At 38.6% G+C, this 72,089-nt stretch overlaps 1 protein-coding gene across 2 annotated transcripts; it reads right to left on the bottom strand.

The window, feature by feature from the left end:
- Positions 1 to 20,614: 20,614 nt before the first annotated feature.
- ZC2HC1A (zinc finger C2HC-type containing 1A) lies at positions 20,615 to 57,249 on the bottom strand. Of its 2 annotated transcripts, XM_040076377.1 has the most exons (10): positions 57,124 to 57,249; positions 44,062 to 44,135; positions 43,247 to 43,363; positions 42,902 to 43,037; positions 39,650 to 39,798; positions 38,687 to 38,786; positions 37,887 to 37,995; positions 31,373 to 31,492; positions 26,658 to 26,765; positions 20,615 to 26,012 (listed from the first exon to the last, which is right to left on the bottom strand). In XM_040076377.1, the coding sequence occupies exons 1-10, from the start codon at positions 57,137 to 57,139 to the stop codon at positions 25,826 to 25,828; spliced, it is 1,116 nt and encodes a 371-aa protein (XP_039932311.1). In that variant the 5' UTR covers positions 57,140 to 57,249; the 3' UTR covers positions 20,615 to 25,825. The 2 variants fall into 2 exon arrangements, with proteins under 2 accessions (XP_039932311.1, XP_039932316.1); XM_040076382.1 differs by lacking the exon at positions 31,373 to 31,492.
- Positions 57,250 to 72,089: the final 14,840 nt, after the last annotated feature.

Consider the following 72,089-nt stretch of genomic DNA (forward strand, 5'->3'; position numbering starts at 1 on the left):
TATAAACAGAGCAGGGCACAGGAATGTTAAGTTGGAGCAGGATAAGTGCAAGAAGAATGTCCCACGGATTTGAGACTGGTATTTTTCGCAGGAGTGCCCCAAGTAAGGCTGCATTTGCTGTACCAGAACTCATTTAAGGGATCATAACACAAATGTGCGAACACTGTGGCACAGGGATCGCCTGCCAGGGTGTTCTTCAGGGGCAACTCTAGGCAGTGTGGAGGATGTCATAATACCTGCAAGGCTCTGCCTCTGTGGCAGATGTGGCAATTCTACCCCTTACAAAGCCCTCCTGGTTTAGGGGCCCAAGTTGCCAGCAGTGGACTAGCATTCCCAAAGAGATCCATAACCCCCTGCTGAAACCTCCACTCACCTCCTTAAATGTCCCAGTGACACAGTCTTACCTAAATACATCTTCAGCTGCCTTGCTCACAACCTTGCTCACAGCCTGCCCTAATCTTTGCCACGCACAGACAAAAGGCACTAAATTGTATCATCTGGGTCAGGAAAGATAAGTGATAACGCTGGGTGTGACACACACAGAAAATGCCACAGCTTCTCAGTGCCCGTATAAAAACATATCAAATAAAACACATGGCAAAATGGAAATCTGTCTGTGAAATAACTTGTGAATTACTGGCCAGTTATTTTTCCTTCCAAAATTGTATGGCCCAGAATTCCAACAAATAAACCAGGGATAAGAACTAAGAGATGTGTAGTACATTTCTTTAATACTTCTAGAGAGGATGGGGTTAAAAATGACAGAGTCAGAAAGTTTTTACTATTAAAAGACCAACTTTTACTAGCTGCATCTTCTATTGGTGTCATTTCTTCATAATTACATGCCTTTTTAATACCTTAAAAGAGATCCAAATCTTTGATGCAGGGTGGGACATTCAAGAATATGTTTCTGAAATCACAACAGCCTATTAAAGACTGATGAATTAGACAATAGTAATTGTGGATGCAAGGCATGGAGAGTCTGAACAGTCATGTTTATCTTGAGTCTTCATCATCATTCTGAAAAATGTCACTGTTGAATATTCGGGGAACAACTTGTGAATGTAATTTAAAATAATTTTAAAAATATCTACTACTGGGACTCACTCATTTCTTCCCTTTAGTTTTATAGCTCATATTGTAATTTGATCCATTTTCTGTAGGTTAGGATAATTTCAGGTCATTTTTTTAGAGCTGGTGGTGTTACCTCGGCTGAGGGACAGAACACCAACTAAAGGCCATAAAAGGCTCAAACATCACAGAACAAGTATGCATATATTCACATTTTCAAATTCAGCCCTGTAAAATGGATACATAAAACAAAAAACACAGTACCTGCACACTGTTTTTACGAAATACTGTGGGTAGATCTTCCTGTAATATATAAGAGTACATTGTTAAAAAAAGAAATTCAAGTCTCGGCAAGCACTGACTGTTTTAATTTGCCAAGTTATGATTATTGGGCAAACTGCACTAATACATCATATTTTAATTGTAGTTTTTCTTCTTTCTTAACCCCCCTTTCCACTTTAACCACACAGATCGCACACTCAAGGAAGAAAGGCACATTTGAAATGGTTTCCACTACTATTACAGCATAATTTGTAATCCTGAAAGATAGAGATGTGTTTGGAAATATTTTAGGGCAACTCCAGACAGTAGCAAAGTAAATGTCAGAAATAATTCAAATCTTCAAAGGGGAAATAGCAAAGTTCAAGCTTCAAATCTGCAAATTAATCTTTAGCTTACAAATAAGCGGGTAAATTAGGTATGACAAATTGGGGCTAAACAGGCACAGACTTGCATGATTAGGCACACAAAATCCACACTTACTGTAAGAGTTCTCTATTTTGAACCATTGTATTGTATTCAAACCATTTGTATTGATTTTTTAAAAATTAAATTAGTTTTAAGAACAGGCTTCCTCTTCAGGATAGTTTAACGTCATGCAATAAGTGCAGTTTCTTGATAGTAGAGAGTACATCTTGTAAGGCTTTTTAAAGTGGTTGGATTTAAATCAAGTAAAACCATACCAAGGCTGGAAAGGTATGATTAGCAAAATCAAAAAGCCTTGAAGTTCATGGAATTCATCATATGTAAGTTTTCACACTGTGAGAAAGGAGTCAGCTTTATGTTATGCATGAAGGACACAGAATATCTCTTCCTAAAATAAACATTTAATCAGAGAAGGGATTTTACAAGAAAAACCGAAGAAAAACTAAAAAAATCCTCCACACCTCTTTCAGATGGAGAAAAAAACGTTTTTTAATTAATTTAGGAACATACCTAAACCCTTCAATGGAACTGTAATTGAACACAGACATATAGTAATCCGAAGCAAGGATAAAATAACCTTTAGCGCCCTGTATTATATTTCCAAGATTTAAGACCTCACACTCAGGTAGCCCTGAGGTTCTAAAAAATTGCAGATATTTCAATTTTACCCCTGGGCACAGTGACTCCAATTAAGCTGCTATCACTTTTCAGGTTGATTTTCTGGCTGCCTTTAAAACCAGGAGGAAGACTTCCAGTTATCTCAAAAAAAAAAAAAAAAAAAAAAAAAAAAAAAAAAAAAAAAAAAAAAAAAAAAAAAAAAAGCAGCACATATCAAAAGGGAAAAAAAAAAAAAAAAGTAAAATAAATAAATAAACAAACAGAAGAAATTGTGTACTATTACAGGGACAGTTTGCTTGAAACCAACTCACTAACCACATTTTCTCAAAACAAATAATAGGTAATGGAAAGGAGAAAATTAAAAAGTTCAATAAATGCTTTTTTGTACTGGTATATATAACATTGTAAAAAAAAAAAAAATTATTTTGGAAAATAAACTCTTAAAACACAACACAAAACCCAAAGGAAATTTCATGACCCTGTTATAAAATGGATGGGTCGTAATTTCAATATGGGTTAATATCTGTGGTGATTATGGCTGTTACCAGATCTCCTCTCCTCCCTAAAAGACAGTTGTTAGAGTAGGAAAAGTAAAATTATATACATCGACAGAAACCAACACTCAACCCCTTCTTTCTTCTGTGCCTCACTAAAGCAGGAACAGGATTTTCATCATTTTTCCTGGCTGAAATATTCATTTCTCCACATTCAGCCTCATCTGAGGCATCGAAAGAAACAAGAATCAGCTCAAAACCTCCGTGTGGCAAGGGGGACTGTCCTGCTGGAGCTGATGCCACAGATGATGTGACCCAGTCCCCGCTGGGTTTCGGCACACCCCAGCAGACAGACCAGAACTGTTCTGGTGCCTGACGGAGGCTGGGGCAAAGCCTGATTCCTGCACCGGGTCTGGGGCAGCGCCCCGGCAGCCAGGAGTGAGGAGCCCGATTGCCACCATCTCCTCAACACTGGGAGTGCTGCTCTTGGGAGTCTTCCCCTTCCTCGTGGTGGTTTCTCAAAACACCCTTATTTGGCATATTGCTCTTGATAAAATCTTTATTGGCATCTTCCTGCACAGCAAGACAGGAAGAGAAAGCAATTACGACTTCTGTTCTGAAGCTTGGTAACAAAACATTCCTGTGAGTCTCCGACACTTCCACAAATTTTTTCCTAATAGTTTTCCAGAAATATTTTCTCTTCTTTGTTTGGTTTTGTATGGTTTTTTCAGTGCTCACCTCAGTGACAGGAGAAACGATTTGTACACAAAAAGTAGCAACAATAATTAAGAAAAAGCACGTGTTCTAGTGCAATTATAATGTTATGTCCCTTGGTCTTGCCTAAACACGGCACAAAATTGGGACTTCCCAGACCTGAGTATCAATGGGAGTTTTGGGTGCACAATAAACATAACTCTGAATCCCAGTTAAGCAGGGATTCTCTTGTGGGTTCAGATGTATTTAGTGCAAGGAGTAGGGGAGAATATGTCTCTTTTTCTCCCCCTCCCCCCAGCCTGGGTGGCTGAGAAAAAATGAACTATCAGACATATTTATTCATAAAAATAAGAGCATAACAGTGGTCACACCTTCCTGAGTTCCACCAGTTTGTGACAACTGGAGCACATACATTTTATTCCAAAATGACATAAAAATATTTATAACTTTTTAACTAATGTTATTCAATTATACATTAATTCACTAATGGTACTGTAATTTTGCAAGCAGCCTAAAGTCAAATCTAAAGTCATGATCAAAAGAGCTTTTCAAGCTGACAAGCAACAGCTGGAGAAAGCAACAATCCCAGAAGTACTCAGTCTTTGGAGAACTCAATCTTAACAAGAAATTACGTGCTTTGCAATCATGTAGTTCTCATGTAGCAATATTAGTATTCTGGTGGAGGTCAGTATGCAATGCCTGCTTTTCTAAGAGTAAATTTGACCATGTCAGGAGACAGTTGGATGTCTAAATTTAAAGTCATTTAGAGAAACTGTCCTCAGGAAATGCATCGAACGTGAAATATGTTCATACATGAACAGCTAAAAAAATTACAGGTGCCTTCCAGTTGTTGTATATGCGATTTGCACTACCCTCTTTTACGGTTTGAAAAGTTATTTTCAAAAATACTGTGAAAGAGAAAACTACACACATTTGCAGCAATTCCCTGCATTGGACTATATCTTTCTAGAGATTGTTTATTTGGAATCTTACTTAGTCAAATTATCTACATAATGAAGCTAATATATCTCCTATTAAAACAGTGAGCTCTATAAATTATCTAGATATGAAAGTGAAGTGGGACACCTAATGTCTCAGAACTTCTACAGAAATATTTCAGCTTTATTCTACCCCCAAAGGTTTTACCCACAGCCCTGGACGAGCTGCAGCTTAATTCCACTCCAGAGGGAGAGGTCTCTATTACAGCTCGGCATCAACTGTGTTTTGCAAAACAGGCAAAGTGATACCAGTCATTTAAACAAGGTAAGACTTAGGTGAGGTAGACTTTAATATGTTCAGGACTCCTTTCATGATTTCTTGATTAAAATGGGTTGTTAAAATGATATTCGCATAACATCTTAAATTCCTTCTTTTAATTTTTCAACTGGTTAGTGTTTGTTTTTCCTTTAAAAAAATACAGTATTCTTCTGAACATTTGAATTTGATCTTTTGGCAGGTAATCTTTTCAGGAAAAAAAAAAAAATTGCTAAATCACAAAAAGAAACATTTTGAAAACAAAATGCATATAGTGATTCAAGATATTTTTAAAAGCACATAAAAGTTGCAGATAAAGTTGGAATATTTAAGTACTATCTACATACTAACACATAAAATAACATCTTTATCACAAGTTTATGCCGTGGTTCAGGTTTAGGTCACATAAGAGAGGTTGATTGGGATCTGAACACATGATATGGAGCAAAGTACGGATCACCCACCAACTATGGGTCACTTCAACTGAAGAAAAATTTGCCATACCTTTACCAGATTTTTAATCTTAAAAAAAAAAAAAAAAAATCCTGCCACTACTGAAGATAAGAGCAAAACTCCTGTTAAAGACTCCCGTATCACCTTTCAGCCATGTTTCCATTAACGCATGAAGTTTTTATGCTGACTTCTTCCATCAAATACGTTAGTGAAGTAATTATGAGTCTTCCTGATGTTTCAGCTGGAAAACTAACACAAACAAAGCAGCTAAAGAAGTTTTTCCTTTGTATTTTGCACCCTGACCATCTGCACAAACTATCTCATTTTGTGAACCCACATGTAGTACTGTAAGACATTGGAAGAACTACTTGACCAGAAGGAAAGTTGATCTTGGTGATAAAATTTTGCACGACTGGAGCTTCATAATGCAGCTTTTTCAAAACATTTGACTACTGAAAGTGCAAGTCTCTAAGTACCAGATCGTAGAACAGATAATAACAAATTTGCTTGCATTACACCAGGTACTAATCTCCCCCCAAAAGAAGAGTCCCGTGGCATTCTCTGAGTTGCACATGCCAGCAAATTGAAATGCACAGAGATGTTTTCAGACAATATTTGACAGAAAAGAAAAAAGAAAACAGTAAATGAAAACAAGCAAAAAAGTGTCAGCTTAAGACACAATAAGAACTAGATAATTTAGCCATTAATGAGGCAAAATCCTTGTTCAAATTCAAGAACTGAACAATATGTCACATCCTACCTGGCACTCATTTGAGGAACAAGCAAGTACAGGTGCCCCTTGTGTGAAATTGATCCCTATTCTTTGCCCAAATCGTAGTCATGGGCAATCATTAGTAAAATCAAGCAAAGCTGAAGGGGTGGAAAACCACCTCCGTCTTGAATCATGACAGAATACTTCTGAAGAAGAACTGATTAAATTATTTTCCAGAGAAAAAGGAATGAGAAATGTATAGCCAATCTAAAGCAAAGTCTAATTCACAGACAATAAAGGGGACTAAGGACCTCCTCACACAGAAAGAAAGCAGCACAATTTCATTCCAAGTGAATGGGAGGAAACTGTCCTGAACATTCCACATATTTGTTCCTTTATATTCACACCTCAATATCTACCTCCCCTTAGGAAAGCACTCTTGTAAGAAGAAAGAGGGGTTATGGAATCAGCACCCTGTGCTCATGCAGAGGAGGAAAAATGACGCAGAACTTAAAACTCAGAAAGTTTCTGGGCAGGAGATGCGAAGGGGACACTACTAAGGTATTTCATACCCTGTTTTATTCTAAGCCTTCTGAACTGCTCATGAAAATGTTTGCATTCTGAATTTACCTAGAAAAACACATCTTGCTACAGGTTTGCCTTTTAGAATATGGGTGTCTTCTAGGCAGAAACACCTTCTTGAGCCATTCACCATCCTTTCTTAATCCTTTCAGAGTCCACAAAATGAATTTGCGGGGGAAGAGGGGGAGGGTAGGGGCGGGAAAGGGTGTGGACGACGAACTCTGCAGAAACCATCCACCTTTTGCTTCTGAGCCCATGCCAACAGCCTGGGGTAACCCTTGACCGGAGATAGAGCCCTCTTGGCAGTCCCGCCTTCCACAACCCATCCAAGGGCAGCTGAGGGAGCGAAAGGGCAGCGCATCAGCTTTCAGGCTAAGCCGTTCTCCTCTGAAAAGGCGACTCCACAACACTCGGTGTTTTTTTGTTGGTTTTTTTTTTTTTTTTTTGAGGATATCCTCCCCGCGGATGAACGGCTCTTTCCACGCGCGGTGCCAAGATCCATCCTTCCCTCCCCGGCCGCACACACGGCACTGGGCGTGTAGCCGGGGCTCTATGTAATCCCCGCCGGCCCGGCCCGGCCCCGCCACTGCCGCTCCGCCCGGCCCGAGGCGCTCCCGGCCCTCCCGCCGGGGATGCCGCCTGCCCCGGGGGCCGCGCAGCCACCCGCACTCCGCGCCGGCCCGCGGGCAGCCCCGCCGCGGGGCAGCAGAAAGTGAAAGTACCCGCGGCCGGCGGAGCCCCATGGGAAAGGCAAAGCCCGGCCGTCCCGCCGCCGCTTCGGACAGCGCCGCGGCCCCCGCGGGCGGGCGGGCGGCGGGGGGCTGCTGAGCCCGGCCCGGCCGCCGCCGCCGCTCTCGGCCCCTGCGCGGCGCTCCGCGGGCTGCGGGCGTCATGAGCGAGGCGGCGCCGCCACCATGAGCGCGGACCCGTCGGCGCGGCTCCCCGACAGCGTCCCCGCGGACCATGTTCCATGGTAAGGAGCGCGCCCCGCACCGCACCGCTCCGCGGGAGGCGCCCCGCTTCGCCTGCCCTCGGGCTGCGCCGGGCTGGGCTCCGCCGCGTTGCTCCGCTCCCGCGGCCGCGCCGGCTCCTCACCTGCTCCGCTGTCTCCGAGCCGTCGGCCCCGCCGTCTCGCCTGCTCTGCCGGCGCGGTGCTGCCCGGTGCCTTTTAAACCCTCGGTGACGACCTGGGAAATTCCCGGCTTTGCTTTTTTTTTTCTCTTTCCCCCGTAGAATGAAAGTAAAAGAGTCCGATTCCCATCACGCCTGCTGCCGGGAAGGGCGGTTCGGGAATGGCAGAGGCAGCGGGGCAGCGCGGGGCGGGGGAGCTGCGGCACGCATGCCTTCCCGTGGGCACCTGCCTTCCGTGGGCACCTGCCTTCCGTGGGCACCTGCTGCCCCGCGGGTGCGCCCGGAGCAGGTGCGGGGCAGCGCCGGGGGCGCCTCGCTCCGGGGAGGGAGCGCTCGCCCGCCCGCCGCTCCGCACGGGTCCAGCGGGACGGAGGGAGAAGAACTGGAATGACCTGCGGGGATTGCGGGCTGCGGAGCGGGGAGGAGGGCAGAGGGAACGGCCCGCCGAGGTTGGCGTGGGTTGGTGGGCACTGGGGATGCTGCAAGGATCCCGCTAGGTGCCGCGGAAGACGTGTCCCGGGCTGCATGCACAGGAGGTTTTTTTTTTAATGTTAGAAAGCCATGAGGTTCTGGGTTTGATTTTTTTCTCCCCCCCCCTATATGTGGAAATACTGGAATACTAGCTGTTCCTGACCCTTCAAGGAGAATTTTTGGGGCTTTCCAGATATGACTTAGGAGTGTCTGGGAGTTTACTGGAAAGATGGGTTATTACCAGTAATACATGCTCTCTTTCTTTTGAATTGCTGACCATATGGAGTGCTATAAACTCCCATTCTTTCGAAGTTACCTAACTTTAGGAAAATCCCTTTCAATTTTCAGTTTACACCACCTAGAATTTTTAATGACACTTATCTAATATTTTTTCCAGAGGACTCGTTTAGAAATGTCTGAAAAGATTTGATCACCACCCTGCCGTGGCTCAAGCGACTTAATGAGTGTGCAACATGTGACCTGCTTTTATTCTGTAATTTCCTCATGTAAAAAAGATTGGCAATCTGTACAGTACCGAGAAAGTAAAACTGACAAAAGTGACTTTGCATGTTTCACCTCTTCTCTCCACTTGTTGCCGGACAAACCAAGTTTAAAGTGATGGAGTCATATTGTTTTAATTTTGAGGCTATTTTTGTCCATTGAGGAAAGTTTGTGAAGCAGCATATCCAAGTTGTTTGTATTACCCTATTTGCAAACAAGCATTGCAGTTCATCTTTTGCACTGGAATCAAGAGGTGCAATGGGAAATTGGAAAAATATTGCCCTATAATTGAGTTGTTGAATGTTTTTTGTAAGTGTCTTTTAAAATACTAAATCTTAGTCCTTCAAACTAATAAATCTTTCAACAGAGATATAGTTAGCATAGAGATTTACAAAGATAAAGCTCTGTGGAAGTGAGGTGTGTCCACTTGGAGCTTGAAGATCATAGTGGAGTCACCTTACAGAGTTTTTAAGTTTATTACATGTAGGATCCACTTAAGATTCACTTAGCTCATCAGGCTAGATTTTTTTCAGACATTAATAGACCTTGGTTGATTAGTATATGAAAAGGTCAGAAAATCTGGTTTTCAACCCATGAAATTTCCCATTAAAATTTGTCAGGAAGCTTGCCACAAAAATTCTGTGATTTCACTTGTACAGGTGAATTTGTACATGTGAAATACAATTTTTCCAGTCCTGTTTCTAGGGCAGAGTAGTACATCACAGCATGTTCCCATGCAATCTATCAGAAGGAGAAGGATTTACTAGTCAGGAAAAGCATGGATCCTTCTTTGAGGATTCAGTCTGCTGTGTGTGGTGGGAGTTGGCTGGGATGGACTGTGTTTCTTTGGATGCTCGTGAGCATGTGGTGTGACTGTGGTTCTTGCATCGCAGAAGTTAGGTGGGTCAATACGAATTTTTGTCAGATTTCATTGCTGTTTCCTTAGTTGTTCAAAATTCCTCTCTGAGGCTGTGATTTACTAGTGATGCCCAAGTCCAGAGGTGTCCATCTTTTGAGTGCTGGACTGGCTGTACCCAACAGCCCACCCATGCCAGAGAGGAAGGAAAGTTGAAACTGGGGCCAGGGCATCCCATCTTCCTCTCTTGGCTGCTAGCCCACAGCTACTCCTTATGCAGTTGTTGTTCTTAGTCAGTGGTGGAGATGGGCAGAAACAGTGCATACTCTGCCAGGAACTTGTGATCTTTGCTAGTCCTTCAACATAAATTTCTACCCTTTTTTTTTTTTTTTTTTTTTTCCCCCCCCCAAACCCTTCCACTTAAGCATTATTCTAGCCAGAGTAGTGATAGGCCAGAGTCCAATTATTCCTAATCATGTATTGTCATGTACTGGGTCTCCTTCATTTCCAGTACCAGTTCAGTCACCTGTAGCCTCCTGTCAGTTCCTTCAGGCTCTTTTGATTTTTTGATCTTTTCTCTCTGCCCATCCTCATAGAACTCATATTTTCCTGGGTGCCATGCAAGGACAGAGCACCAGGGGTCTGAATAAAGCAAGATGATCCACTAAAGGGACAAACAAAGTGATGGGCAGTGAAGTTTGCTTGAAAAGATTGCAAAAATCTTGTGGAGAAGGAGGTGTTGCTGCTTTATCTCATGTTATGGCCAGTGGCATGGATTTACATTTGGTCAACCTGAAAATGTTATTAAATACACCTTTGTTGTAGAGATGTGTTCATGGGGATTTGTAGAAGTTATCCAAGGAAAAATGGACAATCAAGATGAGACACTTCTACATATGTCTGATGTGGTTATGGTCCAAGAAAATTCAGTGCTCGCAGTGTACCCTGAAGATGAATTCAGCCCAAGCAGTCACCAAGTAGCTGGTCAGCTCAATACTTGTAGGCTCTTATCCACACTGGCTGATTCATCTTTGGGTATGAGGGAGTTTCGACACCCAAAGTGTCTTAATCTGGAGCTGAATCCTTTCCTCTAGCAAGGCACAAGTCATTTGGTTGTACGAAGATCCCTTTTAAACTATTTTAACAGATTACACAATGTATTTGCTAAAACAGCACACAACCTGTGACATTAATATGTACCTATCTGTTCTTCTTGTAATCCAGACTTTTTTAGATCTACCCTACCAGTTCTGCCACTGCTCCTTGTTCTGTCTCCAGTGAATGCATCTAGTTGTGCAATGGGAAATAAAACAACTGAAATCCATGTGAAGTATGAGAATATACTAAGTCACGACATCAATGAGCTGGTAGGTAATAGCTCTTGGGCTTCCAAAAGATGTTGATTAGTTTTAGAAGATAACAATTAATAATAAAAGCTCTAATGTTAAAACATGATAAAAGGCTAATTTAAAGTCACACATTATGCTGGAGTGCTGGTTTTATGTGAGGGGGTGCAACAATTCAGTCTCTTTAAAATCTCTGAAATCTGTAGATAGTGCCTATTTGCATGTACAAGTACTGTGAACAGTTTTTTGTGCCTGTGCATTATGTAGTTAGATACATGTACCTTTTGGCCATGCATCATATATTTCATTAAAAAGCAATCTTTTCTAAAGTAATTTCATTACTACTTCTGTTTGTATGTTTTTATCAAGAGAAGAAAGGAATATACCTGTAATTTGTTCTACTAATTAGAGTTCTTGACTGAAGTTTTATGTTGTCCATTGAATACAACTGCACAGAGACACAAAATTCATAGGACAGTAAAAGTTTCTTTGTATCTTAGTAGATTTCTTTGTACCTATTAATATATCTTGTTTAGCCAACAAAAAATATCTTTTCTAGATGGCAGCAGAGAAGAACTTAACATTCTCATGTATAAACCTCCTGCATTATGGCTTTATCAGCCACATTTATTACAGCTTTGCAAACTAGTTTCTTAACGGTTTACAAATCCAAGCCCAAAATTTATCTTCCAGTTCTTCCTCGTGAATTATTAGCAATTAGATTTATCTGTCAAGAACACTTCCGTGGGGGAACACTTAACACAGTTGTATTAGTAGAGGGAATCCCACACAAAAAGAGTGATTTTTCTGACAGATTGTCTCTAAATGAGTATTCACCATTCTGTTGCAGTCTTAAATCAACATCTATTTGCATGATAAAATAAAGAATAACATAAAAATAAATAAAAATAATATATTCCCTTTTTCCGAGGGCAAAATCATGAGCCCTTGCATTTCTTCACACTTACGGACTACCACCATCCTTTAGAGAATTATGGCAATGGTTTCCAACCTTTGTCTACCAAGACACATCAACCCTCATCTGGAAACAAAATACCTTTAGGGTCAGGGAATGACCTTTTAATATTTTGATCATGTCATGTTTGTTGAGATTAGGAAGAGAGAAAGGTATTTCTCTGCAGATAAATTATCCTGAATGAGGCATCAAATTTGGGGAGAATATTAATGGCCATATTAGAATAGATAAGTATTCCCTTTAGTTTGCTGTCTTATTTGTGACAAATACACGTATTTCCTAGAGAACAAAAATAAACTCTTTTGGTGAGCAGTTAGAAGATAGCTGACCTAGAGGAGAAAATGATCCGAAGGAATAACACCCTCTGGGAGGCAAATCCTGCTGCCTTCTGGTGGTGAAGATCCATGAAGGATCTCCATGCTCAAGATGCAGGGTCAGGGAGGTTGGGGGACTGTTCTAGCCTGGATAGGGTAATGCCTTTGTCACTGTCCTGTTGTAGGATGGAGCTTGATGCAGGTGGTGCCCCATGATGCCATCAAGGATTGGAATGGAGCAATGCCATTATTACAGATACATTTTGAAAGTTTTCGTGGTGTTTTTTGTTAGTTGTTGTTTGGGGGTTTTTTTTGCAATAAATACTACTACGATTTTTTAAGACATAGGGGTTTTCATAGAAGACTGTATGAAAACTAAAAGAGTCATCAAAATAATTATATAAATAAAACCCATATGAAATAATGGTTGTGAAAACTAATGGGAATGTACTGAGCTCTGAAGCTTTTACTTCCTAGAAAACAAACACAAGCAACTACTGTGCAAGTTTCTTCATTTTTTCTGACTTTACTTTTCCCCATTTAAGAGAAATTTGTCTTCTATGTATAGTCAGTATATTGTCACTATAAGTTAACAGCAAATATTATGTGTGCTGTATGGGTGATAGCAACTGCCCAGTAGGCACTTTCCTGCAACTGCAGAGCCAAAGTCAACAGCTTTGAGTTCCTCAGCCAGATGTTTAGAGCAGCTATGCATTTGCTGCAGAGCAGGATAGTGGGTCACATACTAGGTCTCTGGAAGGTAATTAAATTTTCACTAATGTCTTTTCTGAGGTCAGGATTTCCCTTAGGTTGGTTTAGACACAGCCAATATACTGCCTTCAGATGTGGTTACTGTACATTAAACTAAAGGTGATCTGAGGAAACTACAGAGGATGGGAAAATCTCATAGCAGTTAGCAAATGAAATGATAAAGCTTTTAGGGTGATTATATGTAAATATATATATATAATTATAAATTTTGGTGCTGTGTGACTGCAGCAATATCTGTTGTGATGCAAGAAAAGATGTGCATTAACTTCCCGATGTTGGTGGTTTGTGTTTTTTAATTTGGTTTTGTTGTTTTGTGGTTTTTTCTTTGTCAGTGAATATTTGACTTCCTAAACTCTAGGTTTTGAAAACACTTTCTGGATAAAGTTCTGTTTATCTTGGGTGAACTTCTGAAATACAGGCAATTTCTGCCAAAAAACTTTAAGAATTACTGTCTAATGTGCTCATATGCATGGCTAAGTGAAGAGATCTAAGGCAACACTGTTGTGAGCCACCTATTTAAAAGCCCTTTGGCTTAACTGGAATGTCTGGATACAGGCTGAGGAAGACAAAGCTACTGTTGAGTTAGCTTCCATTGTCATCTTGATGATAAGTGTGATATTGATAGAAAAAACTGCAAGAGAGGATAAACTATTGATAAAATATTATCATGACCATGTGATGTTGCTTAGGCCATCTTCTGTTATTACATATGCAAAGTGAATGCTACCATCTGTTTAGAGCTGAGACGTATTTTTTGAGACATTGTTTTTGAGACATTGACAAACACTGCATTCAGCGTATTCAATGCAAATTAAGATTTAAACGTTGCTCTATGTTTCAAAATTTCCAAAGAACAAAGTAATTCAATAGAATATGAAGATTTAAGTTGAGCAGATTTGTGTCCATTTCTGGGCTCCCAAGTATGAGAGAAATACAGAGCTGCTGGAGAGAGTCCAGCAAAGTGCCATGAAGATGCTGAAGGGACTGGAGCATCTCTCTGATGAGGAGGGGCTGAGAGAGCTGGGACTGTTCAGCCTGGAGAAGAGAAGGCTCAGAGGGGTTTCATCAATGTGTAGAAATACCTCAAGTGAGTGGGCAAAGAGTACAGAGCCAGGCTCTTATCAGCAGTGCCCAGTGATGGGATCAGGGGCAGTGAGCACACACCAACACACAGAGATTCTTTCTGAGCATCAGGAGAGAGCTTTTAACTGTGAAGTTGACAGAGCATTGGCACGGTACTTCCATGTCTAAACATATATGATATTTTACAGGTAAATATGTCTGCAGAGTATCCTGACAGGTGCTGCAAGAATAAAATATACGAAAATATCAAAGTGTTTTTCTGCAATGATACTGAGGTAAAATTTAACTTTTCACAATTTAGAGAATACAAACCCAAATGAGTTCTTTGTACAGTCCAGTATAAAATAGAGTGTGACAGTACTGTTTAATTTTAAATCTCAAATCACAATATTCAGGATGGGTTGTTTTTTCTTTTTTTTGAATCTGGAATTATATGATGTGTCAGGTAAATTGATATTTTAAACATTTAAATATTAAGCAATTCCATATCCAAGAATTGTGACTTTTTTCCTTCTACTATTAAGATTGTTCTATATTTTTAATCCAAAATAGACACAAAACTTTTTGCCAATGGAAGTAAACATTAAAATTTCCCAATCCCTGTTTTTGTTTTTCTACAGAAAATTATATTAGCTAAGCTTTTCAATTCAGACCTGAAAGCATTAAAATAGTCATTTGGGCAGATATCAAATGCCAGAAAGCACAATTGTCAGCTGTTGCTACAGATTTTATCGTGACTTGATAGAAGGACTGGCTGCAAAAATAATTTGTTTTCCTAACTTCATCAATTGATTTGATTACAGCTATAATTTCTCCCTAACATCCTTATGCTACTATTATTACTACTAAAAATTGCTGCTTTAAATATCTTGAAAAGATAGCAGGTAAGTCAGATTAGTTATGTGTTTTATTGTAAAAGATTTGCACTATGAAACAAAAGAAACTGATACTTAATTGATGGAGGGTTTGGGGCTTTTTAAAGATAAACCAACATTGCAAAGAATTAATGGTGCAGAAACTTTTCAGGACATATTATCCTTGCTCTCCTGACAGGAAATAGAATCACTACAGAGCATGGCGTGCAACATGCTCAGATTTCTTAATAAGCAGAGAATCAGCAGAGCCTTTAGATGGAAAGCAGCATTCGTCTCATGTGGGACATTACGGGTTCTACAGTGCAAATGTGAAAGACCTAAAAAAGAAAAGGTGAGTTGTGCTCATATTTAATGAATAATAGTTTAACTATTTGCCTTATTTTCTAGAGTTCTTCAACAGAGACTATCACATCTACCTCTAAAAGATACAACTACATTGCACGTGTTCTATGCTAGAGGAAGTTTGCTCTGTATAGCATTTGTCCTGTAATAGACATTAACCTCAGTGCAAACACAAAGACAATCATCTGGAAGTCTACGGCAAAGATATCTGCTCTGGTTCAATAGTGAAATAACTGAGTTAATTCTCCAGTGAGAGACAAGGACCAGACTTGTGTAAAGCAGGCATTTAATCTTCTCTAGAGTCAGAGTTGTAACTTCACACTAACCCTAAGAGTCATGTTTAATTTGGTTTGTTTCAACAATTAAGGCCAGATTCTCTCTTTTCTGTAATCTCTTTGGTCTTTATTTTAACCACAGCATCTCAAATTCATCAAGAACAATTAGGTATGATAATACTTGGCTTTTTAGTCTTTGGCAGAATCTTCTTTTTAAGTGCCACTTAAATGTAGCACAGTGATCTACAGACTACTGTAGCAAAGGAAGAGTATTAAGTGTGGCTCAGTGTTACCTATTGAACACAAAAATATTAACCAACATCAAAAAGTCTCCACATAGGCACCAAAGGATATAATGCTTAAAGAGATGGATTGAAGGCTTCATTTAACTCTTAATTTTTCTCCTTTGAGAGACTTATAATCTGGGATGAGATCTTCGAAGTAATGTCGGTGTCTGTATTTTGCTTTGTCACCTCTGGTGAATCCAACATTTGCCTTATTTAAAGGTATTCCAGTTGAGTCATAGAAGTCATTGTCACCCTTACAACTCCTGCCTAACCTCAGAATTCCTTTTTTAATTTAAAGACCAATTAAAGTAATTTATCAAAAAATTATGAGCAGTCATTGAATATGACCAAGAACCACAATAACTTTGTCTGCTTGAGATCGTGAACACTAGGGCACAGCACCAGCCCCTGGAACTGGTCTGTTGTTACCCTGGTTTTTCTGAGTTTCTTTATTAGCCTTTTGATTTTCATAAATGGAGTCAGATCTTTTAGTTACTGTAGAATATTAGAGCAGTCTTTCTACCTTTCCCACAGAAGTAATATAAACAAATCCTTTGTTTTTCATTCTCTGTCTTTGGTTTGCATATTTCTAACCTGAAAACAATTGTAACTGACAATTTGTCTGGCCACTGAGGCTGAGAGGTGGAAACCCCAAAAAGCCAATCTTCTGCTAGACCCACAAATGTATAAAAAGTAAAAGAATAAACAAAGGGGCTCTCTTCTCTCCGCTCTTTCAGCTGGGAGCTGGATCAGAAGAACCTCTGCTGGATCAGAAGAAAATCTCTTGTCTGCGTGTGATTTCTTTGTGTGTCTCAGTGACAGTCTGTCTTGTCCCACTAGTCTCAACACATAAGGTCAAAGTTTGGCACACAATTTAATTGGCTTTATTTTCTCAGTCCTTCAGACAATGGAGGATAAATTTTAATCTGTGATAGAGGATGTACATGTTCTCAGTTGGACACACTGGTTTCGGGTGTCCTTATTTGCTCTGAGTTAAAGCCATCTTCTCACAGTCACACGGGCAGGGTCTCTCCAGTATTCACATGTAAGGCAACTGGTTTGCTTTGAAAGATGGCTACAGGAATAGAATAAGCAGTTCTCAGATAACAATACAATCTGTTCTGTTTCAGGTTTGCCCACAGGTATTTAATACAGAAGATACAGAGACAGGTGAACAGTCCAAAAAGAAATGTAACCAAGAACTTTGTGAACTGAAAGAAAATATATCTAGCCTTCGATCCTGCTGGAATAAATTTGAAAAAATACTTTCCAGGTGATTCCAAGTGAATCCTGCTCTTTTCTTTCGAAGTGGCATTACTTGGTATCTTTGCATTTTATATGCATTCTTCAAGTAACCTTGCTCGCTTATATGAACACTTTACGCCAGAATTCTGATGGAAGGCTACTGTACCTTGTTCCTGGAGATGACAGAAACAGAAATGGCTTAACCAAGCAGCTGAAGTCCAAGAAGTGGAAATAGAAGACCAGCATTTGAAACAAAGAACTCGCAATAGTCTCTGTGCAACCTTTGTGCTCTGGAAACTAGTTTGAAATTTCTGATTTTTTCAAGTAACTTCATAATACTGTCATATGAAAGCAGCCACATGTCTACTGAAACTTACAAAACCATCTGGGAATCTGCAGATGAAGGAAAGAGTATGAAAAAGTAGCTGGTTTCTTTATATCTATGCAAAATGCATCAAGGACCAAAAGTACAATTTACCAAAGCAGCAGCTTATCTTGGGTATGTTCTCTTGACACAGAAGTGTTTTCAGTGTGGATGTCATGGGTCTGCTAACTGATTTGGGTTTGGAAAAACAGGGGAAAAGTTCGCTTTTTGAAAACCTTAGGAAGGGTACTGATTTTTTGAGAGATGCAGCATGCTTCTGCTGGCTGAAGCAAAGGCAAGACTGAATCTTGTGGAAATAAAACCAGATGCCTGAATGTAAGTTGTTTAGTTGACTGAAAACAGCACTACACTCATGCATTTGATCAGCACTCAGTCAGCTGCAGCAGGAGCTAGAATTCCTTAGCTTCAGATTGTGATTTCTCATATGCTATTATTTTATATAACATGTTTTAAGATGTTAGGCAAACATGACTTAAAATGTGTGAATATTGTCAGAGAATAATATATTGGCATTTAACTAATAAAGTGCTCATATTTAATTTTGAATAAATATAAGTATTTTTATAGTTGTTTATTACTCTTTTGCAGTTTCTTACTTTGATATAACTCCTTTGGTAATAAAATATTTGTCTTCTATGAATTTGGACTCTTCATTTTTGACTGCCATTACTCCGTTTTCAGGTTTTTGTTTTGTTTTGTTTTTTAAGAGATATTCAGTCATTTGAAGCACAGCTGGGTACTTCCTGTTTTAAAATGTCCATTTCTTAGCTGCTTGTAACCTGCCCAGTTTAGGCAAACATTTCCATACCAAGCCATCTGCCTTGGACTAAATATTTCAGGAAAGCTTTAGTTAAGTGAGCCTGTTGTTTCCTGGTTTGAAGTAAATTAATATAATTTTTTTTATCTGTGCTTAAAGAATTTTTCTGTAAAACTACTCTGTAAAAATATTGGTATTCAGAACAAGCACCTGAAAAAGCAGTAGGATGTGCTTCAAAGAACTGTTTGCTCAGTTGACTGTAAACAGCACTACCTTTATGTATTTGACAGATCTGTATACAGATCGCTGTACTGTATCTGAGAGGGAAGAGTTTAAGAGCAAAGCAAGCATGCCATACTTCCCTGAAATACACCCACTCCAAAGCCCCATGTATTTATGGTGATGATGGGGGGGAGTGGTAACTTTGTAAACTGTGACTGAGACTTTCATATATTCTCTTTAGCTCTTCATGTAAGAGATCGCAACTTTAACTCCAAACACTTGAAAAAACTGAAACCAGCCCCAACCCATAAATCTTTTATGGAACAGGGAAAGAAAACATTTCCCAGTATCATAACTGCAGATAAAAAAAATAACCACAATTGTAAGGACTTCGCTGGAAATCTTTTCTTCTGAAAGATGACCCAGGAGACAGTAGATTCAGTTCATCTCTGAAACTGAAGAACAGATGTTTTGATATTTTTTGGAAAATCAGGAATAGTTAAAAGCCAGCACTTATTTCCTAAGAACCACTTGGCAAGGAAAGGGCAGTGTGAATTAAAGCAAAAATGCAAAGATGCAGTATTAGCTACTACAAAATTGAAAGGTCAGTCAGTTTAAGTTACTTAAGCAGCAGTTCACAACTTAAGTCTTGAGAGAAATAAAGCAATTCCAGGACTACCCTGGGGGAAAGACCAAGGGTAGATCCAGAGCAGAATTTTTAAATAGAGTGATTATGAAATTGCAGGTTTCTTCGGATTACTTCACTTAACAAATATGCTGCCTATCTGATTCTTGTTGCCAAATTTCCTGAGTCACCATTTACATGCAAACACTAACTGCTAAACGCAGCGAATTGTGCTCTTTGGTTTGTTCCTTCCATTTGAGAATTTCCTCTGATCTACTGAACTTACAAATGTGGCACTGAAGTGCTTTTCAGGAATTGGCAGAGGGATGAAAACTGCATGGTATTATCACCATCATGCCTACCTCGCTGCCACTTTCACTTACGCATTTATTTATTTAATTATTTACTTGGCCGTAGAAAAGAAATGAGTAGGTCAAAATCATGATTTAGAAGTGCATGGAATTTATGGGGAGGTATGAAGGATGAAAAAATTAGGTATTAAAAGTATTTTCACAATGTTGTTGCAAGAGGTTCAGGTTTGAGACCATCTAAGGAACTTGAACGTGCACAAGTCCATGATGCGATACATCTGTGGGTTCTGAGGGAACTGACAGAGGAAGTGTCTATATCCATGGTATTTGAGAAGCCATGGCAGTCCAGTCCCTTTGGATGGCATCCTGTCCTCCTGGTGTGTCAGCTGCACTGCTCAGCTTTCTGTCATCTGCAAACTTACTCAGGGTGCACTCAAAGACACTCTCTGTGTCAGTGACAAAGACATTAAAAGAGAACCAAAGCTAGAATCCCAAAACAAGAGTCCTGAGGGACAGCACTTGTTACCAGACTCCACCTGGACACAGAGACACAACCTTCCAGCTGTATCCATCCAGTCAATTCCTTTTCCACTGAACAGTGTATCCTGCAAATCTGTATCTCTCCAGGTGAACTAAAGAGTGCAGTAGAAGGATGTTTCCCCTAAAAAAAAGGAATGAAAAGAGGATTAGATTTCTATTCATCCATATTTCCAAAAAAAAAAAAAAAAAAAAAAAAAAAAAAATCAACAATCCAAAACCTAATTGTAATTTCTGCTCACAGAAATTAACTTCTGAAGAAAAATATAAACTTCTGCTTTTCCTTAATAATTTCGTCAACAAAACAGTGCTCTAATGTCATGAAGGAGAACAAACCCAGATCAATGTGAAGTTTACTGTCCCTTACAGTTTTATTATTAAGAAAGAAAAAAGAGTGAAATACTACAGATGTCATAGTGATGGGCTCTGCATAAACTAAATTCTCAGTATAGCTGGGGAAATAGAGATACTTAGTTAACTTTATATAAGCAGATCACAGTGATTTAAATATCTGGTATATTTTTCAAGGTGACTTAGGAATCCAAATCTCATCTCACTCAATTTAAAAACCCTATTCTTTGTGTACCTGAGATCAGATACCACAATATTTATAAGGCTGAAATTATATTACCCACCTGTATGCTACATTACCTGTATGCTACATTATATAAGATAATTTTACATTTGACTACAAAAATTTACACATCACAAGAAGTTTTACTGGCATATTTGCTTTATTGTTAACAAGTGGAAAAGAAGCATTAGGTGGTGATTTACATTAATTAGTTTAAACAGAACTGACACTTTAAAATAAACATATGAAATAAGAGGCTAATAAACCGAGGAATTCTGGCAAAAAACCCCTCACTGGATGGTCACAAACAAATATTCCATGTACTGAGGGGCAAGGCAAACATAATAAATGCAATGCTGAAAAAATTAATCACCTCCAACACATGAATGAACACACCATTTAAAAACACAGAACATAAATAAATAAACTTCTGAAGAGAAACATATTAAGTGTCTTATGAAGGACGAACACCAAGAGCTAGAGCAATCATATAAAGTAGGTTTTGTAACAGTTGTAGTGTACTCAGCACTTTACAGATCCCACCCAAATCCATTCATGGTTCTGCCAGAAAGCCAAATTGAAATACAGAACTATGGTAAACGATGCACTTCTGTTTAGAATGTGGGTTCAGTATTCAGCTATATTAACTTGAGTATTTGATTTTGGTGACTCAGATGTTCAAATTGGGGAAATATAATTTCCCTACTGATTATTTTTGTAACGAACAAACACTTATTAAGAGAAAATATGAAAAAGCTGTTTTCTGGCAAGATAAAGTGGAATGGGAATAAATAGGATCCTCCAGAAATGTGTATTATTCTGGACTGACAGAACACCAAAAAACCAAACCCAAAACAAAACAAAAAATGAACTAGTATGCAAGAGTAATCTCTTATACTGTGAATACCGGAACAAAAATATCAACCAAGTAACTACTGAATTCAGCTAATGGAGTCTTTTACCTAACACTTCTTCCAACAACACAATTAAGTCACTCAAACCTTACTTAGCAAGTTGGAAAAAAAACCAACCAAACCAACCAGCAACAAAACAATCACAAGTTGGAATAAGCTGTACTTGAAAGGCAATAAACTATTTCCACCAGAGTCACTAAAACAAATTTTACCAAAGATGAAAAATCTACCTTCTCATACAACCCATATAACTATTCATAGCTTAGTCAAACTGGATACAAATAAAATTGAAAAAAGTGCTCTTATTAAACACAGATGTTTCAGCCAAGATTAAAAACACTCATGACAGGTTTGTTCTTTGCAGATATACAAAGTCTATGTGTCTGAAACTAGTACTTAGTAATACCTAGACGATACCATTTAATTTTATATGCAGACTATTTACATAGTCTACGTCAGTGTCTCTACATTGTATACTTAAAGTACTGTAGTCATACGTCCTTCCACTGACTCGGTAAGCAGGCATCACAGGAACACTCTCCCTGCATTTCAGGCACCAGCTCTCAGCTATGATGGTGAACTAGGAGCTAGTCCCTTGCAGATGATGGTGCATAAAGACAGGGTCAGGTGTTACAATACAATCTGGAGTTCCCATTCTGTGAAGGCACAGGACGCCTGCCTGCACTGGAGCAGCTGCTGCCCCAGCCCTGCAGGAGAGTCTCCAGGCTGGAGCACCATGGAGAGCTCCCCCAGCCTGATGCATTCCTGGCCAGGGAACTCACAAGTGGAGCTTTCCCACTCCCTCCAGGGAGTAACAAGGGCTCTTTTGAGTCTCTTTGGCAAATTTGAAAAATTCTGCCTATATGTTTATTTCATAGTTGCAACCTGAAATGGGGGTGAAACACCCTGTGCTCACCTCCCTGCAGTGGGGTGTAAAACTAATTATTCATATAAACACCTATTTTAATTGCTGTATATTTAGAGATTCCAGTTCTGAAACTACTTAGGGTGTAGGCATCATGCATAAATATAAACCTGTGTAAGGTACATCACACAGAGATTAAGCTTTTGCTATGCTGTTTCTACAACTGAAGCTAACATTTTTCATAACTCCATTGCACTTCTATCACCATAGCTCCGGTGATCCTGCTCTACTTCCTGGCACAGAAAGGTCCTTTGTATAAGAAAAAATCATAAAAGTAGAAAGGGAATGATAATTCCCTCAGGCCAAACATCAAAACCACCTTCTTCCTTGTTTCTTTAAATGGAATTTTACTTTTGACTTTTCCCTCCCCCCCCTTCTTTAATGAATGGAAGAACCTCAGTAAGAACTTTAGGAAGATAAAATGGCAAATAGTAAATCTGTCATACATTGGTATAGGAATCATCACAACAATTACATCACTGAATTTCACCATAAACAGACAGTGCATAGTTCATGTTTTTTCCACCCATGAAAACCAAGGCATAAGGGTGTGGAGAAGACTAGGGCAAGACGGTTTGGATGTAGATCACCAATAAATTAAATTTGGGAACTTCTTGACACATGTAATACACTAAAGATTGAAAATTCAGTCCAATTCCCTCAATTTTTTTTTTCTTTAAATATAATTAATTTGTTTCCCACGTTCAGTTCTTCAGGGACATTACAAAAATCAATCCACTGTTTTGTACTAACATCCACTGAGATGGAATTACAATGATCTGTGCTGATACCTTGAGTAATACAGGCTAGGGTCTGTATCAACACAGACTTCAGAAAGCTATGTCATTCAGTAACAAAACCAATTGATAAACACAATACATACTGGGCCTTTCATAAGTCTTACCATATAGCACCAAACTACACAGTCAAAAAGAATTTCATTTTCTGCTTCTATTTACTGTGGATTACAACACACACACATTATCCAGTGTTACTTTCAACAGTCAATTATGTTTCAAAGACCCTCTTTGTAAGGCCAAATTAAAAGATCAGTTTTAAAACCCTTTCTTTCTGTCAGGTTAATTCCCTATCTAATCCTCAGGATAGATCATGTAAGTGTAAACGAAAGAAATAATGTGCTACTCAAGTAATTTACTAAACGCTGCATTGAAAGCAAAGAATCTCACAAACGCTCACAAAGCAGAAAATACAGTAACTGTATGACTATTGATTTGAAATTAGGAAATCTGTCACCTACCATTCAAAGGAGAAAGAGTCAGTATGTTTTTTCCTACAGTTACAATAATCCTGGAAGATCTGAAAGGTATTTAGTGCCATACTAAACATTCCCATTGTAGAAAGCTTGTTTAATAAATGGAAAAATGTATTTTCCAGCAGAAACAACTAAAAATTCATCAGGCAAGAGCAGATTCACTATCTAATTAAACCCATTCTGGACTGGTATCTTTGCTTATGGATTTTCAGCTCACAATACTTCAGTCTGCAGACCTCCATGGCCCAAGTCCAAGGCAAGCTTTTCAAAGGAGGTTTATCTATGGAAAGAATGCAGAATTACAGTTTTTCCAAATACAGACACAAATGTGGATATGGATATGGATCCTGAAATCTAAATTCCTAGAAAATAAACTGGCTAGGATTTGTCAGTTCTAATTATCATTACCAGTCATCCATTCTATCATGCTCAGTAGCTGGTTTACACCAATTATGAAAAGACTACACTGAATGAAGTATAATTTCTAAAAAAACCCACAAAAATTGCATAAAAAGTGTAAGACATTCACTGAACTAATTTTAAATAGTCTTCAATAGCTTGTGGTCTGCAACCTAACTACTACATATCAAGTCTCTCAAATCACTTTGAAGATGCTTTTCTTCAATCCCACCTTCTTCCAAATTGGCCCATTGATAATCACAATTTTTGAGAATGCAAGCAACGACCATAATACCATCATGGAACACTACATTATATTTTGTGTAAGTTGTAAAAAAATTAAATTAATTGAAACTAATGGCATTTGTGAGCTCAAAGTACCAGTTTTTGACAAAAAATGTATTTACTGTGGGAAAGGCACAGTTAAGTTGCTTCAGATTGTTCTGTCACGCATAACGAAGATGGTGCACATACTTCAAAGCAAAACTTCACAAAATAAATTACTACATTAAGATACAAGTTAATTGATTTGGTTTGTGAATGGTTTTATTGGTAAATGTGTAATTTACTAATTTACGGTGTAATAAGTAAAAATCTGAATAACTCTGAGTCTCTCCCTTCTTCCCAATGGATTGATGTGAAGTCTATTACTAACTTGAAGAGACTGCTGTACTGAGATAAGGAATACACAAAATCGCAAAAAAAAAAAAAAAAAAAAAAAGTCAGGTATTAACACATATACCAGTGAAGCACAGTTACACCCCTATGCATTCATACATGTCTAAGAATAAAAAAGAGACTACTTACATCAAGATCTACTGCTCTAATAGCATTCATTTTTAAAGAACTATTTTTTTTGGTATTGGATACATCAAGAAGGCTGTATTCAAAACAAGAGTTCAACATTTAGGTAGGACAAGCATAGACTTTGACTCTTCTTGAGGAAATGAGGGAAAAGGAAAATAAAATGAGCAGGACCTTTGGAAATAGGACAAAGACAATGCACAACACCCTTAGATATGCTAGTCGTGGTGGAGCACAGAAGGAGGAAGACAAGTACTTTGAAACAAAAGGAACTTAATAAAATGTATAATAATAAAATTAATACATATTTGTCCTTATAAATACATAAAAATATAATGTTTTTACTGAGAAACAGAACATGGAAAGTTACAAAAAGAAAATCTGGCCTTCTTAGATGCAAGGAGAATTCTCAGGTAGTCTTTCCACTTTTTTGATTCTTTAAAAAATCCTAGGAAGCAACTGTGAAGTCAAATTAGCAGATTACTGTTAAAGAGTTTAAAGAGCTGAACTTTTTACACTTTTATCTAGGAATTTATAAGGAGTTGCTCAGGTTGTGTTAACTTAGAACATAGTATCTAAGTTGATGTCACAGATGAAGGAAATGCCTCTACAGAGAAACTTTTGAAGCCCAAGTTGTTCATGGCTAGTTCCCTACAGGTAAGCATTACCCTACGTAAGAGATTTAAAACATCCTTTGCCTAGTAGGATTTACAAAAAAAAAAATTGTACCTCTTCTGCTATCTAGGTTACTTAATGCATTTTTACCTTAATTTTAAATATTTTCAACAAAGAGTAAAGAGCATTCCCTTGAATGGCACATTTTTAGACAGCTGCTATTTTTATATACAGTATATATTGTTTATAAATAACTGTGTAACCAGAAGATTGCACTCAGAAAATTACAAATGTTGTTGTGATGTTTGCGTCATGAAGTCTGACTGGATGGAGTGCTCAAGCTTTCCATGCAACAGCACAAAGCAGAAGTTCCAATTTCTTGTTTTCTTTCTGCTTTTAAGAGTGTGTTCACACAACCATTCTTCGAATTCCACACTCACAGCAGAACTTTGCCCATTCCACTGGATACTTTGTTCCGCATTCATGGCAGAACTTGGATAACTGTACAGGTGAAACTCCTTCGCTGCTTTTTGCACTTCCTCCATTGACTGAGGATGGGCAGTCTCCAGTGTCATACCCAGTTTTCCCATCAGACCTGAAAATTCCCAGATGAAGAACATTCTCTGTAAGTCATTACGGTACAACTTTATATAAAAGTAGTCTAATCCTTGTTATTGTTGCTATCATTTTCATGCCTGCACTTCCTATTTACAGTGATATATCTAATATATAATGCTACTCAGGCTCCCATATGTATCTCCACATACCCACCTTTTCTACAAGAAAACAAAAAACAACACCGGAGTTTTATGAGCAGGATCAAATATTTCATTGAGTATTTAGATTAACTGGAGTGTTTGAAAACTTGAAACTTAGCTTGTCAAAAAAAGAAAGGCTAAACCAACAGTACAGTTTTCATCTACCCTTTAAAAGGGCAAGACAATTTGTGCTTAGCATGCAGATTTCATTCAGTATCTACTGAAATAATATTTGCTTATTTTTTCAACAGCTCCTAAGTGGTTTTTGACATTTCCAACAGGGTCTTCTGTGCACGTCTGATGACAAAGGTGTGCTGGCAGATGATAAACATGCAAAATATATTGAGCATCTTATATAAGCCAAATAACATTGATCCTCTATTAATTGCAGAGAATAATATATTCTCCAACTTCTTTTGTACTAAGTAATCCCCTTTAATGAAGGCTCTATTAATGACAAAATTCACAAAGTTAAAAGCTACCTTAAGGAAATATCTGAATTGCTAGTTTTCCTTCTGTTTGTTAAAGCACCCGTGCTCATGGCTCTCGCCACACTAGGAGGGGTTGACGTCCGGGTTTTTGTTGTGCCTCTAAAATAGAAGAAATATCTGATGATTTATATATACACAAAGAAACACATAAAAGAATATGCATTTTCAAATATTATATATATATACACACACATATAAAAGTGCATCAATCTACACATTAGTTAACTCTGTGAAAAATAACTAATTTCCTACCAACAGCAGACAGAGCAGCTTTGGCATGAACTTACATGGTTTGAATTGTTATGACTTGAACCTTACAATGACAAGTTAAATTAAACAGCAAGTCCCTTCCTGTTCATGTGTCTCACTTTCTAACAGGGAGATCCTGCATTATTGGTTGCTCAGTACATTCTAATGCCTACTTTGACAAATTATAAGTCACTTTTTAGGACTGGCAGGCCTTTTAGGAAAATAGAGAGCAGATTTTAATAGTTTAAGATCTGTAGAAAGGATGTATTTTCAATACTTTGTGACCAATATGAAATGAGTGAACAAGACTTTTTTTCTTCTTAGATAATGCTGTAAATGCTTTTTCTTCAAAGCACAATTATATTCATGAATATAAATAGAAGAAGAAAAAAAGAAGAGCATCCAGGTGGGCACTAGGGCCTCAATTTTTTCTAAACTGTCACAGTGTTCCTAAAGATCCTATTGATCCTATGACCACACAGACATGAAAACTGCTCCCCTCAGGACTCATAAGTATTATGAGAAGCCAGTATACAGTGATCAGCACATTCCAAACATCGAGAACATCCTGCTGCAGGCTTTGATGAGTAGAGAAACATTAGAAACCCCTGAAAAATCTGAGCAGCATTAAGAAAAATAAATTGGAAAGGGTATTGTTTTATCATTAGTGATCAAGGTCAGAAGTTTTCAACATTGCTTAAAAGAATTACCATCCACTGGGATTTCTTCTTTTTGGCAAATCTTCAGACTATGACATCTTGTGCATGACCAAGTTTTTCTGTTCTCATTCTTGAACGCCAATGCATGAATGAAATTTAAGTTGGGACTCACTCAAGGACATTAAAAAAAATTAAAACAAGACTCCATTAAAAAAAAATAGTCACCAAGAGACCATTCACTCCTTTCAGAAAAACCTAACTGCTCCTTTAAGAATTATAAAATATCTGGTCTTGATTTGGTTTTCAAATCACATATAAGGAAATGCCTTCAGCTCCAGTAACTTTAAATGCAACACTGACACAACTGAGGAGCATGTAGTAACTCCTGAATTATAGACATGCTGCATAAAACATTTCTCCCTTCATGTAATGCATATGGAATAAAGATGGCTTTTCAGGTCCTTTGATCACTTCAACCAGTGGAAAAGTGATGAAATAATTAAGCACAACGGTGGAAATCAGAAACTAATTTTAAGATTAAAAAACCTGAAATTATGTCTGACTATGTATTCAAGCTTAACAAGAATGGCTTCTGCTTGCAACAGGCAGAATGGAATGATCAAAGATTATGGCTCACTGGGCAGAACACTAACCTTCTCCATTAGTTTTCCTGTCTGCCCCCTTATTTTGCATGGAGATTTTAAAGATGTACTTAATTTAAAAAAAAAAAAAAATACTGCACAAACTGAAAAGCACTAGATCAGTTGTATCAGAATTAAAACTTACTGGAAGTTATGTCAGCCTTTCAGAAGTTACAGAATTCTAGAATAAAAGTCATGAATGTAACCTGAATTACACTGCTATGACGTACAGATGCTAAATACTCCTCCTGTGCTATTTTCCTCATCTCATTATACAATAAAGAAAGACCTTTGCTTATAATTGAGTAAAACTCATTAGAGCTCTATAGTAGAAAGAACATACTATACTGTTACTTTACCCATTATGCAAGATAGAAAAGCATATAAAAAAAAATTCAGCTGCACACAGAGAAACATAATGAGATCATCATGGATCAGGAATGATCAGGCAATGAAGCTAAGAATAGAATTGTGTCTCAATTCCTGTTTAGACAGCTCCAAGTAATTAAAAATATATATATAAATTCAAAATTATTACTGACTCAGTTTTCTCTGGATTTTCACCCTGGGACCAATATATTACTTTTTCAAAAATAACAGCATTAAATTACTAAATTGAAGTCTCTTCAGAGTGTACTCACAATCATTTTTGAACATCAGGTTAGGAGTCCTGGATATTTGAAATAAATTGACCTGAAAACCAGTCCACTATTCTTCCCTGTATTTCACCTGCATCATATATCCTCATCTTACTAAGTACTCTGAAAATTCACGTGATGCTTTAGTACTAGGTATATATTAAAGAAGTTGCAAAGAAATCAGTGTCTTAATACAGAATTCAGGCCACTGACTGAGCTGGGGAGGGGAGGAAATCAAAATACTGAAATGCCACATTCAAAGTGCACAGTCCACCCTGTATATTAAAGGAGGCAAAGTCTCATGAACAGATAAAACATCACTCATTAAAGGTTTAACAAGACGTCTTCATTCCAAGATATTTAAATATAGCTTTGTGCATAATTTCTGCAGTCTTTTTCCACAACAAATTTTCTAAAAATATAGAAGCAACCTCGAATACGTTTTCAGATTAGGAACTTCCAACCTTACCCATTCTGTGATTTCTGACATTTTTGATGAGTTAATCAACACAAAGAGTAGGCTGCCACTGTCTACAACTTTATTCAGCCCAAATCTAGACACACAACTAGCATCAGGTTTCACGTATATTTGGTGACAAATCTTGAAATTGCATCTTTAAGTAGCAATCTGATGTCTAGAGACAGATGCCTTCCAACAAAGTCAGATATTTTTGGTTATTTCAACTCGTGCCACCAGAGCTTAGTTTCTTCTGATCTGCCCCACCTCTGCCTTCTCTATATACTTGTCCACTTCTGTTGTTTTTTCTGTTTGTCTGGAATTTTTGTTTTGTTTTTGAAAAGCTATATAAATCCCTGCTCTACACTGTATCATATGAAGTATGAATAAAACCTGACAGCATATGAAGCTGTGTACCAATACCAGCTGGAACTCTTAAAATCTAGACATACTTTAAAGAAATCTGTTATTCACTTTCTATTTTAAAAGAAATAAGATTGAAAGTGACTTCCCCTACTAAAGCAGCTCATGCTGTACATCTAGTTGAATGACCACTGCTTGCAAAATAAAAATCTGAAAGTAATTTGTAAAAGAAGCTTGTCTTGGTCTATGCACGCATTTATGATTTGGTTGAATTCTATCATAAAATACTGATCTATAAACCTTGCTTCTTAGACAGAGTGTTTTCAGATAATCTTGACAGCTGTCACTGTTTCCCACAACAGCTCATAGTTCTGTACAAAGTCATAAAATAATTTCTCCTGACTAAGAGCATGCATCTCAAAGTCCAGAAACCTTTGCCATAAAGTGCAACCATCCACATTGCTATGCTGAATTTAAGAATGGTTAGCTTTTCTTGCTAACATTCACACTTGCTGGATGCTGTTGGCATGCAATATACTGAATAAGGCAGATTTAATTCTTGAACTCAGTAGATACTTGAGTAAGAACAACAGGGATTGTATGAAGAGCAGAAGTGCCTACACTTTTAAAGAATTTTTCTCGAGAAGAAAAATCAAATCACTGCTCTATGGATAGGGCCTATTTTAAGCAATTATAGTAACTCATTAAGCTAAATTTTCAACATCTTAATAATGTATTACAAAATGAAAAACAGATAATTTTTGATGGTTCACAGGATTTATAGCTCTAATCAAACGTGCATAGGAGCAAATAAAAACAACAAAATTCTGTTTGTCTAAAAAGAGCTCCCATTACTTACACTGCTTTTGCTTCTTCAAAACCAAAGTCAAATATTCTGTCCCTGTCTCAGAGATACTACAGTTTTGGTTACAGCACTAAGAGATTCAGACACATTTCTACTATGTAAAGCAATACATTCCAACTATGTAAAGCAATACATTCCACATATGTGCCACATAATTCATCACTAATTTCTCTTTTACAACATGAAAAAGCAGCTGATTTGAATTTGGCATCTTCCAAAATACAACAAAAGCTTAACTAAACTTAGTATCTAATGCCTTTTTAAAATATTAGAATAATTGGAATAACCTTCCTTCCAAACTTAGATCTTAGAAACACTCCTGACTATCCAGATATCTTTATATGAGGTAAGTTTGACTTAACCAAAGACTTTACCTTTCATTACAAAGTCTGCCTTCCTCATGTTTTTGGACCATCACACCTACCTTACAGATGTAGGAGTTAGAGAAATATTTTACCTTAAGAGAATAAAATTACTTTGTCAAAAACCAGTACAGTTATCAGGCTTAAATGCTTCCTTCAAGCTTTGCATCATGGAAATCAGTTTTATCTTGGGTTTAGAAAGACTTTTAATCTGTAATCAAGATGCAAATTCATTACTTGTTATCTATAATCAAGCACTGACAGAAGAAATCAAATCTGAGGGAAACCTTCATCTTCCCCACCCTATCAAGCTGTTTACCTCACTCTGATACTAATTATACCATCTACTCTTCTCCCACAGCATTTATATGCAAGACATACTGGGTAGCTGATGTTCATCAAGGGCACTCTTTTCTGCTTAGGAGAAACATTTTTGCAAAATAGATAAACCACACTAATTTGTAATACTTACTTCTTTATAGGCAACAACCCATTTGGCTTTTTGATGGTACTCTCTGTTTTTGTATCAATGTCATAAAACCTTGGCACATCTCTTCCAGTTTGCAGTGGTGGGCCTAACTTGTCCATCTTACTATTAAAATATATAAAGGGGTGCTCATAAGGACAGTGCTATACTGTTATTCAAGTTATGCAAAAAAAGAAATTAAAAATACTCACAATTCAATACTTATATTACCAAAAAAAGTACAAATCAGACTTTAATTATCCAGCAAAAAAAAACCCAAAAAAAGGATTTTTTCTGCCTTGATGAGGATTGCATTTCATAGGCATTGGATTAGGTTTCCAATACATTTTTAAAAATTCTTTTTCAAACAAAATACTAATGCCAGTTATCCTCACACTGCACAATCTCTTTGTTCTCTTTTAAGAGCAACTTTCATGATGTCATACAATTTACCTAGAAAAGGGGGCTCATAAGTACAAGTAATAATAAGCTTAAACATTAGAAAATAACAGATACATATGTACAACTCTAGAATTAACAAGAAGAAAATTTTTTCCTTTTTCTTTTTTTTAATATTTATTTTTAAAGGCAGAATAGAGGACAGCCTGAAAGAAACCCAGCTTTGTTTTAACAACAAAAACCCCATTCAAAATGGACAGTACTATATACTCAGCCAATACTTTAATACCGTTGTTTTTAGTATTACGGGTAACATTTCCAAACCAAAAAGAATAAATCAAGGATCAAATTTAAAAAACATTTTAAAAAAAGGCAACCAACAAAATAATAAAAAAAACCCTCACTCACATCATCATAAGGAAAACTGTAGCTTTTCAGTAATCACAACTTAGCTTAGAAAATCAGATCTGCAAGTGAAGTTCCATATTTTTATCATCTTATCATCATAAAGTAAAACCTACAAACAGCCTCTCAAACAGATGTTCTAGTTCAAACTAATTAACTCCTGTTTGACCCAATATATATTCTTTACATAGTTCTGAGAAACTGAGAATCAAGACTGAGGTCTTTGACACTGTAAGACACACACTCTAACCTAACACAGTTTCCTTAGTTATTTTTGAACTTTAACAAATTATCAGTGTAATCTGTGAACTCCAGGCACATACTGAGTAGAACACCAAAGAAATAACCTAGAACCCATCAAACACTGTCAAAATAAAGCACTACGCTATTCATTCACACCTTAACAAAAACAAAACCCCAAAGCTGACAGCCTTTTCACAATCTAATGAAAAAAAACCATGATCACAAGAATCTTTTGAAATGCAAAGATCTCGAAGACAACTATTAACATATACCTTGATTTAACTGAACAATGCCCTGGAAGTTACGGTCTTCATAAAAGGAATAAACTGTTTTAAAAAGATAATGTTTTTAAAGGTTACAAATGCTTTATGGCACATATGTAAGTGGAATTTAAAATTTACTGTTATTGATTTGGTGTACTGTTCATATTGTGCTTCAGCTGTAAGACAGTAGTGGATGTGTCACTAGCAGACATGATTCCCAGGAGGGAAACATTAACATTGAAGTGTATGTTTTATCCCCAAAACAGAACATAAATTAAAAATTAATTTCTAAGGGTTCGTTTGCCATATTAAAAATATCATAATTTCCAAGTCCCATTAAAAAAAACCCAAACAAACATAGCTATTCACAAATGAAACCTGTAGAGACAATTAATCTGTACAAGCAAAAGATCCCTTTCTGGTCACAAACAGTAGTGTCAGGTTCTGCTGGGCAAAACAGTTTGCAAGTGGGCGTGGAGTTTACCTTTTTGCTTACCCTTAGGTTAGGAAGAACCTACCCAATTTTCTCTTCTGAACATCTGAGTACTTCTGACAGCTTCTACAACTGCCATACACCTCAAGAAATGCAAGACACCGCTAACTTGTATACTGTTATAAAATAAGTATCATACTTGGGTTTATAACATGATATCAAACTATAAGCCTAATTACAGATAACTTATATAGAATAAATTTTCCTTTTCTCAGTTCTTCAACATCAAAAAGATAAAAAGATAAAAACGTATTTTCACCCAGATGAATCATGATTTTCCTACTGACTACAACAGTGACATGCTACTCCTCCCTTGCCTCTGTATGCCCCAGAAATGATGCCCTTATGCTACACTTTCATTCATACTGGAAGGACTGTCTGTGTCCTTACTCTGTCCAGGCAGAAAAAGAAAACTCACAGCAGAACTAAGCTGATACATCCTGATCTACAAGCACAAAGTAAGCCTCACAGGCATGAACATAGCTAATGCTGATGATACTGCGCTGTGCTCTCTCAGTAGTCCTTTACTTGGGGAGTAGAGCAGGAGAATTCAATTTTTTTTTTTTTAAAGGACACTGCACAGTAAAAATAACCTTCAGTAAGTGAGCTCATAACATAGGGTTCAGCTTCTGCCCATAACCAAGTGAAAGTGTGCGCTGCGATGTTGCGCACGAGGTTTACAGGCGAAGATTCGCAGCTCCCTCCCTTTACGGAACTCCCCCGGCGCCGGCCGGCGCTGCGCCAGCGCCACCTGCCGGGCGCGGGCGGCACTGCACGCTCAGCGCAGCGTCCCCTCCCGTCCCTCGGCGCACGCCCGCACCAACAGCGACCTCGGCAGCGGTGTCCCATCACTTCGCACAAAGAATTAATTCATCCTTGAGACTGTACGATAGAATTCTAATTCTACTATTAAGCCTCTCTTCTTTAATGTCTCTAGAAAATCCAGAATTACAACAATCGAGGCAAAGATGGAAGATTACACACAGAAGTAATACCTAACCGCGCCCCCCCCCCCCCCCCCCCCCCCCGAAGTTAGTTTCCCTTAGTGCAAACTGCAGGAACTTGTTTCTTACAGCAAAACCTGGAATTTAACCTGTTCAAAATAACGTGCTTCAATATAACTTCTGACAAATTTGTTCCCAAAAGTGAATGCAATGAAACTAAAAAAATAAATGCCAGGTGTCTTCGATTATGTAACCTAAAAATATGTATTCTATTTCATCTGTTGAAAGCTGTTTTTTGGGAGATGTTTTATCCTTCTTACTCCAGGACGGAGGGAGAAGGATGCCTTCTGATAATGGCCCAGCCATTAAATCCAGGTGGGGCAGTGTTTCTTATCTCTTTCACCACCCCTCCATCCTCCAGGGGGACATCTTCTGATAATGGGCCATTAGGGCCCACCAATGACATGACACATTCCATCATCCCATTGTGAGATGCTCCACACAGTGGGGGAGGAGCCAGCAGTTCCCAGCTAGATAAAAACTGGGACTGAAGGACACAAGGTATCCTGTTTTTCCACTGGATTCCTGGAGGAAGACTGGACCCATCTCGCCACCACTGGATTTTCTACAGGGACATCTCTACTCCACAGAACTACATCTGTTAATCCAGGAGGATTTATTTGGACTGCTTCCAACACCCTGACCACCAGGGTGCCAGGTCATGCCCCTGACTCTGTCAGGGTCTTTTCCAGGATCTTTGTTTGCTTCCTTGCTTGTTTCTTTTGTACTACTACATTTGTATTTTCTTTTTTTTTTTTTTAGTATTCCTAGTAAAGAACTGTTACTCCTATTTCTGTCTTTGCCTCAAAGCCCCTAATTGCAAAATTATAATAATTTGGAGGGAAGGGGGTTTACACTCTCCATTCCAAGGGAGGCTCTAGCTTTCCCCGGCAGACAGCTGTCTTTCAAAACCAAGACACCAGGTCACAGATACAACACTTAGGAACAAGACACATTTAACAGCCACCTGTGGAAGATTGGTTAGTATGAGCAGCAAATACCATAAGGGCTAGTCGGAGAACAGAAGAGAACAAATTTTTAGAGCAATAAGAAGGATTGCAGGCAGAAACACATTCACCACACCCATACTCTTAAAATCTGGAAATTGTGTAGGCAATTGAGGTTATGAGCCAAGCTAACATTTACTGCCTTTCAGCAGAGATCATTATCTGAGAGCTGTGCCAACCAAAAGCCATCTATTTGTACTTAGCAGAATGCATAAACAGAGAAAACCTGCGCAAACATCTCCCCAGCTGCTGTTTGGCTTCGTCTTTCTCCAAGCAACAGAGGAGAAAATGGAAGACTACCAAAAACAAAGTCCAGTAAGCAACTGCAGAAAATTGCCAGACTTACTGTGGCAAGATACAGACTTGCAGGGAGTTTGTGGAGATTTCATGAGGCTGTTTGGGCAAAAATGTGAGCTAAGCCACTTGCCTATCCTGCACTAGGCTGGAGCAGTACTTAACAACTGAACGATGCCTGGGGTGAGGCAGAAGTCTCACAGCCCAGTGGTGCCCCAATGAAGCACAGGAGTGCACCCAGGCCTTGGTACCAACCTCACTCCACCTTATCCATGCACAACCAGCCTCTGTTACAAATCTGTACCTTTGGAGAGATAATGTGAGGTTGTAACATGCTCCCTCACCTGGGCTGAGGACAATACTGAATTATTAGGGATCTGTGCTGCCTTTGCTACAACCCATTCAGCTAAAGGTATCCAAAGATAATTAATGTATTGAAAAATACACCCACCAGTACGAAAATGAGAAAAAAAGCTGCTTCTCCACCAACCAGGACCGCATCAACTGGTAAACAAATATATTTGACTATATAAATAGTCGTACCTCCACTTTTCCAAAGGGTCTAAAACCAGTATTTGAAGTCCTCCATTTTTAAGCTATGAGAACATGACCTTACTTTTAGAATGGGCTTGCTCCTCTCTCCCCTCCCCAAGGCAGGGATGATTCTTTGGTAAGATTTGCACCTCCACCTGCATCAAGAGTATAGCTGGGAACAGTTATACATAGCACTGTAGACTCACATTTTATAGATCTACTGCATTTATCATAAGCAATCTAACTAGACTCAATGATCTGCTGCTTCAATAAACTACATTATTTGTGAATCTGGAACTGCAAAAGTTCTTATTGGACATAACCAGCCATAGTGCCTAACTGGTTATAATCAGAAATTAAGCCAAGCTGCACCCAGACCCTCTGATTTCTGAGGAATAGCTGGAATTTTCTACCAAATTTCATATGCTTATTGCAACAGCAACTGACTGGTAAAATTAAATAGACCTTCCTCGTTAACAAGTGAAGGCCAGAATTACTGCATCCTCACAGACAAATACAGACTTCAATTACAAACATTCAACAAGAAAAAACCTTTCCCAGATAGCTGGGTTACACTACTGGACTCAGAAACATGCCTTCAAATTATCTCAGCTGACTTTTTTATGCTGGTTTGCAGACCTGCTTGTTTGTGACTCATCAGTAATTCAACTTCTAAAATTGGAGAAATAAAGAAAATCAGTGAATAAGGGGCTGGGATTTTCTGACAGCAAAAGCACAGATGCCTAGAAATGCTAGTGAAGCTAACCAAAGACTAGTGAGACAGCAGGAGAGGGGGAAAATAAAAAAAAAGACATCTGTCAAGCTCATGGACTCTGCAAGTGACCTGTGTCTGAAACAGTTATCATGAGTAGATAGAGCAAAGAGGGACAGAATTGAATCCTGATCCTACAGGAATCCTGATCCTACAGGGCATTAGAAGGGAAGCATGACAGAGCTGTAATTCATATTCATGCATAACCCGTAAAATTTAAGAATGATAAACCAAAAAACTCTGGTTTTGTGTAATTGCTGTCCTACCCCATGAGTTTTCAGAATGTCCTTTTTCTTCCTCACAAACTTAAGACTTTGTCTTTTTTTTCACATTATACAGTCTTCACCAATTGGGTACTCATTTTTATATGAATAAATCTTTTTCAATCACCAGTGTTATAATTGCAATCACTTCCTTTCATGTTCCTCGGTGCTTCTCAAACTTTTGTAGCATTGGACTACTTTTGTTCAATCCCTTCCACAGGTTTCTCTATGAGATTCTGTGAAATGTCTACCCCTCCAGCAAAGCATGAGTCACAGCCTTGATCACACCAGCACTTACGCTGAACTCTATTAAACTTCATGTAGCATGCCTTGCTGTTTTAAGACTGGTTTTGTCTTACTTGTGCTCATTCACTTGTTGCCTCTTAAGACAGGAAAGGGAAGAGAGAAAGCCTCCATCCTTTTGTGCTAAGAGAGAAGATCCTGTCACAATTGCCTTGTAGTCTATGGCAGAAGACTCTTTCTTCTATTTCCATGAAGTGTAGGAAATTACGCCTCATGTTTTCTGCTTTTTTAAGACCCTTCTTTTTTACCAATAAAAAAATTCATTGCTCCAACCACTTCTCCCTGTTCTGTAATTTTTAATATACTTTATTTTTATCTCTTGACCTCCTTTGTTAAATCAACTTGATAAAACCTTTGCCTTTTCCAACGTTCCTAAAACTTTAACTATATTTACAGAAAAAGGATAAATGCAAAACACTGTATTTCTGAAGCTCATAGGAAAAAACCAAAAAGCTAGTGAAACAAACTACAGAGACTTCTAGAACTGGAACAACATAAATACGAAATAAAGCTCAAATGACAACATTAGATGGAACTCACCCTGCTTGTGGGCTCACCATTCCCAGCGAGTTTTTATGAGCTGGTGATAAGGTCTGAATTTTGCTCCCACCGGATCCAGATGAAGACAGTGCTTTACTTGAAGAGGTACCTGGCAGTTGAAAAACAAGCATGAAAATATAAGAAAATGTAAGATTTTGCTGCTGAAATGATACAATTTATTAAACACATTTTAATTGCAAAATTCAAAACAAGAGTTTTAGAAATACAGAGATGTGAGTCAGTATCAAGATAATACAAAAAGAAAATATGTTTCAAAAATGTATAGAAAATATGTAATCGAGACATAATATTTTATTATAAGAAAACTTACTGTATCTCCATTACTTTGCTCAGAAAAAAAGTCGAAGTATGTATGAACAGAACATGTTTGATATCTGATGATTTCTGAAACCCAAATTAGACCACTGCATGCCTTGACTACGTATTTTCACCCATTTATGATCATATTCAGCAGACAAATTAGTTACAGAATTAAGCATTAGATAAATTTCAGGTGAGAGATCAGTATTCAGTACAATCATGCATTATTACACTGAATGATTTTTCATATTCAATTCAGAAAAAAAAAAAAAAATTGACCAGAATAATAAATATAAACCAGAATCCTAAGCGCTCAAGAGTCTTTTTAGACAGAGGGCAATCAGTGCCCCTTCCAAATTTATTTTAAATGAGATTTTGCAAACCACTATATCAAATAAACATAGTTTGCAGAACTATGAATAATTTGAGAACTATTATTTAGAAATGACATGGAACAATTCGCAACATTCATTTCATACCTACAACAGTTTTGCTAACACCACTTGGCTGTGGTAAGCGTGATGATGGTGATGGTGTTGATCCTACAGAAGGCATCTTCTTAACTGGAGCAGGTTTGTACTGTAACAAAATACAACCTAGAAATTTAAGCAATTAAATCAAGCTATCTATATAACACAACAGGTAGTTCTTTCAGGTACTGTGAGAGAACAGATGATGATTTCCTACTAGGTAACCTGTTACTCGTATGGGAACATGGAAATGGTTTCTGATAGTCTGTTTTCTAATACTTATGGATGATGCTAGCAGGAAACATTCTCTAACTTAGTGGCTTTGTTTTTACACTGTATGTCTTTCTGCATTTTTTTCTTTTCTACAGCTGTTATCAACTTTTTCCATAGCTGGAATGAAGCTAAAGTTAAGATTAAAGGCATCATCTCATTCCCAATTAATTCAAAAGAGAATACTCAAAGACAGAATTATTTTTCTTTCCAAATCTTACTTTCACCTGTGTGGTCTGCACCAGTCCCCACACTGATTCAAAATACTGTGTAATAAACCTGAATCCCTCTAAAGCCTCTAATTAGCCACAATACTGCTGCCAGTTGTCCTGTAGTCAGGTACTTTTGTCTGCCCCTTAAGCAAGTCTCTAACCGAATTTAAAAACCAGCACAACAGAAATTCAACTCCCTTTACAAAAACTGCATGTCTATTTCCTCCTCCTAGCTTTATCTGTCATTTGTACGTTTCTCAATTATATTTATGACTGGTTTTGGTTTTGCAGCTGCTGCCATCTGGCTTACGGATCTCTGCAGTTTAAGAAAGCAAAAGCCTCATCCATGCTTAGTGTCTAATTTCAGTCACTGCAGATAATAAAATTACAGAATAAAATAGTTAATTATTTTTAAAAGTAACACACTATTTTAAAAGCTTGATTTGATATTGAGTGCAAGTTATGAATTAAGAAAAGTGTTATAACTCACCTGTGTTCGAGTAGGAAGCTTCCCTTTGGTATCAGCTGCCAATTTCCCCTTATTAGTAATACGTGCAGCTTGCTCCTTACAGAAATTGATGTGTCTGTCAGCTGCATTTTCATTAAATCTCCTCTGACAGTATGGACACTGAATGTAATCTTAAAAACATAAAAATCTAATATTAATTATCTGTTTTAAAAATGAGAGTGTTTTAAAGTGTTTTAAAGACCAGCCTCTCCTCCAGGTGAAATAATGGCTTCTTGAATCTGAAAATGAAATACAGATCGCTAAGTAAAAGCAAATTCTCATTTGATGGATAAGAGTATCTGAGGATTGGAAATAATCTAAGCAAAATCAGAAACATTTCAAGAGATGCTGTTCTGCAGAGAAGATACCCAAAGAGGTACAAGGACATGGCAGAGAGATCAGCTGGAAGGAAGTGGAGAAGAAGCTAAACAAATTAACAATCAAAAATCTTTAAAAAAATCACAAATAGTTCAGTTTGTTCAAGGTATGGGAGTTCATTAAAACCTTTCCCACACAAGCAGCAAAAGACAACAGATCTGTTTCCTCTGGCAGTTTTGAAAGAACTGAGAAATACTAACTGCAATACCAGAAAAAACCCAAAACACTCAGAAATTTAACAAATAAAAAGAATCAGAAGAAAATCAGCCAGAATTAGGAGCTATCTCTAGAGGTATGCAAAAGAATAACTGGTGTTATTTTTAACATTTATATAAATATATAAATGTATATAAATATATAAATTTATTTAAAAATAACTGGTGTTATTTTTACAAAATTCATTTAATCACATTGCAAACGGTATTACATACAGGAAGTATTGCTCTCATTGGGGAAAAAACAGAAAGGGCTACATAAATGCTTAAAATATTAAAAGATACATCATCTGTGTGCTGGAAATACACACCTTAAAATACAGTGTCCTTGGAAAATAATGCTTGGACTGCAGTTTCAGACAACTGGGTATTTCAGTGTCCAGAGATATTAATGTTGTATGCCCTGGATTAGAGCTTTCAAAACCATGTAAGCATCAACTTTAAAAAAGCTTCACACCAGCAAAGCAGGTTAAATTAAGTGTGTTTCTAGGTCACTTTAGAAATGCATTGAAGAAAATGAGATGAAATTCAACAGTCATTGCATTACAATTAGATATTATAAAATCTAAAGTAAGTTTTGGATTACATGTTATTAGTCCAAATGCAGATCTGGCTTAAACACTTGCCCCTTTAAATATTTATAAAGAGTTTTGAATAAGTTAAATGCCATAATGGCCACCAAACCATGAACTGTGACCCAAGAAGTGTGAGCTAAGGACAGAGGAAGAAAACAGAGAAGTGACAGCATGGGAATCTCATGGGGTAACAACAAATATTTATTCATTTATTTATTTTACATATGCTCTGCTACTGTCAGAACACTTGAACATCAACTACAGCTTGAGACAAAAAAAAAAAATCAATCCAGAATTGTAATAGCTATGCAGCAAACCAAAATTATTGCAATAAAAGTAATTAATAATAATAATAATAATAATAATTAAAAAATAAAGCAGCTGTGAAAGCTCTTAGATAATATGCCATTTCTGGCTGGTGCAGAGCTCAGTTCCCACAGAAAACTTTCAAAGCCCACAAACGTATCAGACTGTGGAGGATGAATGTATACTCTTAAGAACCAAGAATTACATCTTCATCCTTCTGTAAAACACACAGTACCAGTCAGACACTTGGCTATCTGAAAGTATTGCTCATACTGTCCAGAAGAACTTCTAGGATTCAATGTAAGCTTTATAAAACAAAAACTAATCAAAATAAGAGGGCAACACACATATGCAGTCAAGCTCAAGGTGGCTTAAGGTTCTTCTTAACCTGTGGCTATTCTGCACTTCCTCAGAAAAAGTGGAAGAGGAGATGGAAGAAGTAGCAATACTGGTTATTTGCCAGCTCAGACAAGTCAAGTAGAAAATATGAATGAGAATCTTTCCATTAAAAGTAAAAAGACTAACTGCTTGTTGGAAACAAGCTTGCCCAAGACAGAGCTGAGTGGGGAGGATGGATACAATTGTGGTACCTTCATAATCCTCCCAATCTCCCATGCGAGAAGTGGAAAAGGAGCATCAGAGGAAAAGGAGCATGCTCCTGCTCCATTTGTAAGAAGAGTATCCAGTGATCATTTTGTGCATGGTCTCTTCATTCCAGGTTTCCCCCTCCTAAGTCTTACCCACTGTAGCAGAATAATGCCAGGAGACTAAAACCAACAACAACTAAATAGATATGCTATATATATTAATGATTCTTTCCATGATCAAGCCTTGTGATTCTTATCCACAGCATTTCCTATTGATTTAAGACAGCTTTACTTTTTAAAATTAGCTATATGGCTTTTCAAGATTGTGAGTACAGAATGCTGAATAATACAGCCTCTCAGAGTGAATGCATTATTACAATCCTAATACTGGAATAACACATCTCCTGTAAAGAAATAGGGTAGGGAACACTTCACATCCTCACAGACAGGCAGAAGCAAACACATGCTTTTTCCCAATCTTTCTGAAAATAGCCATTCAGATAATCAATGATTTGGCTCTTAGGACAAGAGGAAGAAACATATTCTTCAACCTATTATCGTATCCCAGAAGTTAAATGAAAAGTGTATTTCCTTCTCATTCACATCAGACTGCTTGAACACTTTATCCAGTCTCAGTTTGAAGGTAGCCAAGGACTGTCATGCCCTTGCTAATATGAACCCCACACATCTCACATACCCAAACCACAAGTACCCCACTACGTGAGGCATTAAGGCATATACTACATACATGAAACTAAAGGTGAAGATTTTTGAAGATTACATTTGAATGCACTCACAAAAGTGCATTCTCATAATGTAAATATGTTGTGGGTGCCAGCTAATCAAAAAGGCAATCTGCTATTTGTGAGCAGTTCCACTGTTATGAGCACAAATGGCTGTTGAAACAATTTGTCCAGTCTGTTTGTTACAAGACAACAGCAAGCTGGAAGTTGGCCCCAGCTATCCTTCCACTCATTAAAAACAAAGTCATGGGCTTTGAAAGCTCCACAGGATGTGAGCCAGCCAGACCCAAAGTCACAATCCTAGCATCTGCACAGGGATAAGAAGTCATCTTCAGGAACTGAATGCTGTATTCCAACAAATTCCTTTTCAATTCAAATTTTTACATACTAACTTAAAGAAGTCTCTAAAGAACTTGACTGTTTTACTTACCGGGGTCATATGATGGTGGAGGTGGTGGAGGGAGTTTTCCACCATCTTTAAGATTAAGTCCTTTGGCTGCTCGTATAGTTGCTATAAATTCTTCATGCTTTCGTCTCCAGTTAGAAGGTTTTTTGGGTGGTTCTGGCTAAGAGGCAAAAAAAGACAAGCTTTGTATATTTGAAGTTTTTACTTGAAAGTAAGTAGGCACCTTATTCTAGTATATAACCTCATAGTTAGATTTCTTCCAAATCTTAGTTGATCTAATTAACATGGACTGCCAGCAGAAATAAGCCTTATTAAAATACATATATAGAATGCCTAAAATGTTCGTATTCAGAGTAAATTATAACACACCCGTGGCTTAAGAGGTTTTACTGTGGGAATGTCAGTTCCTTCTGCTCTCTGTCGGCTGGAATCGAATGTCTTCCTTTTCTTGGCAGAAGTTTTTTGGCAAATGGGTCCATGCTTTTTCTATAAGCAGAAGCAAAATAAAAGGAGAATACAAAACTTAGTTTTGAAAACAGAAGCTATTAACACATTATTTCCCTCTTTCTTGATGTAAAAATTAGCAAAAAAGCCACAACTCTTGATGAATAAGCTCAGACTGTTTTCACTCAAATATTTATGCCAGCCACTACCTCTAAAGCAGAACTACAAGAATTCATGCATGTGTATACAGAGTCACAAAACACAGGTGATAATGAAGAAGAAAAGTAGAAGGCATCTATATTTGCTCCTTGTATGTAAAAAAAATGATTATGAGTAAGCAGCTTTTGCATTGAGTGGCGAAACAAATCATAGGTGTCTGAAATTCATATTCACATTTAAGGACAGACCAATTTCTATTAACAGTGGAGAAGAGAGTTTTGGAGATGGCTAACAAAATACTTTTTTTACTAGCTGAGACTTAAAACTGCAGAAGACAAGGATTGATTCTGTAACCCTAGAAAAGATGCTTTTAGAGGCATGTAATTTCAGAAAATGATGGGATCTTAAAATAAAATTAAACCCCTTCTAAGAAACTTCAAACCTGAGACAACTGGAATCAGTAATTCCTTGGGGTGAGGGGGAAACAAAACCAAAGCCCCTACCAAAACAAGGCACCTAGATGTGTTTTATTTAGCTATAGTGAGCACTGCTTAACTTTCATATCAACTCACACCACTTACCAGCGCTGCTGGAAAAAAGGTTCTTCCACAAATCTTACATGGCAACAGATCTCCAGTTTGCACTGTAACCTCACCTTAAAAAAAGCAACATACTTCTTTAAGAAAATTTTATTATATAAATGACAAAACATTATTAAAAAAATGCTAACCTCATATACACTTAGTCATAACAGTTGTTACTGTAAAAGTATACATCCTTTGACTTGTGCGGAGACTATGCAGATGAGAAAGGCAAAAAATATACTGAAGTCCTTAGGTACTTTTGGAAGCTGTCAGGCCCAGCAACACATCAATAGCAATTCCACTAATTTATATTACATAACTCCACTCCCTTAAAAGGATGCATATCAATATGCAAATAAAAAATCCCCTGTAAGCCCAATGACAGCTCAAATACACATCAAGAATAAAGCTATTTAGTGGGTATTCTTGTGTCTTTGGAAGAGATCAAATTTAGTACCAAATACAGAAAAGACAGATTCCATCATTTATTTTGCTCTAAGTTAAACTATTCCACTTTCTCTTGTAAAGAAAACAGTCTTGAATGCTATTTTTACTATCTATTTTATTCAGATTATTATTGATGGTTTACAGAAGTATTTCTGATGTTGCTCTTCAAGTATTGGTAACAAAAAATATAAATAGCATATTTGACATACACCAGATCCACAGAACCAGACAAAAGACCAACAAGTCAAAGTAAGCCTATGCAAGCAAATATATTTATGTAGCATGCATTATGCAACAGAGTCGTGGCAGAGATGAAAAACTCCAGGGTTTCTCATCCATTATACCTAGTACTATGCCACAGGAATACGGGATATTTTTACATCCTGTATACACCAAGAAAGAGGCAGTAAATTTGGATTATGTTTTAAGACTTACCAGTAGCTTTCTCTGTACTCAATCTGACTATTGCAGACAATACAACTGCCTCTACTTATACCACATTAAAATAAAACCACTTTGAATTGATTTGTATTTTAGGCAAAGCAGCATCTTAAACTAACAGTTATCAATATAGCAACATTAGATGATTTGATTAGTTTTTGTTCCCAGTTTCCCACTGGAAAATTATTTTCCATCTAAACATATGCACTTGTTAACTAAGTGTATGACCAGTTTTAAAGAAATTAATAATATAATTAAATACTTCACAATAAACAAACTTAGATTCAGGCAGCCATGGTTCCTACTGAAAACCTTTTTTGCCCAAATGCAAAGATTAAAACTGAGTGAGATCTCTATAACCAATAAGCAATTATTGTCTAATTCTGATTTTTTCAATTACTTAAAGCAAATTCACCCACCAGTACATAACTGCATACAGTGTATTAGTTGCATGAACATACTATGGAGCACAATGCATTTTAAGAATAACAAATCACAGTGCAGTTTAGAAAGTGCAGTTTAAAACATTTAGTTCATACCTTTAATTAATTTATATACCTTTTCCATGTAGATATGAATAAGCCTGTCCTTACCACAACTCAGCAGGACTGTGCTGACAACAACCAAGATTTATAAATGAAAGTCATAATCAAGCTTCCTTTTGTGCCATCTAATTATCTGTGCATTTAGATGTACACAAGCAGGAAAAGTAGGAAAAATGCAAAACATGGAGATGAATCTTGGTTCTCTTCTATTATTGCACTTGAATTATACTTGAATGCTATGAAGATTTACTAGGAACTTGTTTTTTAACTATATTTTTTCAAACTCTTTTTTAAAAAATCATGTCCGAAAATTTTTCCATAGGTCTGTTTTCTTAAATCCACAAGCCTGAGCACATGAATACTGGTACAAAGTTTAGATGGCTGGGAACCTGCCCTCACCACTGCTCTGAAGGGTAAGCAGCAATGTTTGTAACTTTTCTCAATGACTCCACTCAAAAATACAAGATATGCATAGATTTGTTTCTCATTTCATGTATGTCATGTATTTCACAACTTCCAGAGTCCCTAGCACTCTTAATAATGATAACCTACACCACTGCAAATTCACTTCTGCTAAAGAGTTCAACTTATTTTTATGACATCATTCTGATACAACCCTCAGCTTTGCAGAAACAAGTGAGAGAGGCATTTCCCCAGAATATGAAGTGACACTGTTTGAGTCTTCAATAAATTAGCTGAAATAAATCAGAATTAGTGATTTTGACATAAGGTATACAGTATAAGATTAAGAATTTGGCTGAGAAGAGAATTCTTTCAAATACCTGCCTTAGGAAAAGAAGCTACATGTCCCACAGTTTTCCTCTACATTCACTGAACTCTAGAATTTTAGATGGTGTTTAAATTCCTCATTAAAAGAAGCAGACATGACAGCTGCTCACCTGAATGAGCAGTATTTATATATGACATACCAAAGCACAAGGAATGCAAATTAGTGCAGCTACAGTTACAGAGCTGGATTTCCTTACAGCATTCCCGCCCTCCCCTGTTGCTGGCAGGTAATCACATCTGCCTATTAACCTCCCATGTAACACAAATCACTGATCCAAAGCACATAAGGAAGTTATTTTAAAAAAAATGAAAGTTCCTGAAGTTTTGTTGAAAATGGGAAGCCAAGTGTCCTCTATATTTGCATGCTTACCTCTTCAGCTTCTTATTTCCTCTGTGATTTTCCTCACTTTTAAAGCAAAAAAACCCCAACCCCAAACCAAACCCACAAAACCTTAACATTTCTTTCTAGGAGTCCACGAGTCTTCCCTTACAGAAGGGTTAGCAATGAAATGATGCACATGAAATCTGATAACGTAAAAGTAAGACATCGGAATAAAATTGTGAAATCTGCAATTGAGTTAGTCTTGAATCTGTTTTGTTTATTTTTTAGAAAGACATTCATGTGTGATACATATTGCAATTTTTTTCCTGGAAAAAGTTAACCAAAATAGTTTTTAATTTGGGACGCACTGAAGGGAGGAGGTTAAATTAAAAAAAAAAAAAAAAAAAGAAAAAAAAAAAAGAAAAAAAGGAACACTCAAATCAGGAAACAGAAGGAAGATATGCTTGACAAATTCATCTGAGAATAGAAATTGGTAGTAAGGTAGTAAGGTAAGTGTTACGGCAATTTTCTTCAGTCTGTAAATTTAGCAACAATGCATGACTTCTTTTTAAAATCATTTTGGTTATACAGCCACAGAAAACCCAAGATCCAGCAGCTATACTTACTTCCTTTTTACCAACTTTAATACCACTAATCACCAGCAGTTTAGATGCCTGCATTAAACATGAATGAATATAGTTAACTTGGAGAAGGACTGAAACAATTATTGCTGCTTATCTAACCAAAACACATCTAGAGAAAAGATAAATATGATCAAATTTGTTATGTGAATACCACAGAGTTAGTATTTCAGTGAAAGTAATGCCAGAACTACGATATGGAGCTTTACATCCTATTCTACTGCTCCCCTGAGACCAGGTCTCAGATAACACCCCAGTGTACAACCTAGCATGATGCTGGGTATCTCACTTAACCAGACTGGAAGCTTATTAGCAGGACTACAATAATCTTACCGTTTATGTTTGTAAACTGCCCTGCCAAGGCTCCTCCAGCTACTTCCAAATCACTGAGTTTGTACCTACACAAGTTATTGCACACATTCCTTCTGAGTATGGTTACAGTCTAGTTGCCTGTACTTTCTGATCTTGAAATTGAGTTTAGCTGTAAAGTCTGGGTAGACCACTAAGTCTGACAGTACAGCTGTACAGTTTCCAGATGTATCATGGTGCTTTCATAGGTATATTATAGGTATATATATTATATATATATATTATATATATATATATAATATTATAGGTAAGTTTAGACTTCCTTAAGACCTAGATTTCAAAACAATGTCTTTCTTTCTCTCCGCTCATATTCAAATACCGCAATTGATTTACAGCAGAATGGGCAAGCTGCCAGTTCTCAGTACAATACGTGGACTCACATACAAGTTTGATCTGACACAGTCACAGCCACAGCACTTGCTCTTGCTGTCGTGTTTACAGATAAAGCAGTTGTGTAAATAGACTTCACACCTTGAGGGAGCAGAAGCCTTCAGTATTGCTGAATAACTGAAGTTTTGTTACACTTTTCTCTTTTGGAGAACTCTGTCTATCCAAGTATGTGGGTGCATTTAGATACAAATTGCAGAAACAAGAGCGCACATTTATCTTCAGCAGTGACGGTACTAAACTATTTAGGCCACATAACTGTAATAAAATCACCAAGCCTCTCTGAATTCAAACATGCAGAAACACCCTCCTACAATTCCCTGCCTTGGGACTAGGAACCTATTTGAAGCCAGCAAGTAATCTGTAAGTGTTGAAAGTTATCACTCAAAGAACACTTGCAAATTCTTATTACTGCTCTTAGCACAACTCCATTCTCATCTCCAAAAGCAAGGTATTTGTCACTTAAGAGTTCCACATATTTATGGTACAATAAAAAAATGCTGTTCATTCCCTACATTAGTTAGAATTTGTATCATCAAGCCACAGCATCTGGTTCTTTGGAGACTGCCCAGTCTCTAATGTATGTCCAATAATCAATAATGACAGGGTTATCTTCTTTAAATCAACACACTAACAAACCACAGCCTAACCAATGGCAAATTCTACAAGCAAGAGCCACCTAAAAGTTATACCAATGCAGTGACACAGGTAGGGAACACTTCACAGAATCATAGAATGATTTGGGTTGTAATGGGACCTTGAAGATCAACTAGTTCCAATCTCCCTCCTGTGGGAATACCTTCAACTAGACCAGGTTGCACAGCCCCTTGAACATTTCTTTAAATTAGAGCACCAATTTTTTTAAATTTAGAACTTTAATTTTTCCAAAGCAATTTTGAAGATAATTAAGTAACATAATGTAGTGGTTTCACGTTCATAAATTCTGGTCTTAGTACTTACTCTTTCTGTGGGAGAGAGACTAGGAGAAAAACAAAGCATTCTCAACCTTAAAAATTAACAATCACACACTAAAAGAATAGAAAAAGAAAGTTGGGGTAAAAAAAAGTAAAACAAAATAGAATGAAACTCTGAAAACACTCTTCCCTCCCCCTACAAACTGTTCACTTTCCTACAAAACAACATAAAGAGACAAAACTTGTAATTTTCAGTCCGTTTCACTATCTGACAATAGTCTTTCATCAGTTCTTTAAGGGAAGAGTCTCTTTTAGAGTCACGGATCCCACTGACAACCTAGAACAGTTCTCTTGTGGGTTTTTTAACTGTCACAAAAACAACCGCCTGGAGAAACCTGCCTTTGTGACTCCTCCTATTAGCAGGTCCCTAAACTGCTTATGGGTTATGGGTCTTAGACTTCTGCATACTGGGGTGTCACCTTTTAAAGATGAATAACTCCAAAGCAAAGGATTTGCTTTATCTCAAGGTACAGAGGTATTTTTTCACTTCTTCACTGGCGCAGGGGGCTTCTCATCTCTATTTCTGTTCAAGCATCTTATAGGATTAATATTACTTAGTCCATTACAAACACCTTTGCTCAAATCCACACACAAATCAAAACAATCATCTCCCCAAATGCATATCTTTCCCATGATTTAAAGGAGTGATCTAAAGATAAAGTTCATTTCTATGGCTCAAGTAAGAATGGTACAACAAATTCTTCAATCTTCTTTCCCAATAGTCTTTTCACTCTTGCTCTACTGACTTTATGCTGTTTTTTTCTTTATGTTCACTCTGTCTTTTCTTACTCTCTCAGAGAAGGGCTAAGCTCTGGAAGCTTCATGTTGCTAAGAAAGGGTTAAATCTGCTCAGAGTCTTTGTCTCTCACTCTGTAGCTCGTGGTGTTAGATGTTCAAGGCCACGGTGGTGAGGGAGGAAGAGCTCACAGAAACATCAGAGATCAGAGCACCCGGACAGCCCAGAATCACAAAAAAACCAGGAAGGATCATAAATGTCTTCTCAGCCCACCCCTTGGTGTAAATTGGGGTGGCCTCAGCCTAAATGGTGCCCATAGCTCTTATCAGGGGCCTGGCAGAGATCTCTCCCTGCTCCAGGGAAGTCTGAAGCAAGTAGCTGTTGCAAAGCAGCAACCTCTCCTTCCCCCCACACCCAGGAGCCGATGGAATCCGGCCAGGCCTCAGGCCAGCTCCCCCCCAAAAGGGGGGAGCAGCAGGCCCAACTCGATGTTACCTGTCTCTCTCTGGCCAAAGGAAAGAGGAAAAAGGCCCACCTACAGGCAATCAAGGGGTTTTATATGGTACTTCCCAAAGTTGTAGCCAACAATTTTCAGTGGTCAGAACAGATGCCAATATTCCAACTAACTCTCTGATAGGTCCATGTCTTTTTTAAAGCAATTCCCAGGTCCTGACCTGGAGAATTATTCTACATTCTTCTGTAACTAAAAAACCCAACTGCACCAACCCATGACAGATAATAAATACATAAATGTACCTAAGTAGGAAAAAAGTATTCCAATAATGAGTGAAGTTTTGCAAATTTGCATTATTTTGTCAAAAGGAATTTTGAAATGACAATGCAAATAAGGCAAATACACTGACTGTAGTTCTTAACAACAGGCAGTATGTGCCAAACTTTGGTCAAGCCTGCTTGATAAATGATGATGTGCATGTTTCACCCCACCAAGCACATCCCTTCTCATCTGTGCTATTCTACAGTTTGCAGGAAAGAGACAAAGGAGAGGAAATCACAGTAAGCTCTGCCTCTTAGTATTCAACCATTCCTCTACTTTGAAATTTTTAAGCAGCTAAGTTTTCACAATTGTCTAACAAATAGCAGATCAATCTACTTTTTATCTATCTACTCCCGATTTTATAGGAAAGCCTCAAGCCTCAGCCGCATGAATTCTCCTGTACTCCTGCATTGACAATCTTGTATAAACCTGTCACTTCTGCTTCCAAAAGGTAACACAAAGCACTGCAGCATCCATTTCTTCAAGCTGAAAAGACTTTCATAGTACCTCTGCACATTTTTCTTTCAGCTTTTCAGTCTGACAATGAAAATGCATTATATTTGTCAAAAATCCTGTTGTTGCACTGAACATGAATGAGTCTGATGATGGTGAATTTTGTTCCTTGAAAATAACACATCAAGGCGAGACCCATTGCCTCAAAGTGACAGCCTGGAGGAGGATTCTATATAGGTTTTTTTTTGGTGATTGAGCCATGAATTCCATGCAGTCAAGAATGACAGTAACAGCAGCATACACAACTCACATCATAGTGTACCCCCTTTACTACAACTGTCTTTCTTTGCTTCCTTCCTCATATGAAGCAAAACTTTTAATGTGAAAACGTGTCAGGCACATTACACATCCTTAAAAATAACCAGCTCTCTCTATGGCCATTTTATAGGACTCTTGCAAGCAGATCCCTAAAGTCACAGCCTGCTCCCTTGAACTCTGGGGCTGAGGTCCTGCTATTTACCCAGCTCCTTCCTCTCAGGATCCTGAATTCAACCATCCTACAGTCACTGGAGGAAAGGCTGCCCCTGACCTTTACATCTCACATGTCTGTACAGATGAAGTACTGCAGGGCTGTCCCCCCTTCTCAGCTCCTTGATCACCTGGATCAGGAATTTGTCAACAATGCATACCAGCAGCCTCCTAGCACCTTGCTGATTTGTCCCTCCAGCAGATTCAAGTCTGTTCAGAGGTTAAAGTCTCTCATGAGGACCAAGGCCTGTGAATACACAGAGCCTTCAAATTATGAGGGAGGCCTCTTATTTTTCCTTATGAAGTGGCTTTTAGCAGACAGCCACAACAGCTTTTCCCACACTGGTCTGCCTGCTGACCCTGATTCATGCTCCCCTAGGTGGTTCTACAGCAAAGCTCCGTTGCATTCTCACTGCTCTCCCACATGAAAGGGCAACTTCCCCCCTTGCCGTCCAGCTGGTTCTTCCTGAAGAGCCTGACTCATCCACCACAGCACTGCAGTCCTGTGAGCTGTCCTACCACCTACACATGATCCCAGCCAGATCCTAGCCCTGCAACTGAGTGTAGACCTCCAATTCCTCCCATTTGTTCCCATACTGAGTGTTAATGTACCGGCATTCTAGAAAGTCACTCAGTCATGACGGTCATCCAGAAAAATCTATGAAACCGCCCCCTGCAAAGCCTATGGAAATGCAACTAAACCAAAGGCGAACAAGCAGCACTATTTGATTGATCTGAATTCCAGATACCTCATCTGGCCCTCTGTTAATAAGCTTTAAGATCAACTAGAAGCATGAGAAAGCATGTGACCTGCAAAACCTATGCATATGTTGCACAGTTCTGCTTTGGCATCGTAAGCACACTGTTCTCTTGCATTGGCTACAGACACTGTGGTGATTGTGAGGGCAGTCAGGCAAAGTCTTGCCTCTCACACCAGCCTTAAACCAAGACTGTTTTGCAACAGTGATCCCCAAAGCAAATCTGGGCTTATGCACTCTACAACACAACTGTAATTGGACAGAGCAACCCCTACCTAAATCAGAATCTTAACTGGCAAAAGATAATGTCATAAAAAAACCCTGATAATAAACTTAATTCATAATATATTGATTCCAAGTTTGCCTCTCCCTCAGGATTTCTTTAGAAAGTAAGCCTACTCCTCAGCTGTTCCAGTCAAGTGCTTACCATACTCCTGAAACCAGGTTCCACTGAAAAGCAATGCTTGCTTTTGATGACAACCACACCATGTTGTGTGCAGGTAAAACATCTGTTCATCTTTCCACTATATTCAATCAATTCAAGTCAATCAGTAGATCAATCTAGCTTCTGCAATTTAAGTTAAAAATGCAAGCAATCTAAAAAAAAAACCCTAAAAACTATAGAAAAGGGCATAAAATCTATTAGTTCTAAGATACTGAAGAAACTAATCTAAAACATTCAAATTCCTGTCTGCACACATGCCTGTCCACTTCCTCTCCTTCAAAGGTGAAACAAATTCTGATAGTGCACTTCTCCATATCATATCAGCCTAAACTCAGCTTTTGGGATTTTTCCTTAAGTAAAATAACCATTAATTAAAAAATAAAAAAGTGATGGCTTTAAAATGAGTAAATGCATTGACCAGTTATAGAGTGTTAAATGCTAAATTCAGATGACTTAACAGAGGTGCAAGTGTGCCCAGTGAAGCACCAGTTCAGTGCAAAGACACATCTATCATTGTTTTAATGGCTACCAGAGATAAATAACTTATTAAAAATTATATACATTAATATTAGTTTTGCATTTCAATCAATAATAGTTTCCAAGTTGCTGATTTAAGAATAGTGTCTAATAAAATGAATTATTTCTTCAGTTGGAGAAATGATACACCTGTTAAAAAAAATAAAAGCTGAAGTCTGAAGTCAAATGGAGCTAGAGAAAATGTCTGCCAAAGTAAGGAAGCTGCTGCCTGGATCCAGTGAGGCAAGACAAAGATCAACTCTAAAAAGAAAAGAACACTCATATTAATATTATTTTGTGTTTTAAAATCCAATAATTTTCTACACTACAGGGAAAAAAAATAAGATTGGACATTCAGAAATTCTGTCAAAGCAAGAATAAGCACTTGCTCTCAAGAGTCGCATTAACTAACATAATACCCCAAAGTAGAGATCTTGTGTTGTTGGGGGTGGAGCAGGGCATCTCAGACATTCCCTATGCCAGGGAAGGGTCCAGGGAAAAACGCTGTCACCGCACAGACTTCAGCTCTCAGCAGAAGATGCTGTACAGAGAGACGTCGAGGACACACCCAGACTGCTTAAAGCGTAGTCTCCACGCAGATCCACACGGAAAGCTCCAGTTTGACACTGCAGGCTATTTCCTGAGCCAGCAGCCACCCATCCCCTTCCAAGCTCAACCAGCCTTCCCTGGCTGCTCGAGCGCGGGGCTGGGGCAAGCACTACCATTACCTACCACAGAGAACTGGACTTTTGCCCTTGGACACAGCTGCCCCTCTGCCCCCGATTCCTTAGGCCGGGATAGGCTGTGAACAAGTGTGGGAAGTGGTATTTAGCTGGCTCAAGCAGCTGTTGCAGGCATTCTCCCAGAAACAACAACAGACTGGAGAGAAGCCGATCAAACTCCACCGTCGGACTGCTCTGGCTTAAATGAAGTCAGGAATTCAGTGCTTGGCTCCATCGCGCTCAAGCAAAACAGAGAGCAACAAACACGCCAGTGTGACAGCTTTTTCCTTGACATCCAGCAGTGAAAACAACAAGGGCATGTTAATCCATCAAAAATGGTCCTGAGATTCAGCACATGGTGAACTACTCATGAATGGATTTTCAAGCTCACCTTAGAGATCACTACATTGTCAGACAGAGCCAGTCAATTGCTCTATTTTCATCAGTAAATTAAATGAAAATTTTAAAACAGCCAAACAGCACACACACTGCAAAGTAACAATTGCTGAGCTACTGACTTTAGACTTTAATATCAGATTTGCAACCTCTAATGACAAGCATGCACTCATTACTTTTACAAAACTTTAAAGGTACGAACTTGACTCAATCTAGTAATATAACAATACTGACAAAAAATAACCCAATAGAGCAACAGCCTTAAAGAAGCAACAAAAGTAAATTTTAGAAGAAACTTTTAGGTGACATAGAAACCTACTTTGCCATCTCACAGAGTGTTTAAACTTGCACATAGTGAGAAAATGCAACTGCGATACTAAAAATATTATTTAACTTTTTAAATGTCATTAATGCAGTTCTACATGCCAACTGTTGCACATTCATCTCTCTGCTTTTTGGAAAGGATCATTATAAACTGGATAGAGTTCTTTCTTATTAATAGCATGCTTATATAAACCAAAATAAAAAAGACCTTTCATCTATAATGCTGAATCTTCAGCAAAGCAAAAGCACTGAGGCTGGAAGGTCCAGAACAAGAACCTTGATCCTGAGGAGGTCTTCCACCATCACAGACACAGCAAGAGACTGCTGTCAACAGATAAAGTCCTGCCCTTCCCCATAACTACGACCCTCACACACACAGCTGCCAAGCACCTCCTGCACCAGTCAGCCCTGGGAAATGATTTTACTAAGCACTAATATAACGAGGCAGCAGGCTGGGCCACATTTCAGGAGCTGCCCATGCTTCTATGTCAGATGGGTATGACTGTGCAATTGCACATCCAAACATAAATTTAATCAAAGATGGCAACCAGCAACGCTCTTCTCAGTTGCCAATGGAGCAATGACTGAATAAAAGCATAATACCCGATGAAATAATTTATTTTTATTATTATTATTATTGGCTTTGCCTACATTTTTTCTGTCCTAGGGAGACATTTCTATGAAAACTTAATCTGAGCCTAAGCTAATATGCATGAACAGAGATAGCCTAAACTGAAAAACCGTAAATAAAAGCAAACCCCTTGCTTCAAATGTTTTGAAGCAGAAAGGGAAGTATTTTATTTTGTGGTGGTTTGTAAAAAATAAAAACGTGGCACAAAAAGACCCATAAAAATGCAGAAATTTGTTCTTCAGTTTCAAAAACTTCTGCATTCAAGGATGCTGGATTACAGCAAGAGATATGAGTGTTCACAAGGCAAGGACAACTGAAGTTTTAGATATGACTTATTTCCTGTGCTGTTCTGAAATGAATCTCAAGTGTTCAGAAGAATAATTTCACGTGATGGAAAAAATGCTTTGAGAAGCTCTAGCTTTTGAAAGTACTTTCAAGAAAAAGTTCAGTAAAACATGAGATTTCACCTATGATTTAGCAGTTTCCTACACTCCCAGTACCTTCTGAAATACAAACAAGATATAAACCATTTCCAACAAAGTCAGAAACTAGACAAATTTTACAAAAAAATCACAAGCTTTTTTCAGGATTCTGCTGTTATCTGTGGATATACTTTTCTCCTACCCCCTGTAGTTAAGGTGCTTGAGCTTACACAACACAGCAAGTATAGCTGGCCTTGGTAAAACAGCACACAGCCAAATCAATTGATAGATGTGCTGCAGACGATGTACAGTCTCAAATGCAGTCAAATGCATAGCTTACTCAAAATTAAGGCAAGCTCCCCCCTTTTGGAGAGGTAAATACCATTGTCCTGAGAGCTGGAACGCCTGATAAGGCATTATTTGATAAACCCTGGACACCATCTTTCAAATTTCAAAGGCGTTAATAGTCAGCAAAGAATGTCGAGTGAATCAAAGAAATCTCTTGGGATTTTAACACTTAGTTACGTCCAAATTTAGAGTCTTGATGAAGTCACTAATGTCAAGAACAGGGTCTGATTACTGTAAAATCTACTAATGACAGAACACAGGTATTCTGTGAAAATTACTTCAGTTCTCCAACGGTTCTAGAAGGAATAAAAAACCCTAGTTTGTGCTTACTCTTATTTAAGCACTCAGTTACTTCTAGAGAAGTAGAGCATGGAAGACTTAATGACTGTTGTAGTTTCTCAGAACAGGTCTGTATTTTTTAGTACGGTTAACGCAGCTTGCCAAACACAGGCCTACAAAAATGCTCAGATTGCAAGCTGTAACTTTATGAATTCCAAGCTGATATCTATGTTATGCCAGATAACATCATCGATGAAAATGACGCTATCATTTCAGCGAACAAGAACGTTTCCATTAATTCAACCGGCACAAGATAAAGTTGAAAATACCTCTCAGCAAATTCATACCTAGTTTTTTTCACCGCACTCAATACTTCCCTAGCTATAAGCGGATCTTAACACCCACCTTAGCCATCTGTTAGCAAAAAACAAACAAAAGGGCTCCTGGCAAAGATGCCCGCACTCTGCGCCGCACCCAGCCCGCAGGGGCCCCGGCGAGCGGGCTCGGAGCGCGGCCGCCGCAGGGAGGAGCCGGCGGGGCCGGTGCGGGAGCCGAGCGGCGCCCGAGACAAAGCGCGGGGAGCCCGCTCCTGCCGCTGCCCGGCACCGCGCACGGGCCGCCGCCTCCTGCCCTTGTCCGCTGCTCCCTCCCGCCTCAGCCCCGCCGCCCCCCAGCGCTCCCGGCCGCGGGGGCTCCGCTAACGGGAAAGGCGGTGCCCGGACCCCGCTCCCACCGCCGCCGCCGCCCGAGCACGCCCCAGCCTCAACACAAAGGACCCGCCTCGCCCCGGGCGCCCGCCGCTGCCGCTCACCTTCCAGCCCCTCCATGGCGCGCCCCGACCGCCGGCTCGGGCTGGGCTCGGTTTCCGACCGCCGCTGCTGTGGCAACGCCGCCACCTCCCGGCCCGCCAACAACCGCCGCTCCCATTGGCCGGGCGGCGGGCGGGCGGCCACAGCCCCGGGCGGCCCCTGGCCGCGGCACCGCCGCCGCGCCCCGCCCGCTTCGCCTCGGCGGCCCCGCCCCGCCGCGCCCCGCCGGCCGCCCGCGTCGCAAGCCCCGCTCCGCCTCGCCGGCCCGGCGATGTCACCCGCCCTTAGGCTGCGCCCCTCGTTCGGTCCGCCCAAGGGAGCAGAGCGCCGGGTCTGAGCGTGTCCCTGCAAAAAAACAGGCGTATTCTCACTCAGGTGCGATCTGCCGGGTCCTGAAGCTCATACGCTGAGGTCATGCTGTGATCAGAATCTCCCTCCAAGAGCAGCGCTTGTACATGAAACGCAGGATCACAGAATCGTTAGGGTTGGAAGGGGCCTCTGGGGATCATCCAGTCCAAACCCCTGCCAAGGCAGGAGCACCTAGAGCAGGTGGTACAGGAACGAGTCCAGGTGGGTTTTGATATCTCCAGAGAGAGAGACTCCACGACCCTCCCTGAACGTGAAGACCAAAGCGAAGCACATAAGGAGAAATGACCGTGCAGTCGACAAAGCATCCAGCATCTCTGGATGGATACGGGCAGCAGCTGCTAAGGTGCCAGCAACTCTGCACCCTCAGCACCCTGTAGCTGAACAGATGGGTGCTGATGTGCAGCCTTAGTGGGTGTCCCTTTGCTTATGGGAAAACTAGGACAACTACAGGAAAAACACACAAAAAAATGTTTTCAGGTTCATGTCCTGAAAATAATTGCAGACAATGGATTCCCCCACCCTTGCCCCACCCCGCCCCCCCTCCTCCCCGGTGATTTTCTTAACTGAAAGAGATGCTAATGTAAGATTACTATCTTGACAGAATCTCCTGCTACAGGATAACATTTTAGTATGGATGTTTTTGGAAAATAGTGCTACTAAATTGATGTTGGCTAATGAATATACATAATGGTTGATACATATGGAAATTCTTCCTTTTACAAAAGGTCTCCACATTTTTAGCAACCATAGCATTTCAATATTTCTTTCTTCAAGCCATTATTTTAGAATTACTTCATAAAAGCTTTTATTTATCTTTCTTGAGGTAATGTGCCATGAGCAATTAATAAAATTTTTCTAATGGGCAATAAACTTTATAGGAATTACTGCCATCTTTACAGGCACATGTGTCGCTAGAGGACGTGAAAAGAATGATAGTCACACAGACAAGTCCAGAGCAAAAAGAAAGGAAGTTTATTTACTTAACCTCGCTTATATCGATTCTGGACAATGACCAGGGATTAGAGAATAAGGTTGCTACCTCTCCACGCTACTGGCCAGACTGGAAGTCCATCAATTGTCCCTCATCAGAGAGGAATGTGAAAACAATGACTTTATTTATGTTACAATCCGTAAGAAGACTCCACTACAAAAATGTAACCAATCAGAAGGCTAAAAGGCTAAAAGAATATGGCAACACACATGCAAATAATTTCTCTTCTTATGGTAGACAAGTTGGTTGATACAGATTCACTTGTCATAGAATCGCAGTTACTGTCCTTATCACAGCACAAATATCTGTGAATGAAACACAAAGAAACAAATACATGAAAACTACATTAAATTGGAGATTATGGTCATGTTTTCGTCTCTACGTCCCCTTAGCACGGAACAAATAGATCCAGATGCTGCATGCCAAACAGCCAGCATGTAAATCATGATTAATATATGATTAAAATTTTAATTTGAGGACAAAAGCTTGAGTATATATGGTAATTCTAGCTGATTTTTTTCTAATTTATTTAGTAAAAGTACATTTCAGATTTGCCTTTGGTTCTCTAGAGTTTATGCTTACAAAATTACAGGCCATGCAGAAATAACTGGTTTGCCACCAAGTTGCAAAGTTTAGAACTTTGCAAATGGTCCTTTGACATGAAACTTATTTAAGTCTATAGCTAGCAAGCATTTCCTGATAAACTAACCATTAGGATAGTGTACCAGAAGTGCACTTCCTTTCACGATATTTCCATATGTGGATTGCAAACTCAAAACCAGAGGAGATGTTTAGTGAAGGGTTAGTTTTATATTAGAGGTGCTTTTTGTTTGTTTGTTTATTGTTTCTCTTTGAAAGTTTAAGTTATTGTTAAAAACAGGCATGTATTAACTTCAGGTCACCCACCTTTAAGTGTCTACAATGTGGTGTTCACATCTGAGGTAACTCAACTTCCCTAGCACAGACTGTAGAGATTTGCCTCTGTAGTTGATGTGGTCTATGGGATTTGCTTGGCCAAATGTGTCGTCTGTTCCAGGGCAAGAGACAAGTGAATAATAGATAACCTGTTTCAGAGTAAGATTCTGCTGCAAAATTAAAAGGTTCTTTTGGCTCTTGTGGCTAGTGTCTGAACATTTACTCTAACAGTGGACAGCACACTTCAAAGGACTCCTGATGCTGAAAAGTAGCTGTCTTTTAACTGTGGTGTCTATGTGAGGAACAGGGGACTAGTCCTCTCTGATCATAGCCACTGTACTACACTGTACTTCACAAATTTACCTTCATACTGAAAAAAATCCCAAGCCTGTGTTTTCCTTCTGTAGACCCACTGTGCCAAACTCAAGTCTTTGATGCGATGAAATTCCTATAACATTTAGGATTTTTTTTTTCCCAAACCATATGCTAAATTTATTACTTGCTAGTTAGCATCATGTATGCTTGTGCCAACATTTTTTTTCTGGCTTATGTATTTTATTGTTTACCTCTTCGATGCATTTATAGGGAATTAGCATACATCCTGTTTCAGTATTTGGATTGTTAGCCTAAACAGAGTAGAACTCTTCTGAAGGGCTTCCATTTCCATAGCCACCATGGTACCCTTCATTGGGCCTATTCTCTCGGGTTTGGCTTCCCAAGATTCAGGTGGTTTTAGAGTCTTTTTGCCTTCTGCAAAGCCCTGAGCCAGACACAAAAAAGAGACGGAGTCTTCAGGTTCTGATTTTCAAGGTTGCGCGCTTTGTTTATTGTTTCTTATCTTACAAGTTTTCTCAGTGCCCAGCTAAGATCTGTGCTGCTGCTCGGGCATCTGGTGACTCCTCCCGCACTGGGCTGTCGCTGCCTCTTATACTAATTGTTACGTGGTCTTTATTTACCTTTATTTGCCAATACCTATCATTTATACTAAACAGGTCATCTCTACTTTGACCCAGTCTCCTTAAACTACTTTGTGCCACCGTCACTACAGAAAATGGAGTGAATGAAGAAGAAAGAAGAAGCAAGAGACAATGCCCAAAATCCTCCATCTTGCTCCCATCTACTTCCATACTAAAAACGCAAACCACTGTTTTTCACCCTGTGATAAGCTAAACTACTATCTTTCACACTCTTGTGGCCTGTAACTCATCTTGCAGCGTAGGAAGCCTTTCCCATGGACTGGGATCAAAGCCAGTGTCTTCCTGGGCTCTGTGCCAGGGTCCCAGACCCCCCCGTCCAGGTCCCAGACCCCTCTGCCCAGGTTTCTGACCCTCCAGGGCAACCAAAGGAATGCCCTGGACTCCGACATATTCCATGTTAGTTCATATTTCGGAATCTTAAAGTGTCCTGGAGAGGTGATCTTACCACATCACTTAGACTTCTTTGCCTCTGCTGGGAATATTTCTCTTAATACATCTTAGGTTACATTTGCTATGCTATGGTAAGCCTTTAAGCACTAGTCTATATTTAGCTCCTCTTCCATATCAGTTGTTTTGTGGTATCAGCAATGATGATAGAAATATTTGCCTCTAAAAAGTAATGCAGTCTGAAGACCTACTGTCCTGAGTGTTCAGAGTGCTGAGTGTCTCTGAGAAGAATCAGGAAAACAACAGCCCTAAAGGCAAAACCTATGTCTTCCTTACTCGAATTTGTCTCAAAGAAGTTAAATGCAAACACTAGCACAGCCATAACTACCCGTGCCCAAACTCCAGAAGGAATTCCAAAGAAGAGAGGTGCAAGTCAATCTGAAGTATGCTCAGACATTAGCAGGTTTGTAGAGAGGCCACCTAACATTGACAGTTTCCAAAAAGACTCAGGTCTCCTTCTGCAGGCCAGTAAAGGGACAGTTTTTCCATGTTTCTTTGGTTAAAAAAAAAGGAGTTTGCCCACAGGGATATGTTGCTAGAAATAAATTATGAGTTTGTGAAAAATTAGAATAAAAACATTTTCCCTATGGTTTGTGGGCTTAGATAAAAGTTACAGGTTAGTCTAGATTGCTGGTTGCATAAGTCAGCATTTTCAAAAGTGCCTAGAGACATGGAATCCTGGCCTAAGATTTGAAAGTGTCCTGAATTTCAAAACTTAGGGAAGCAGTGGCACCAAATCTTTCTGCCAGAATCTGTCGAGGCCTCTTGCAGAAGAACTGGAGGACTGTCCTCACAGGTCCCACATGTATTACTGAGACGTAAAGTTGTCTCTTTGCTTACTTGTAACTGGCAACAATAAACTCAACTCATTTCCTTTGTGTAAGCCCTGTTTGTCATGTAATCACTCTTGTGTGAGAGATACCTGGAAAAGTAAAGGATACATTTGGTAAAATGCAATGTGAAAAAGCTCTGATTTAGAAATAATCATATGTCCAACCGTCCCTCCAAGTAAAGAGATATTGCTGTGGGAAATGCGCTATGAATCTGATAAGCAGTTTAGATAGGCCAAGAGGAGCTGTGGAATAAATGTGGCTTCCTGTATGTATCAATATAGAAAAATCCCTACGCTGTACTATTCCGAATCTTTAGTCACTTTAGAAAAAGTCTCCGGGATCCAGAGTTTTGACAATACCTTGCCAGTGGTTTTTGCGAAGCAGGGCAAATCATTTGTTTGGGGCAGAAGTGTCAAAAAACTACTAAGTCATGTAAAATGATCAGAATTTCATTAACATTTCAAGTGCTCTTTTTCACCATTTGAATCCCTGTCACTATGACTAAAATCTTTATAAAAAATCAAAACCTTTCCACTATCTTTCATGTTAATAATGAACACTAGATAAAGAAAGATCTCCCAAAGCAGTATTTTAATTAATACACTTTGCACTATAACTAGCTTCTGGGAATTCAGATATGCTTGCACAGGAGGACTTAAAAATTTAAATATTCCTAATAAGATTTTTCTTACAGTTAACGTTAATTGAGGACTACAGACAAGAGTGATTACTCTCCTACTAAAATAATTCCTCAGTTGAATTCCTGCAAGAATGCCTTTTGTTCTTTTGTGGATTATAGTCACAATTTATATTCAGGAATGGAGTATTGTGATTTTGCTATCATATCAATCTTTTTAGCAACCCGTGGTTTTTTTTTTTTTTTTTTTTTTTTTTTTTTTTTTTTTTTTTCCCCAGTACAGCTTTATAGTTTTGTTTGCTGTGGTGGTCCCAGATTAGGCAGAATGAGACCAGAGACCACAATAAAACTTGGTAAGCAGCGCTGGAGTAAACAGTTTCTGCTCTCTCAGAACATGAATTGCTCAATTTATAAAGCTGAGTCTAAACTGAAAAAGTAAATGAGTTATAATAATGCCTAAAAGACAAAGAAAATATGAGTTTAAATCTAGGTTGCCAGCTGTTGGGTAGATTTTTCTCAAGTTGAGTAACCAGTAATAGAAGGAGACCAGGGATTGGCTTTGTCACTGGATGTAGTACCTCTGCTGTTTTCTTATTTCCGTATATTGGCTTTTGCAACCTGCATAACAATCTTTATATGTTGGGGTGTTATTTTTTACAGTTCTACTAGCAGGCTAGTTTTTTAAAAAATAGGAGGGCAATTCAGAGTACAGACTTGTTGGGGAGGATGAAGCCAAAAAAACCAAATATAAATATGATTGCCTATATTCTGAGAATGAGAAACCTGTAGGTGAGATAGAATTGAAAGTAAGTTTTGATGTTTGAGATGTATTAGATACTGGATGTCTGGGAAAACAGTTATGTGACCAGCTGAAGGTCACCTGCAGCCAGACCCAGAGGTCAAATGGAATGTTCTGTCTCACCCCCCAGTGTATGGTTCATCCCACACCTGTACCCCTCCCCTGAAGTATCAGGTATCTGTAACCCCATTGGCACAAGTCCTGTTCCAGCCCACCTTGAGACCCCTTATCAGGGGACTGCGAAGGTGGCTCGGCCTCTTTGCTCTTTGCTTGCACCCTTCCCTGAGGACTTTCCTCTCTTGGAATTTCCTCTCCCTGCCTCTCCCTTCCCCCACCTTCCTAGGCCTTGCCACGAGCTGCAGCCTGGCAGCTCAGAGCAAGGCCTCACATCCCTTACAATAAACCTCATCTTCTAAAACCCAACTTCAGAGATCTCTCGTCTACATTTATCTACACTGTCCTGGAGTCCACAGCAGCAGCAGGAGGAAGTAATTTCTACACAGACTATCTGAGCCAAACAAATTGACTTTTGCTAAATCCCCTGTACTGTTTGTGTGTAATTTCCAACACACGTCCATTCTTCAGTTTGCTTGTTTAGGACACAATCTGTTTTCTATGGCACAGCACAAGGCAATAGTGAGAGATTACTGAGAAAAAAAAACAATGCTGCAAAGTCGATTTTGCAAAGCCAGAGAGTTCCACAAAGCACTTTATGTGTTTGTCTTTCCTAAAAGCTGACTTAGAAGATGGACTTTACTGGGTAGACCTGTAAAACTTGGATGCATCTGTGTACTGCATGAAGAAATTGACCACCCAGCTGATGAAATATTCTGCTCTTCTGGAACCCTCCAAATGCCTTGCATGGTAAATAAAATTAAATTTATATGTATGTACCATGATTCTATCAATGATAGGAGGTGATTTCACCCTTTAAGGCAAATTTCTTAAATTAAGAAACTAAAATGACATTGCAAATTAATCTATATTTATATTTTAATTTGATAGCGTATTTCTTAACTATGCAGAAGAACACGTCATATTAGATCATGGTAAGGCTAGAAATTCTGGCTGAACTTAGATTTTGTTTCAGAATAAAATATTCTGAAGGACTAGGTGGAAAAGTTTCTTTTTTATTTATCATCTAAGATATTCAGCTTCCTTCCTAGAATGTGATCTTGTGATCCATCTATTCTTCAGCAAAAACCTGGACAGATTATGCAGTGCATATCATCCCTTATCACATTTGCATGATGTGACTAAATCTGCACGTTTGCAGTTCTTTGAGAATACATAGCCATGGATATACCAGTAGAAGTCTTTAAATAATTTTTACCTAATAGTTTTGCAAAGAAAGAAAACTCTTAAGTTTCATCTAGCTTTAGATGAACATTTGGTTTTGTCTGATCCAAGTATCATTAATTTGATGTACTTTTCCTTAAGTTAAACTAAGAGCCCAGTCAATTAATTCTCCAGGCCCGTTCTAGCTGTAGCTGATCTCCCAGTGTTTGTTGCTTTTTATTTTTCCTTTCAAAGCCACAGCGTCACTCTCTGTGTTTCTTTCTTGCTCTATCTCTTACCAGTAACATTTGTGCATGGCCAAGGATGAGAATTCCCTTTGTCTCATAATGATTTGTGATTTTTCTTTTTTCCCAGATGCTAGATATCTGCATGCTTCATGTTGTTTTCTAGTATTAAGATGTCAGTGATTACATCTACTGAGAGTGTGGGATGAAAACTGATGCTCCAGCCTCTCTAGCACAGAGCTCAGCGGGGTATTGCAATCAATTTCTTTTTATGTATAGATAAGTACACTGGATGTTTTCAGCAAACTGAAAGTAATCCAGACAAATGTGGTGGCCCTCAGCCTGAGCTACTCTGAGATGGCTTTCTCTGTATTATTTTGCTTTGATATGTAGTTAGATGCTTGGATAAAAAATTTAATTCCACCATACGGTACAACCCCACTGGTCTTTCCAGCTTCACGTGAGTACTTATGGAAGAATTTTGACATGTTTGGCACATAGTAGATTGTAAAATGTTATTTGTAGTGATGAATGGTTGCTCATTCGTGACTTTAATAATTATTGTAGATTTTAATAGAAAGAAAAAATGTTGCATTTTATTTTCTAATTTGCCATCTGGCAGTAAGTTTTCTTTTCCATATCTTTATAAAAAATCACCAAATATGCATGGACTTGAGCAAGAAACACAGACATATTAGTCCATACTTTCACTTTGGGGGATGGGCCCGTCAAACTGCATCATACTGGAATATATCAGCAACTGCGCTGTGGCACAGTTCTGTTTTTAATCACAGAAATCAGAAATAGAGGGGACACACGCTAGGTCAGAATAATTTTCACAATATATTCTTAAATATTTGATCAAACTGTAGAATTTAGAGATGCAAAAATTTCTTTGATTATTTGATTCATTGGATAGTATTTGATTAGACATGGCTTTTGCTTGATTCTCTTTTTTGGCTTACTGTGAAATTTTATGATGATGTAAAATATTTACATACATTGATCTCAGAAATGGAATCAAGGTTTCTGTTTTTATTCAACAGCATGAGACACACTTTGAATTCAGAGCCTGATTAAGCTAATATTTGCTCTAAGATACTGAGTGTAAAAAAACCCTAATTGGATATAGAAGCTGTTACTCATGAAAATAATATCCAGAAACTATGGAAGTTTTTGTGTCTCAAGCCAGAATAAGACATGGAAAGAGGAAATGAAAGCACAAAAAACCATAAGCAGAATGAAGAGCTGAAATTGTCCCCTCTGCCTTTTGCTGACAATCATCTTCTTTTTGCTTGAAGAGATGTAAATATTTTAAAAATAAAAATTAAGTATGTGATTTTGGTTTTCATTTAATAATGGGCACAAAGGAGATTTTGAGAATCAATGTATTCCACATTGATTAAAACATTTTATGATGGGATTTTTGTTTGTTTTGTTTTTCTGTTGCCATTTCTGTGATATTTGTGAGGATTTTGTTGATTTTAAGTGGGATACAATTTTATTTTCTCAGCAGATTATCTATAAAATAAGATAAAATGGGCCAGGCAAAATTCCTCCAACAAGTATTTTTTATTTTGTGTCTCTGTACATCAATATTCCTTATGGGCGTCTTCTTAGTCTTTAACACATGAACATATTTTAAGTGTTCAGTAGATTTTATGTCCATTTGGGAAGGCCATTTAGATCATAAAGGTATTGTCAATTAAAATGCAAAGGAGTTAGTCAGAGATCACACACAAGCAGTAATGAGAATAAAAAAAAAAGTGTTTTGCTGGCAGGCACTGCTGGTTGTCTCTTTCCTTATTGATTCCTCCCTTTGATTTTTCTTTAAATACTTTTGGAGAACTAATTCTATAAAAAGTCTAATTAAAACTGAAGAGAGAAACAAGGAACTGAAACTGAGCTTCAAGCCCAGTTTTTTATTTTCAAATATGCTTTTTGTGTGCATCTAAATGCAACTAAGCCAGCAAAAATCTCTTACAGCTCTGAGATACTGCTTACACATCCTGAAAATTTTGTAATAGAGACCTCTTACCCACATCTCTGTCTACCTCTTTCTGATTCTAGGGACCACTTCATTCAATTTCCACCAATGTGAAATTCTTGCTTTTTGTGGACCTAATTCATTAACAATAGAATGGAAAGAGCTGGTTTAGCAATGCTGTGCAACTGGAAGTTCAGGAAGAAAAAGAAACCCCACTGAATTCTATTACTCCTCCGAATACTTTAAAATCAGTCTCTCATGTTACTTTTTTGGCTTGTTTTTCTGTCAATATTTCAGATTAGGCTGTCTACTAAGTACTCTCTTCAGGTGTTCAAACATCTATTTCCAGAACTTTGCTCTCAAGAATTGCTCCTGCAACCTCAGGTTCTTTACTTCCCTTTCATCATTATTTCCCTCGCTGATTTCTGTACTGTAAGCAGAATCAAATGAGGCCAGCTCCTCATTTGCACTTCTGATCTGGCTTGGAAGAGTGTGTCTATATTATCCTTTGTATGGTTTTTATGCACCATAAACAAAATTTGGGACAGCAGTCGGTAGAGACTTCTTGTACCTACCTTTTCCTGAAACCAAACTTAGGCATACAAATGTGAGTTGACCTTGGGATAGGAGATTCTTGGGCATCTCAAAGTACCCCAAGTTTTCTTACCTGTCCAGTGTCCTACATAAAATCACCATATGCAGTTGGGATAGGTGGAGGCTGTTCAGCCATGACTTGAGGGTCTGGGGCTGTTTGCACTTCAGATAAATATATGACTAAGTGGGTTTCAAGGTGCCTGCAGTACAAGTAGACAAATGTGGAGATTTGCTTAGAGCATGGTGGCTGAGTCACTGTAGAGCAAGCCCCTTTTATGTCTTACAAGTCAGCACTTTTCATATCTGCTGAATATAGCCTTTAGCCCATACTTACAGCATGCCCTCCCTGATGACCAGTCCTACAGGATACCTTACCTCAACTCGTGGTGTCTTCACCCAGAGAGGTGAGAGGCAAAGAGGGGGAATGACAAAGCATTGCCAGCAGGCGAAGGGAGGAAACTCTGCTCCTCTACTCAGCACTGGTGAGATCTGGAGTACTGCGTCCCATTCTGGATACCCCAGTGCAGCAGAAATATGGACATACTGCGCCTTCCAGTGGAGAGCCATTGGCGTGCTGAAGGGACTGGAGCATGTCTCCAGTAAAGAAAGGCTGAGAGAGCTGGGACTGCTCAGCCTGGAGAAGAGAAGGCTCAGAGAGATTTCATCAATGTGTAGAAATACCTCAAGCGAATGTGTAAAGAGTAGAGAGCCAGGCTCTTATCAGCAGTGCCCAGTGATGGGACCAGGGGCAGTGAGCACACACCAACACACAGGACGTACTTTCTGAACATCAGGAGAGAGCTTTTAACTATGAGGGTGATTGAGCACTGACACAGGTTACCCAGGGAGGTTGTGGAGTCTTTATTCTTGGAGATATTCAAAATTCACCTGGACACGGTCATGGGCAGCCTGCTGTATGTCGCCCTGCTTGAGCCAAGGGGGTTGGAGCAAATGACCTCCAGGAGTCCCTTCCACCCTCAACCATCCTGTGATTCTATAATTAATTTCAAACATAAAAGTCCAGCACAGTTCCTGGCAGAACTTGAACATCCGCTTGTACTGTTATTTCTATGTCAGAACTACAGTTATATGAATGAGTCGATATCTCTTAGGTCATTCAGTTTCCCTATTTCAGACCTCAAACTTTTTGGATCTTAGACCTTGTATTTGAAGTCTCATTTTAGCTCTTTCCAGTTCTGTACTTCCCTCAATGTCCTCCAATCTCAAATGTAATTTCCATCAGCTGATGTGTTTAATCATCCATTATCTTAATCAGTCATCTTTTGTGTATGTTATCCTATAGTTTTGTGCATGTCAATTAATATGCTTGATGCATAAACATCTGGTTTGCTAACAAAATTATTATTATTTTTGCCATAAACAGAAACAAATATTAGAAGCAAATGCTGCCACTGACATTCTTTGAGGTAATTGGGTTTTTCTTTGCCAGTGGCTTACAATTACTGTGTAGCTATTTTTGTATATAACAGATTTCATAGTTCTACTAGAAGATGAGGTCACTGTTTCATATCTATGGAGATATGGATCAGCATGCCATATTCTACTTGATACAGTAATTTAATATCAGGAGCTCTACACTGTTCCTGTTTGCACTGTGAATTCAGAAATCTGTACTTGCTATCAAAATAGCATATGCACACCCTTTAAGGCAAATTCTCCCCTTTTTTGTTTGGTGAGAAATTTTTGTTTGCAGAGATATATTCTTTCTTTCCTGGTACTATTTGAAGGCTTTTGTTTGCAGCTTTAAAACTCCTTCCATTCCTAATTTGAGGAAACATCATTTTAACAAGAAGCATTGCTTATTTATGAAATATTCCCATTACTGCTATGGATCATTAAACTGCCATAAAAAGAGCAGAGAAGTTGAATTTGGATGCTGCTGTGGTACGGATAATTTATGTCCCTACACTTCTTTTAGTAATACTTTGTGAAGTGATATTGATAGACACAAGGTTTTCTACATGCAGTATGATTGTAGGTTTTGGCAAGGAAACTATTTTAGCTTCATTTTCAGATAGATAAGATTTTTTTTTTAGAAACGAAATTTCTTCCTTCCCCAGTAAAGGGGAAGTAATCACTTTTAGATGCAGTTCTTTTAAATGACCAGTAGAAAGCTTTTGTGTGAGTGGAAGGACAGCCTTAAAAATATGAAAAAATTTCTTGGTCCTGTTAGCTGCATGCTAAATAATCAAGATTGAAAAGTACTATCCAACCAAAACTAGGTGAAAACCAGGTGACTCAATATGGGTATGCATTGTTATTAAAATTCAGAATAACAAAACAAGCTTATTGAACTTTTTGTTCACAGCAGCTCCATAATTCCAGAAATATTAATAATTAAAAGGCATAAATTCTTCTCTATGTTTAAGAATAGATGTGAAATATAATTTTTTATATGTTTTGATCATGCTGCCTGTGACTATTTATCTATCTGCTGTGGGGTAGAAAAACAAACTTTGATTTTTTTTTTTTAAGGTTCTGCCTTTCATTTTGCAAGATGTGAACTTTTCCCCCCTTAATAATAACTAGAACATTGTTCTTAAAAGGCTTGACATGGGTGCTTGACTTTCTGTCTAAAGAAGGCTACACCCACATACTTGGTGTAGAAAAAATGTGACGCCTTGTTATCAGCAGATACTAAAGATCTATTTTATCCTCTTGTGGGTTCACTATGTGCTTCCAAAGCCATCAGCCTGAGATCTGACCTCACATTCTTGCAGTTTCTTGTTATTCTGAGATTCTTATAGTTACTATACAAACCTTTCCTTCATTTCAAAGAGGATTTTGCCTGAAGGAGTTGTGCAGAAATCCTCCTGTTTTTCATTCGAGGTGAATTCCTAAAGTTGTAGAGGTTCAGTGCAGTTAGGAAACTTGGAACTAGGAGCAGAGAGTGAAACAACGATGTGGTCAAATGCAATTACAAAAATTCTGTTGGTATTTGCCTAAAAACCCTCCTGAAATCAAGGCAGGCCCTTAAAGAGCCTTTCCTGCTTATAGCAAAGGCATTCAATCCCAGAGATTTTTAGTAAGACATGAAGGGACTGCTCCATGGTCTTTGCTTCTACACTGCTTAATTAACCAGCAAGTCTTAGTTAGTTCATAAGGGTTATCATTCTCTATCCTGATCTTGCTAACAGGTTACAAAACGCATGTGTCACCAGTTGCAACTATGATAACTGCAATAATCTGTTGTAGCTTTTTCATTAGTGATTTCTTCCATGTTTGTTAGCCTATAACTTGGTCAAGAACCATGAGGGGAACAGAGCTCTCTCTACAGTAGCCTCTTCCAAACAAGACCTTATGAAAAGTGTTAACATTAAAGCTTGTGCTGCCAAAGTGACTGTGTCGTCCTTTGGCATCTGAGCCTCATCCCAGAGAGGATGTTCTGCCTGACTGGCTGTGCTGCCTTTCTGCTTTTCTACTCAGGTTCCCAGGAGTGTAAGTTGTCATTGTTTTGTTACAGAGCACGGGTTTACAGGACAAGCTTTGTAAGTGTTCTTTCTTTAGTGTAATACAGTCAAGCTAAATGCTTGAGAAACTTGACAAGAAATGGGTTTTTTTTGTAAAAAACAGGAAGAAGAAGAGACTGTCATGATCTTAATAGGCATCCATCTGTTATGTGACTCATGACTTGTGAATTCTAGGCTACATCAATCTACTACGTGGCTACAAATGGCTTTCTGAAACTCTGAAAGAAAAGGATCTCACTCCATAAGTCAGGCTTGGAAGACTTAAAATATTAAATGGGACAAGGCAAAGTGTCAGAGAGGGAAGGTTCATCTACAGTTGTTCAGAAAAACAAAATTCTTACTTGTCTGTATAATTCTTGGAAGATGCTCCAATCTGCAGTATCTGACTTGCTGTTGGAGAGGTACAGTCCCAGCTGGAAGAGAAAGGTAACATTTTCTGTGACCAGCAGGACTGGAGACAAAGCCCAAGACTTCTAGAACCAGAGTTGTTAATGATGCATTTCAAAAAGAAGAATGAGGCCGGGAAAGTCAGAGAAAGGGTCCTCACAGAAGCAGCAAATAAGAACTGTCATTACAAAGAAATCTAACTCTCCTGCTCTTTTCTTAAAAAAGCTGCTGTAAACCAGAAACTTGAACCACAAGTGGTGTTTATCAGGTGTGTCCGGTTGTGTCCCCGCTCCGGGTGGGAGCTGACCCCCAGCTAGCTCGGGTCAACACAGACACAAAGTTTCCAGTTCGTTTTGGCTTCTCGGCTTGGCAGCTGGACCCAAAGGTGACAGTCAACAGCAGCAGAAGAGAAAAGGCTGGCTCTCAGCTTAGCAGGTTAAAGGATGTTTATTAGCAGAGATCTCCAAGCTCCGAGGCGAGCGGCTCGGAGCTTCCAGGCTGAGAACCCAGCGGCTGAGAGAGTTTGCTCCTCCCTCCTACCCCCTATAAGCGGGGGAGGGTCCCAGGGAGGATACAAAAAGACAACAAATCAGGGATTTCAGGGGGTAACAAGGTGTGCCCACCCCCAAGCTTCAGACCACTAAAATCCAGAGCTAAAGGAATTTCCCCCAGGCTACCTATCACCTGAAGCTCTCTCCCGGAGATTTCACAATCCGGGAGGGACCCCGGGAGTGATAGACAAGCTGCCCCAGACAGGGGGGTTGGGGCAGAGGGGATGTTACATGTCATGTGAGGTATGGGATGATTGACACAAAACACCTTATTATACAGACAACACAAAAGGGATACAGAATTGGGGATACAGTGAAACGAACCATAACATAAACTTCTTACAAAAATCTAATAAAACAGTTCTGCACCACCACAATCAGGTTTCCAGAATCTCTGTACACACTATCTGTCTGTCTGCTGTGTTCTCTGCTTTATCAATATTTTAATTTCCAAATGTCCTCTGTCA

The sequence above is a fragment of the Hirundo rustica genome, chromosome 1 (assembly GCF_015227805.2).
Source record: "Hirundo rustica isolate bHirRus1 chromosome 1, bHirRus1.pri.v3, whole genome shotgun sequence".
Classification (NCBI taxonomy): Eukaryota; Metazoa; Chordata; class Aves; order Passeriformes; family Hirundinidae; genus Hirundo; species Hirundo rustica.

Excerpts from the sequence above, each read along its gene's own strand:
- ZC2HC1A (XM_040076377.1), bottom strand. Across the intron at positions 43,364-44,061 it reads CCTTTTTTCCAGCAGCGCTG|AAAAAGCATGGACCCATTTG; the intron begins GTAAGTGGTGTG and ends TTCTGCTTATAG. Across the intron at positions 26,766-31,372 it reads GGGTTGTTGCCTATAAAGAA|AGGCACAACAAAAACCCGGA; the intron begins GTAAGTATTACA and ends CTTCTATTTTAG.